The sequence below is a fragment of the Prinia subflava genome, chromosome 7 (genome assembly GCF_021018805.1).
Source record: "Prinia subflava isolate CZ2003 ecotype Zambia chromosome 7, Cam_Psub_1.2, whole genome shotgun sequence".
Classification (NCBI taxonomy): domain Eukaryota; kingdom Metazoa; phylum Chordata; class Aves; order Passeriformes; family Cisticolidae; genus Prinia; species Prinia subflava.
This window is the reverse complement of record NC_086253.1, coordinates 18,308,563-18,369,510: the sequence shown is the minus strand read 5'-3', so window position 1 is coordinate 18,369,510 and position 60,948 is coordinate 18,308,563. Positions and strand designations below refer to the sequence as shown.

Sequence of the window (60,948 nt, the reverse complement as noted above, 5' to 3'; positions counted from 1 at the left end):
GAGCTGTTGAATCACAGAGGCTGGAAAACTGTCAAAGGCACAGAACTGCTCTCCCAGAGAGGGTGTGGGGCACAGTAGAAGGACTCCTGGCCTCATTCTCAGGGCAATATTTTGTCTCACGCAAAGACCAGCTCCAACAAGTTCTGAAGGAAGCTATGCTCAGGCCTTCTCAGCAGGGGGACATATTGTATGCCTTTGATGAGACCCCAGGGAGCAGTTCAGCAGACACCTGAGATAGCTCTAACTAAAGATGAATGGGGAATGTGTGGCTACATCTCTGTGTATGAAAAAGTAAACAGGACAGAAAAAAATAAACAGGAACAGTTAACATGAGAAAGAACACGGAGAACATTTCTGTGAAAAGAATAAATAAGATGGGGATAGCAAAACTGATGTATGATCCCATCTTTTCCTTAGACAACAAGAAAAAATAATTTTGCAAGTAAAAGTATCTTTATTTTCTCACTTGACAGTACTGGAGATGATATCCTCTAAGCTGTGACCCTGAAAAAGTAATTTCATGTTAAAAGAATAAGGGCTTTTACAACTCTGACACTAACAACACAAAACTCAGATCACGAATTACATTTAATTTATTTAATTTAATATTACATGCATTTTAAACAGTGATTCATATTATTTACTTGCACAGGTAGTCGTTTTCAATGTACAAGTAATAACCATTGCTTCTACAGTGGCATTCATTAGCATGCACTTCACACAATCGTATGACAAGTTATTTTTTCCAGTTAGAAAATATTAAGGTAATTATTTCTAAATTGATTTTATACATGGAGTTTGATTTTGGTTTTATGCAGACATTGCATAGTTGATGCTTAGCTTCTCCAGAAAGACTGGAATGTGGTACCAGTATTGTTGAAGCAGATCAAGTGACAGTAGCAAACAAGAAGATTTGAAGAAGAGGCATAACTTTCAGGGTTGAAAGGTCAGCAAGTACAGCCTAGGATGAAAATCAAAAAGGCTTGTTAAACTTGACATTTGAATCAGATTTCCTTAAAGCAAGTTAAGAAGTTAGGAAAACATTCAAATACTGACTACAATACTGCCAATAATCGGATTTGGACATGGCTAGAAACAAATTATACTGGTTTATGTTAGTACCATATTGCATAATTTTTCATTCTAACATTTCAAAGAAAAAACACGTTTACCCAATGTATAGCACCCAAGTAACTTTATTTTAGCCATTAGCCTTACTTCAAATATACACAGCATCATGAGTGAATAAGGAGTCTAACGTTTCAACTTGCTTCTAAAAATAACTGGGAATTAAGAATCCTTATCCTGTGGTTTGGCTAGTACTTGTGAACTAAGTCCAATGTAACGCCTCAAATAATCAATGTCTTCTCATTAAAGTACGTTTTTAAAAAAGCCAAAGAAAGTGATCGCAAACTCAAAGATTGGAAAAAAAATCATCACTGTATTTTTGAAAAAAAAAGAAAGAAAGAAAAAATAGATTACTAGATATAAACAATAATAATCTTCATGCTAATAACTTCATTTTCTTCATTTCCTATGGCAGTATGCACAGTGAAATTTCAGATTCACACTGACAAAGTAATCTTGCAAAATTTTGTCATTTGTAGAACAGAAGCAACTAAAATGTACTGAGGAAAAAGGTACAAGCCTATGCAATATTTCAAAAACAGTATATCTCACTAACACAGATTATATATTTAAAAAATCGTACAAAATAATTTTAGAACACTGCATTTTTATAGCAAATATGCTTTATTCCTTTTACTCCAGAAAAGCAGCGTTATGTACTGCACATTCACAATTTCCTTATTTTTTTATCTAAGGTAAGAATTTAGACAGAAAGATTTGCACTATGCACCATGTGCCATGTGAAGCTTCAGTTCCTCTTATTGGCAAAGCATCAGAAACTATTTCAATCTCCTCTAAGTGAAACTTATCCTTACTTCTGCTGCAGCCAGTGATGTCACCTCCATCAGGTTGACCGCTCGGAAAGCAAACACAGCAGCTGCCAGGACTGAAAGAAAATATCCTATATTTATGTTTCTGACCTGATAAGTAGTGGTTAGAATTAATCTTGATATAAAATACCAATTTTCACTTAGTTAAATTGATTCTGAAGAATAATATACAACAGTTGGCCGTGTTTGAGTTTCTTTGACCACTCTTTCAAACATTCAGGAAAAACACAACATTCTTTCAGGAAAATCTGAGTTAAAGTGCCTGAGGTTGAAGATGACTAGCTTTTAATTAAAAGGAACACGCTGTTTTACATGCACAAATGGAACCAAAACCTTTTCTCTTCTACTTACCTACTTTGTATTTAAAAACTGACTCAACTGAAGATACAGGTTTTCTTTAAATTCTCCATCTTAAACCTTCCGAAATATGAGGACATTATTTAGCTACAAAACTTTCAAAGTGTCTTAAAAGATGCCACTTCAAAGGAAGAAATCCAGTAAAATCAGGAGGACTCTCAATTGTTTTAGGTATTGTAGAGGTAGTTGCCATAAATAACATCAGTCTTGTATTTTGTGAAAGGTGATGAGTTCATTTACAACTTAAGCTGAGAGAACATCCTATGTTCCGTTCAGAGAGCACTCAGCATTTTTTGAACATTGCCATAAAAAAATTACCTATTTTTTATTAAAGATGCAGTACTCATGCAATTCCATTTTTCTAGATGATATATGCTTTGACATGTATGTAACCTGCTGTCTGCATTCAAAGAGCAACTATTTTCTTCTCATCACAAAATACACTGAAGCTAACAGGTATTTGCCTTACATTAACACAGACTTCACACATTTTGTATAAATAATTTATTACCAGCAAGAATTTCTAGAGAATTGTATCCCAGGATTCTGTCCCACAGAAGCAAAAGCTGGTCTGTAGCTAAATAACCAGAAAATGCTCGTACCATCCATTTAAATGAAATTCGTAGTCTGCAAACAAGTGACAAACAACAGTTATTATATTTCTGCCCATATATTTCCCATACTGATCAGATTGTCTATAAATTGAAAATATTTCATTATCCTTCTGCATTTCTCTTTTGGAATGAAAAAGCATTTTCTCTTGCTGCAGTAATAATCGATATTTTAATTTGCAAGAGCCATCATAAAACTATTTAGCATCTCATTTGATAAAGGACTAATATCATTCTCATTATCATTCTGATCAAACAATGACATTAGAGTCATCCTCAGCTATTATCACCCTCAATGTTTCATCCTTTCTGCTATTATGCTATTAAGATGGATACCAATTAAGACAAAAAGGTTCTGTTGTGCCTGGCGCCACGAGTTCACTATTGAATGACTCTTGCTCCCTTCTAGTACCTTCTGCAACTAACACATCTCTGTGTCTTCTGTCCCCTAGGAAATACATCACTTAGTTCCATCAGACCCAACATGAATTACTGAAACTCAGCTGAATAATGCAGCACAGAGCATTCCTCACAGAGCAATTCCCTCTCTTTCACAGACCATACAGAAGAAATGCACAAAGCACAGATATACAGGCTAGACAAAGCTCCATCTGACTCTCAACGAAAAATGGTACACTGATGGTAATACTTTTGTGTAATTTTCCATAGATCTTAAATTAAAATACTGCAGAACAACATTTTCAGAACAATGAATGTGTAACATTTCTAACAAGTCAGAAGTACTTACGGCTGAGCTCCAATTTCTCGGAGGTGATAGAAGAGCTGGGGCAGGTGGGTTTGTAGAAGAGTCTCAAAAAGCAAACACAAGGATACAATGCCCTAAAGAAACAAGATAATATCGTGAATACTAACACTCATCCTGTTAAAGCTGAGAAAACAATATCAGCATGTAAGGGTGCATGAATTTTTAATTCAGGCAACAAAACACTATTAATGATATAATAATCAACTCAGGTGAGAAAGGCACAAGCAATTCTAATACCTTCAGTCACTAAAGCCTTGCTCCTGCAATTCCGTGTATGTATTAGCAACATAACATGTTCTGATAGTCCCTTTCAAGTCTGAGTTACTTATGGTGTTTGTATGTCAGGGTTGAAGTACTTAATGGGTTATTACAATGTAACCTACTTGAAATATTTCCACTTTGATGAAACAGACCTCAGTTGCACTAAAAAATAAAGGATGTGAAAAAAGTATCTCTCTGGTAAGTAAAACCAAACAGCAATGGGGATAACTACAGAAACAGTTAAACATGAACACATTTTACAAATTGTTTCAAAAATTACCATGGAAATGAATAGACTCTTGTTTCACCCCTTTCTCTGCTATAAAAGATTACATTACATAGCCTTAAAATGGTATATTAAGGAAATTATTTTCTTTTAACCAGGAAATATTTTCAAAAAGCAATATAACTCTTCAGCACTTTTGGAAGGAAAAAAGAGATATTTACTCTGGTTTATTCTTCACAAATAGAAGACAAACCAATTTTTACAACTCTTGTACATTCAAGACAGCTGATCCCGGTCACAAACAAAGTATTTAAACTCATCTAGTAGTACTAAAAAGCATGTGCTGTAATATCAAGATGCTTCAGTTAAAGAAACAGACACTAACTTGGGATCACTGATCTCTATACGTACATTTTAGTCCCTTTACCCTAGACAATATTTCAGATATTACATATCTTTAATGAAAGGAAATTTTTGTGACTCTTTGAACTGAGAAATCTATTAGATTAAAAAACTTGACTCTTATAAAAGACCCCATACCCTCATAAAATGAGAACTTACTATTTTAATAAGGTACCTGATAGCAAAGACTAACACTGACATAGAAAGCAACAACATCCAGACTGAAATTACCTTAATTTTCCCAAGCTTGCCTGAAATATTTTATTACATTTAAAAGGATACATTTCAATCACATAGAAAACCATGCTACTGTATGTTATTGTTCTGTACCAAACAGGATATCAAGTGAGTGGATTTAATTCCTAATGAACTTACAGAGGGATGAGAAGAGATGGAATGGAGTCTGAAGAAAAAACGCACATACATCTCACGGAATATCTGATACAATTTGGAAGGTTCATGGTACAGAAAACAAAGTGGAGCAACTGAAAGGATAAAAGAATTATAATTGACTCAACACTGTAAACTGCTAAAAGAGTTCAGTGATTAAGCGCATGAAGTATGAGAAAAAGCCGAGTAATTTATAGCCACAATTTACAAAAATAGTACTAAACCAATTATTGAGAAAGAAGTATTCAATCACAGCCTATCACTAAATGGAAAAAGTCAAAAAAGGAGTATGATACATTCTAAATATTATTTCTACATATTTCAATAAGCTAAACCGATTAGAACCTGCTTACTGCCGTGCTGGCTTCTAAACCATATGAAATATGCTGTTAGGAGAGCACCCCTGGGGTGCAGGGCAATGCGAACAGTGCAAGGTTTTGATTCAACTCTATATAGCTTTCAGTGTGCCATGGGGCCAGTGACCAGCTCCAAATTGATGCCCTGTTTGTAAGACTGCTTGAAAATGGATATTGTCAAAAGGAAGACATTAAAAAACAGCTTTTGGTTGCCACAATAACATCACTAAGTATGACAAACTCATAGAGATATATTTCTTACAAGATCTGTAAACCGTGGACATTTGGTAGTTCACTGTTTAGAAGTCTTCTAGTACACCTGATTCAAAATGATCGACTACATTTGTAAGACAGCAGCTCTGAAACTTTGCTTGTTTCATAAAAGTCTAGTGTATAGATAAATCTGTTATACGTATGTGCTGCTCAAACATATTCATCATTCCTTGAGACTGACAGTCCATCCACTCAATGCATTCTCACAGTTGTCATACCTTTTTATGAACAGCCTTTTGATCTGTCCAGTCATCATGCTGACTGCTTCATTTTACAGGTGCATTCATTTTAGCTGACAGCTTACATTTTAGCACGCTCATAATTTACATCTGTACATTCACCTTCCCCATTATTTTATTTACACTAAGCCAGAGATATGGATATATTTATCTGCATATGTATGTACACATACACACATAGATATATGTACATTTTTAATATATATACGGATATATGCACATGTGAATTTATTTTCATATCTAAATATCACAGAAGATAGCTTAATAACAAAAATGGTCTGTGTATGAGAGGTGGGGTGCTAAGGTGAGATGTTCACAGAAACATGTATTTCCATAGGGATAAGAAAAGCAAAGAGTGTTGCCCATGTTCATGTTTTTAACGCTTGAAGATGGAGGTGGAAAACTTGTCAGTGTGCACATGTACATAAAGGTCAGGAGGGTAACAGATCAGCCTCTGACAGCTGGCACCCTGACAGTGAATGCTTGCAAACAGGAAAAAGGGTATAGGATTTTCATAAGGACCCAGACACTTCCCCACACAGCAGCACAGCATGGAATGCAGAGGATGCTCTGCTCGGTCCCAGCCACTGCACCCACAGCTTGAGCTACATTACCATGTTTCTGCTGCCTTGCTTTTCACCCTTCCTCCTCCTCAGAGCCAGCATATTCTGAGCCTGTGCAAAGAGCGAGCACAGGAGGGAGGGAGGAAAACTCACACCCAATTTTGGGAGACACTGTTCTCAAGGGCAGAGTCAAATCCAAACATTTTGAAAAGCAGTTCACACAGAACAAGTGAACTAAGTGAGTCCCTAAGGAAGAGTTTGTAACTTAAATGCTCATTATTCCAAAGACTTTAGATTGCCTGCTTAGCTTCAAATTTGCATTTCATATTTCAATTCCATGATTTTAATGATTGTGTGTGATCATTAAACTTTATTATTAGCAAAACATAGCATTTTATGTATAATCTTACAATATGCTTGCCCTGTGATGCTATCAACAACTTTGATAAACCGAAAGAAAAAATTGAAAAGCCAAAATATCTAATCTCACATCTGCAATAGCTGCAATATGTCTGTAAACCAAGGAGATTTTTCTGCTTTTTTCGTAAAAACCTTGTTGATATTTGTGCTTTCCTCCGTGCAGTAAATTAGCAACCATTATATTATGTAATGCTCTCTTAACACCTCTTGTAGGTAAATGTAGAGAGCAACAGGCTCATTATTCATGTTTTAACATTTTAACATTATTCATGTTTTTAAGAACTTTTTTCATAGGTAACTTGCTCTACCCAGAAGTGAAACGCAAGGAAAGAGCACTTTGTTGGTAAACTTTATCCCTCTATTACTATACATTAAGATGCATAGCTTAGGTCAGCTATTAGCTCTCAAAGAAGGAATTCTCACATGGCAGCAATCTGTAATGTAAGTAAATAAAACAGCCTGGAATTTAAAAAATTATATTCAACAATCTTCGTACACAAAAAAACACAAAAGCACATACACGAGTTTAAAAGTTGCAGAAAAGTACATACAGCTCTAAACTACAATATGAGAAAAAACAATCCTGAGGTTTTAGCTTATGAGAGTCACACTTACCATACATAGAAAAGCCATGAAAAGGAATTACACCTGCAAAACAAAAATATTGCTTTTTTTGTTCTTTAATAATCCTCTTTATGCATGCAAGAAGTATTATTCCCCCTCACACTATCAAATTGTATTCTGCCTACAGGAATAAAGTATTTCCTTGTTATTGCACCTGCATAGATCTCCAACTTGTACATACTTAGGTACAGTATCACCTATGTCAGTACAACCAGTTACATGCTTTAACACAAGCTACAGTTCCTAGAAAGCCGAGTAAAGCTCAGTTTCTGTGAAGCTGTTACACAGAAGCTTTGCTGATATCAGAACCTAATTTCAGATAAATGGCAACCCATAAATGTCATGCTCTGACAAGAATGGAGTAGGAAAAAAAGGAGGCCAAGACCTCTAGTAATTCATGTAGTACTCAGACAGAACATTCACAGTACTTGGCAGTTGTAGTATGACAGCTCGTTCCTCCTTCCCAGCTGATCTTAGCTCCCATTCACTAGACTTTATGTAAGACTGGTAAGAGGTGGCTGCTTTGGCTAAAGATCAGAACAATGCTTCATGGCTACAAAGCTGCAAGAATTGCAGAGGCAAACACAGAAAAACGAGAAACCAAAGTAAGTACTGCAACTGACCCCACTGAAATACAGAAGACATTAAAGACAAGGTCAGAGACACAGATTTAAGATTGGTGATGTAAGGCCTTGAAAGCAAGAGGAAAGACCTTGAACTTGAAATACAAATGGATGGAAAGGATTCAGTAAGGAACTGAAATGGTCCAGGTAAGAGCTGAAAAAACCAATTTTAGTAACTGAAGTTCTAACAACAGCAATGATATTTAAATTACATAGATCTGTTGTGTCTACACAGATTTTGAAAGGAGAAGACTTTAGGGTGTGGTTAAGCAGTGAAAAGCTGGGAGGTCAGCAAGTTTCAGCATTTATCATTCAAATCCTCTAAGTGCTGATACAAGACTGAATACAAGCTGCTGCACCACAAGTTGTTTTCCTTCTCCTTCCCACATACATAGACAAACTCTGTTTGTGATCACTAACACCAGGCTGAATGTGGGTTTGGAGTAGCTTCTATCCAGCTTACTCCTTTAAATTAATGAATTTCACAGAGTTACACCAAAACATAACTTGCAATAGAAAAAGAAAATATCATGTATGTGAGGAAAAAATCTTTCAAAATTACCACTAGAGGATGCAATAGTATAACTCATACCATTTGGAGGATAGAAAACAGCATATTCTTCCATTCCAAGTTTTCCTGTGAACCACCAAACCACAAAGAAAATGTCATTAAGCTGTAAAAAGGTATAAAGATTTAAATAATTTAAATTAAAAAGTAGACTTTAAGTTACAATTACACAAATCACAACTAATTATGTTATTGACCATCTGACATTGTCTAAAATGTGGCAAGCAATGCAATGGGACAGGTACAATGTCAGATATAACTGAAATGCAGCACCAATAAAGAAAGATGACAAACAATGAAAAAGAGGCAGAAAATTTCATCAATGCTGTTCCATTGAGATTCTGTTTGGGTGTGTCTTAGGAGCTCCTAAAGGTGTTTGCTGCAGACCTTGAAGACAGTGAAGCTCTAGGAGGGAATAAGGCCAGACTGACCTAGGGACAGGAAAGGCCTTTAAACAGATACAACCACAGATAAAAAAATATTCAAAGCTTTATTAGGTCTCCAACAGAGGAAGACAGATGTTCTGATACAACAAACAAATATTTAAGTAATCTGCTGGATTCAAAACACTTCATTAAGTCAAGAAAATCACTGATCATATACACTGATCATATATCTTTTTTTATCTTCCCTGAAAAATGAACATTATATTATTAAACCAATAATCCAAAATTCATTAATAAAATTTAACAGTTTATTTAGAAATAGAAAGGTGTTATTAAATACAATTACAACTAATTAAAACTTGCAATTATTTTAGTTCTAAAATAAGAGCATTCAACTGAAAATTTAATTAATTACATGAAAATTTATAGAATATTCTGTGTATTCTATTTACTCTTCATAATAAAACTTAGCACATGGAACTTTTGTCGGGTTCAATGGAATCTGGACCTTGAAATTTTCCTACAGCATGAACTGACTAAAATAAAACAAAAATTGACCTGCAAAACTCCGGCCTACTACCATGAAAACAAAATCCAGTCTTTTCCAATTATACACGTGAGTTGTTTCATTAAACTAAAAACTATTTTCTCCTTTTCCTTTCAATAGTTTGCTTGTTGTGCAGGCAGGAATTATAATCTGGGAGGATGAGTATTTTTAGCATAAAGCACATCTCTTGGAAAATCGGCTAAAAATAGGATATACAAGCTTTTCGGATTTACACTGCACAGATTTAGGTATCAGCAAGAGCATTCCCCAGACTTGTCTAGGAATATGCAGGATGTTCTCCATAGTTGTGTTTCTGGGCTACCATGGCTCTGTGTCTAAAGTGAGACCTGGGATCACACTGCTGTTCTGCTCTCAGGTGAACCCTTCGCTTATTTCAAGGAGTAGTTAAAGAAAAGTCCATAATTCAGTGAAAGACAGTAAAAAAAGCAATAAAAAAGGGATTAAAAAATTAGAAAACTACTTATAGCAACATAAGAAACAGCAAGATGAAAAATTTTCAGCAGAAGTCCTGCACAAAAAAAGTACTTAGGGATCATATCATATTTGGCTAAATGCACTGGCACCAGAACCAAGAAAATAAACAGGAATGTAGAAGGTGAAGGTACATGGGAAAAAAGTGATTGGGTTACTGAATGACTCAAGATGGAAGGCAAAATTAGGAACCTCTAGGTAAAATCAAGGCAGGTGAGGTTCTAAGACGCATGGAAACGTCCAGAAGAATGGCATGAGAAGCTGGCAGAGAAGGCAAGTGGACTGAATCAAGAAATCTAAAGATTGTTAAGAAAAGTAATGAGACCTCAAGTCAAAGAACATCCAAAAATAAGCTAATACTCTGGAAGATGCCATGCTTTTTTAAAAAAATCAGTGCTAAGTATGCTTGGTAAAGCTCTACTGTCCCCCACTTGAACAGAGCCCACAATTCTTTAGCAACATGTTCTGCTCCTGTCTACAAATATTTGCAAAACTCACTGCTTTGCAAAGACAACATTCTATAACAACTCCCAGTTGCTACATTTATTGGAGTTGCAGAGGACAATATTTAAATGTCTGTTTAAATTTCTCGCTCTGATGAAGACAGACATTGTCATGATTTTACCATATTGTCACAGTTGTGTTTCATTTCTTCTGGTAAGACACTGCAGAATTATACACACAAAATCAGAGTAAAAGAACAACATTGCAATCTGTGCAGAAGTCAGCTGGATACATTTTTATTAACATTCTTTAAAGTGTAGTCTAATAGATGTAATGAACACAAAGCCAATTCACATACTGCATTAGTGCATCAGTCAGCAAAAATCTACATGATCTTTTTAAAAACAACTGTCTTTACCTTGTATGTATGATTTGGGTGGGGTGGCACTACTGTAAGCAAAGTGCTCCAATACAGATGTATCTCGGGAAAAACACAGCAACACCTGCAGAAAAGAAAGTCAACTGGCTAAGTGGATCAAAGCAAATTTAAGGATCTGCCTTAATTAGCACCTATCAGATGCTATTTAAGAGAGCCAATAAGGTTGAAAGCTCTTCACCACCCTGGTTTATTTTCCTGCTCAAATTTCCAGGCTCACTTTGAACTTGGTATAATTTTACATTCACCTTCATTTGTTATCAGTTTTATATCCACATTCTTCAACCCTCCTCCTTCCCTCTCAGCAGGTGTTTATCCCCTTCTGTCACATTAGTGTGACAGAATGGTCCCTGGCTGCTTTTACATCTTTGAGACTGTTTTTCTACTCAATTACTATGACCTGGGGATGTCCTAGTAAGGAATAGGAAGGAATAAGCAAACAAAGCATTTACACTTTTGGATGGGTGCAGTTCTGGAATAACTTAACATTTGCTTTCATTCCCAAGATCTTTACAAAATGTTTCCATGTAATTCAGCTCTTTCAAAAAACAGATTATAATGTTCACCTTGTATCCTAAAGATCAGAAATGCACATCATATACTCTAAAGTATATTTGGGGGTTATTGTTTACATAAATGGAAAAAAACTGTGTTCACAGCAACTGAGTATAAAATTAAGCAGCAAAAGCATTCATAGAAAAAAAATAAAGAATCTCATCCTATCTGGAGTAGTAAAAAATGCAGTAGTTAGTACTGTACTTTAAAATCCTGCTCTCATGCACAGAAAGGCTGCACTATGAAGAATGTACACGAGAGGGCAGACGCAACACAGACTTCAACTCACTGCTGACTTGGACACCTGAATCCCTCTCTGTTGGGGCTTAAGCCCAGCTGGAAACTAAGCATCACTTAGATACTGGATCAACCCCCTCCCTCTCCCTCTCCACCCCGGTGGAATGGGGAGGAAAATCAAAGTAAAACTTGTAGCCTGAGATAAGAACAGTTTAGTAAGTGAATAACAGCAAATGATAATGATAATAGAAGACTAATGCCAGAGCCTTCCCAAACCCCTATCAACCACCCGATTTCAGGTGATTCCGCCCAGTTTATATACTGGGCATGATGTTCTGTGGTGTGGAATACCCCTTTCATCAGTCCTGGCTATGCACCCTCCCAGCTTCTTTTGTGTACCTCCTCACTGGCAGAGCTTGAGACAAGGAAAAGGTCCTTAGGATAAACACAACTTAGCAGTACTCCCAAATATTAGTGTGTTATCAACACCATTCTCATTCCCAATCCAAAACACAGCACTGCAACAGCTACTGAGAAGAAATTAACTCTACCTTAGCTGAACCCAGGACACTCTCTTCTTGAAGATTTTAAGAGTTTATTTTAACTGTAGTCAAGGTGTGAAAGGAGGAAATGTTTCACTACATAATTTATTATGAACAAAAATGAATGGATTTTTTTCCTTCCCACTAATTGGTGCAAACGTCTTCCACATATCAGTATTTGTCAAAAGGAAACACACAAAATGACACAACTGAATATTATTGCTTTAATTTTTTTTATGGTAAGCAGGTCATATTTTGAGACTTTTTTCTTTTTTGAACCTCAAAACTATATCTCAAATACAAACATGTTTTAAAAATGAGTAATACTTTCTTTATCTCAAGCAGTTTAAGCTAAATATTATTTTTGTGCAATACACAATCGTGTTCATAGCTGCCAAAATATCACTGACAATAACAATACACTGGCAAGCGTGATTTTATGTGTATGCTAACTGAGGTGAAGGAAAGAGAAACTAATCTGAACAGGACTGTCTTCTCTCATGGGGGAAAGAATGTAACCTTCATTTGAGGCTCTCTTTTTTAGGAATACAGTGTCCAGTACCAGTATCTGGAAGTCTTTAAATGAAGACTCTGCATCTGTGTAAGAGATAGACTCTAGCTCAAACCTAAGTTATGACTATACCCAAAAAGCTCTGGGCAAGGTTCTTTGCACCTAAGACTGTAGTACTCAAATTGAGCTTCTGGCCTGAAACAAAGACTTTATGAATTTACTAATCCAGGTGCCATTTTCCTCATTAACAAATTGATAGTGCTAAAGAAAACAATGGCACAAACCCCTTTTCAAGTAAAGAAATATTAGCCAAATTATTGGATATTTATAATCCAACTGAAAAGAAAACCACTGAATTCAAATCACTGAGGGAAAGAAAATAACCCAAAGTCAAAGCTTTTAACAAAAAGAAATTACATTATTAAAAGTATTTGTATTTTAATAGTTAGGAAGAAGTAATAAAAATAAGTAAACTTTGGAAAAAAGAAAGCAAAAATATTAAAGGAAACTACATCATTTCACAGTGTCTATCCTGAAAACAATTGTATGCTACTAAAAAGGTACCAATAATGCAACAAAATATTATCATTATTTTAAGCCCAAATTTTCTTGTTTTGATGGACATTTCATCTATTCTACAACAAACAAAGGACACACTCTGCTCAATGACTTGGAAAACTTAAGAGGCAGCAACTAGTTATGAAAAAAAGCAAAAACCCAGTGCAAACCCAGAAATAATGCATCTGGTTTAAACTAACATTTTCATTATCTATCTTATATTGCCAATATTGAATTCCATTTATCGTATTAAATCAATAAATAATATCCCATATCATAGTGACTCATACTACAAAATTTTTCAAGGGGCTATAGAACAAAATAATTCAGCAGTAAAGCATTTGCAAATTAGGTTGGAAGAGGAAATTATCAAGGAAAATGGAAAACTTTTTTCTAGAGCAGAGTCTGAAGAATACCACAAAGCAGCAATCAAAACTAGAGCAACAAATAATTTGAAGTTTGAGATATTCTCTGCTTCAAAGCCTTGCAGTAAAACTAGCCATATATTTTTTCAAATATTTTTGGTGAGTCTTCTTCAAATTACTAAAGACAGTCTTTTTTATGATTTTCATTCTGTAGCTATTCTTTTAGTCAACAGAGATATTAAAAAATGGAAAATATTCAACTGGGTTATATATTAACAATGATGAACAAAATGTATTTCTGATGATCTTAAAACAAAAGATTGTATCATATACTAGTTCATACTTCTTCATAGTTTATAACCCTGTGTCTACTGCAAGTGTCAGTTAATGACTAATTAATGCCATGGTAGTCTACATAACAAATGAAAAAGAAATAGAAATCAGATTTTCACATCTCAAGATGAAGACACAGTGTTACAACAATGAAGATCATCTTTGACCATTAAATCAAGAAAAACTCTTACATGTAAATAATTTAGTGAATAAGTATCAGTGTTTGAGTTGACATTATTCAGACAGTTTGCAAATTTCCAGAATCACAAAATCACAGAATGACTAGGTTGGAAGAGACCTTCAAGATCATGGAGTCCAACCCATGCCCTAACACCTCATCTAAACCATGGCACTGAGTGCCACATCCAGTCTTTTTTTTGAACACATCCAGGGATGGTGACTCCACCACCTCCCCAGGCAAACCATTCCAGTATTTTATCACTCTTTCCATAAAAAACTTTTTCCTAATATCCAACCTAATAGTTGCTGCCTGGAGAAAAAGACCAACCCTACCTGACTGCAACCACCTTTCAGGGAGCTGTAGAGAGTGATAAGGTCACCCCTGAGTCTCCTTTTCTCCAGGCTGAACAACCCCAGCTCCCTCAGCCATTCCTCACAGGGTTTGTGTTCCAAGACCCCCACCAGCCTCCTCTGGATGCGCTCAAGTGTCTCAACGTCCTTCCTAAACTGAGGGGCCAGAGCTGGACTCAGCACTCAATGTCCTTCCTAAACTGAGGGGCCAGAGCTGGACACAGCACTCAATGTCCTTCCTGAACTGAGGGGCCAGAGCTGGACACAGCACTCGAGGTGCAGCCTCACCAGTGCCAAGCACAGAGGAAGAATGACCTCCCTGCCCCTGCTGGCCACACCATTCCTGATCCAGGCCAGAATGCCTTGGCCTTCCCAGCCACCAGGACACTCTGCTGGCTCATGTCCAGCTGCTGTCACCAGCACCCCCAGGTCCCTTTTCTGCCTGGGCACTGTCCAGCCACACCCTCCCCAGCCTATAACATTGCAGGGGGTTATTGTGGCCAAAATGCAGGACTCTGCACTTGGACTTATTAAACTTCATCTTATTGGACTCTGCCCATCCATCCAACTGTTCCAGGTCTCTCTGCAGAGCCCTCCTACCTTCCAACAGATCAACACACACTCCCACCTTAGTGTCATCTACAAATTTACTAATGAAAGACTCAATCCCCTCATCCATGCTGTCAATAAAAATATTGAACAGAACTGGCCCCAGCACAGACCCCTGAGGGACACCACTGGTGCCTGGCCCCCAGCTGGATGCAGCACTGTTCACCACCACTCCCTGGTCCTGCCATGCAGGCAGTTCCTGACCCAGCACAGAGTGCTCCTGTCCAAGCCGTGGGCTGCCAGCTTTTCCAGGAGTGTGCTGTGGGAGACAGTGTCAAAGGCCTTGCTGAAATCCAGACAGACAACATCCACAGCCTTCCCTGCATCCACCAGGCGAGTCACCTGGTCATAAAAGGAGACCCCGTTGGTCGAACAGGACCTACCCCTCCTAAACCCCTGCTGGCTGGGTCTGATACCCTGGCAGTCCTGTAAGTGCTGTGTGATGACACTGAATATAAACTGTTCCTTCCCCTTACCGGGAGCTGAGGTCAGGCTAACTGGCCTATCAGGATCCTCCTTCACCCTTTTTGTGAATGGGAATCACACTGACCAGCTTCCATTGGTCATCTGGAACCTCACCAGTGGGCCAGGGCTGTTGGTAAATAATGGAGAGCAGCTTTGCAAGCTCCTCTGCCAGCTCCCTCATCACCCTGGGATGGATCCCATCTGGGCCCACAGATTTATGAACATCCAAGCGGCTCAGCAGTTTCCTGACTGCCTCCTCCTGGATAACAGGGTGACCATCCTGCTCCCTGACACCATCTACTAATCCAGGAGGAGAGCTGTCCTGAGGACAAGCCACCTTCCCACTAAAGACTGAGCCAAAGAAGGTGTTAAGCACTTCCACTTTCTCCTTATCTGCAGTTGCTAAGTTCCCTCCTGCATCCAGCAGAGAACAAAGGTTTGCCTTACCCTTCCTTTTCCCTTTAGTCTATTTGTAAAAACATTTTTTATTATCCTTTACAAAAGTTGCCAAATTAGGTTTCAACTGAGCTTTGGCCTCTCTAATGTTTTTCCTACATGCCCTAGCAAACCCCTTAAATACTTCCTGAGAGACTTGACCCATCTTCCAAAGATGATACATCTTCTTTTTATTCCTAAGTTCCTTCAAAACCCCGTTACCCATCCAGGCTGGATGTTTGCCTTGTTGACTCATCTTTTGGCACACAGGGACAGTCTGTTCCTGTGCCCTCAAGATCTCTGTTTTGAAGCACACCCACCTTTCCTGGACTCCTTTGTTTTTAACAGCGGCTTGCCAAGGAACTCTCTGATTAAGTCTCCTAAATAGACCAAAGTCTGCCCTCCCGAAGTCCAATGTAAGAGTCTTACTGATGTTCCTCCTCATTTCACTAAATATCGAGAACTCTGTGATTTGATGATCACTGTGCCCCAAGCAGACTCCAACCACCACATCTCTCACCAGCCCATCTCTATTTGCAAATAACAGTTCTAGCATAGTCCCTTACCTGGTGGGCTCACTCATCAGCTCTGAAAAAAGTTGTCCTCCACACATTCTAAGAACTTCCCGGACTGCCTTTTTTCTGCTGTATTAAGTTCCCAGCACATGTCTGGTAGGTTAAAGTCACCTACAAGAACAAAGGCTGGTGATCCTGAAACCTTTTCCAGTTGCTCATAAAATAAGTTGTCCACCTCTTCTTCCTGGTTGGGTGGACGATAACAGACTCCCAGTAGGATACCAGCCTTGTTGGCCTTCCCTTTAATTCTTACCCATGGGCATTCAACTTCATCATCATTAGTTTCAACACCCATGACATCAAAAGCCTCCCTATACAAAGGGCTACCCCTCCATCTCTTCTCCCTTTCTTGTCTCCTGAAGAGCTTGTAGCTATCCAGTGCAGCACTCCAGCTATGAAAGTTGTCCCACCATGTTTCTGTGATGGTCACTACATCATAGCTTGGCTGCTGTACCACGGCTTCCAGCTCCTCTTGTTTGTTACCCATGCTGCGTGCATTGGTATACATGCACCTCAGCTGGGCTACTGATTTCACCCCTAACTCAGGCTTACCACCCTTGGGCCTGCTTCCAGATAGCCCAGCTACATCCCCTTCCCCCTTCAAACCTAGTTCAAAGCCCTTTCAATGAGTTCCACCAGTTCACGAGCTAAAATCCTTCTGCCCTTAACAGAGAGATGGAGCCCATCCAGTTCCAGCAGACCAGGTGCCAGAAGTTGTCCCATGATCCAAGAACCCAAAATTCTGCTGATGACCAACCCTTGAGCCACTTGTTGACAATGTAGGCTCTCCTATTCCTTTCATTGTTTTTCTGAGCCACCAAAGAGACTACCTCTGCTCCTGCCCTATCAACCACTTAACCCAGTGCTCTACAGTCCCTTTTTATTGCCCTAATGCTCTCTTTTTAATCTCATCACTGACAGCCTAGAGTACCAGCAGTGGGTAATAATCAGAGGGCTGAATCAGCCCAGGGAGTCTCTCAGTGATATCCCATACTTGGGCCCCAGGGAGGCACCAGACCGCCCTGTAGGCTGGGTCTGGCCAACACACAGGGCCCTCTGTTCTCCTCAGAAGGGAGTCATCCACTACGACTACCCCTCTCTTTTTAATGTTAGAGGCGGTGATCTGTCTGACAGATGAAGTGTAATTGGGAGGCTTTCTGGGCAGATCATTTTCTTCTACATATCTGGCTGACCCTCTGGATCCAGGGCCTCGTACCTATTCTGAAGTGGCACCTGGGTAGGTGATGGGGGTCAAGAGGAAATTTTAATTCTGAAACAAATTCAGATACAGATCTTAATATTGTGCTACTTTTAAATAAAAAGGTCATAATTTCATGAGGTTATAGTTTTAACTACTAATGTTTAAATGCTGAATTATATGCAGACATGCTTGAATAGTATGCTTAAACAGTACTGCGTATTTTTACATCTATATGGATTAAGCAGCATTAAGGACAGTTTCTTGCCTACTTAAATTACTAGCAGTTTTATATATTCCCACCAAAGAAGAAGTTATTTTGTTTATAGCTCTAAACAAAAAAATCAAGCAAGTCTAACATAATAGATATGACTAATGAAATCAAAAGCACTGTGGAAATGTTAAGTTTGCTGCACGACACTTATGTGGAGACTGTAATCAACTACACATTAGGAAATTCATGGATGTAATCTCCTTCTAATTACAAGTATTTGATAGGCACCAACAAAGATAACTCTTTATAAATTAGCTGGATTCCTCCTGATTGCTGAAAACAGCTTTGCAATGGGAGCAATCCTACAAGTAACAATACCTATCACTACCTTATTCAGAATCAATGTCTTTAATTTAAAAATACATCAATATGCTTATTGCAATAGGTCACTGTAAAGCAAGGGGATTTTTTTAAATGCAACCCTGAATATACTTCTCAAGTCTTAATTTCTCTGTACACAACAGTCTCTAATTGTTATTTGTGGCAGTTATTTACTGCAAAGCTGGAAAGAGGAAAAATATGGCTGATTTCATATTTTCCAGCTTAGTGCACTGGAATGACATTGTGTATGGTCCTTCATAGCAGGAGTTTTAGAAGCTTGCCCTGCCTAATCTGTCTGCTATTCTGAAGGGAAAGTATATGCAACAAACAGATGTGTCTGTCCCACTGTACTCTGCTTTAAAAGGCAGAGTTCTCTCCCTAAAAATGATACAACCCCACAGGAGCTTACCTCCTAGGTATTCTAACCAAAAAATAGTTACCTACCTGATATAAATAATCCTCAAACACAAAATAGTAGTCATCATTACTTGCTGTCAGCTTTACATCCTGTAATAAAAAATAAGAGTTTGAAGCCAAAATACCTTTCTTCAGACTCAGATGGAGGGTAAATTTAACATGGTAAGGGAAGATACTGTTTCACTTTCACTCCAAGAGCTATAGTTAAGCTCAGACTCCACATTTCAAAATTAAAAAATGTTATATTAACTTGATGATTAAGCATTCAGAGTTGAAACTTGAAATGGAAGCAGTCATACCCTGTCGGTTCTTTCTCACAAATCCAGTTAATCCTTCAAATGAAGATACTATTCCTTTATGACTTTATGATTCAACTCAAATGTCTTACATGAGAGACAACACAGGCACAAGGAATAAGTTCACAATAATAAGTTCACACTAGCTACTTTTACAGTCCTCAAAACCATACCATCTAGAATTTTATTTGTTAAAATACCAACAACAGTGTAATGAGCACATAAATCACTCACTGTTTAGTGAATTACTTACTTTGTAAATCAGGCTGTCCACTAAAAGGTTGTGTTGAATCACATTTGACTTAAGCTGTTCATAATACAGGATGTCCTAAAATTAATAATATTACCATCATCTGTCTGAAACATGACCTGAATTTATATTTAAAGTAAAAAAAAAGAATTTTCAGCAATTGAAAAAAAAGCATGTAACTGAAAAAAAAGCACTGCACATTTATGAAGCATCTATCATGGTTTGTTCTAGTTTAAGCCCTAAGAATTGAGATTTAAGACATTCTAAAATTACTTAGCCATCATATAAGTAATAAAATGAGAATGAAAGGACTAGTTCAAACCAAAGACCCATATCTTCCAACCTTTGGTTCTCTCTACACCTAAAATCTTTTCAACGTTCAAAATCATTATGTTTTATTTCTTTGTTACCCTCCATTGTCATACACCTCTCCAGCAATAGGTTCTGTCTTATCTTTAAGTGTTACTGAGTTGCTGCAAATATTTGACATTAAACTAGTATGAACCTGTAAACAGTTTAAATTTGTGCAAAGATTAAATGATAAATATATATATAAAACTGGTGAAGAGCACAAAAACCTAGGACCTGTTTTTAAACTCCAATTATTTCCTGAATGTCTATAGAAACAATGGGGAAAAATCAGAACAAACTTCTCTGGTTTTACTTATTCTATCCCTTATTTCTGAGAAAGAGCTTGCAAAGGAAAAATAAAATTAAATATCACACTGTCATCCTGTAACTCTCAAATCCCTAAGTATCTCTCTGCCATTACACCTACAACTGAATAATAATTTCTAATTGATTTGAACTAATGGATAAATTATGTCAGCCACCCCAAAGATCCTTCTCAACTCACAAAACTATTTTGATTTTGAGGTATCTATATGAATGCAACACAAATATTTGTATATTCCAAACTTCAAAGATTTACTGCTGATTTCTTTGATAAATACAAGTCCAGAGTAAGGATTTGAAGAACAAGTGGGAAGTAAGATGAAATCTCAAGAGGGAGAGAATGGTGAATAGTACACACTTAGAAACTATTAGAATTAACATTTACTAAACTGCTAAGTTGAAATGAGGACAAGAGCTGTATTTACTAAGTACTGATGCCTCTCAGAGGGAAAATATTTAAATTTTCCTTTTGAGAAATTAAAAAGGGGAGGTATAAATATTACACTATTTCTTTAGGAAGGATCAGACATAAATATTTACTAAATGCAAAGTATCTGCAGTATGAACATAGCATTCTGTTCTTCAAAGCTACAAAAAACTACACAAATGCTCAAGTCATTATTTAAAAGCATCAATGCATTATTACCATTGATGCTAATACTTAGCATCATTAGACTGTAGTCTAATCAAGTATAACAAATTAATAACATGCCAAATAAATAACTTTTTTTTTGCCATCTCCAATGACTGTCTATATTGAAACACAGGAAGCTAATACTAAAAAAAACCCCACTCAACCAAAACCAAGGAAACTACAAACCGAAACCCATGGTCAGGGAGTTGGAACAAGATGATCTTTAAGGTCCCTTCCAACCCAAACCATTCTATGTTCTAATATCAGAAGGACAAGCTGTTTGCTTGAAACAGAACTCATGCAAAAAAAAGTTTAGGAAACAAATCAGAAATTATTAAAAAAGGACTTGCAAAGCTAACACAATTATAACCATTCTAAGAATAAAGCATTTAACTCCTTACTTGCCATTCATTCTCACCTAAACTGTGATTGCTGTGATGCAAAATGAAGCTGGGCTTGGGAATCATGCCAGCTTTTCAGCCACAACTTGGCTACAAGAGGAGCTTGCCCATGTCTCTTAGTAGACAAGAGGCTTGTGAGTGATGCTGCATCAATATATTTATTCCTTACATCTGAATCATAAACAAGATTTACTTTCAAGAAGAAACTCTCTGGTGATCAGTCTCTCACACAATGAGGAATATTTTAAGAGCCTTAGTCAGCCTTTAAAAAGATACAAGTCTTCTTTTATTATTTACTGGCTGCACTGCTTTCTCCAGATGAGAAATTCCACTACTGGCAAGTTTCAGGAGTGTTCAAAAATGTGCTACATTTCTTATGTTATTTAAAATGTTTTCAGTTATAAAACAAAAACCTTACCATTTTCATCTGATTCAACATTTCTTCTTTATCTGCCAAATCTTCATGTAATATTAATTTGTAACGTTTTTCCCTTTTAAAAATATGTTCCATTTTTATACAGACAGCAGCTTTTCTGAAATTTATATACTTCTATACCACACCTCCAAATATACTCATCTTTCCAAATTAAAATAAAGTACACTTCAGACTGCAGTGACCAGCCTTCTTCATCTTACAGAGCCACATCCTAAAATTTCACCCAAAACATTCATATTGTATCCACCTAAGAGCATAAGGGAGCTCTGAAAGGAGCTCATGGGCAAGAGGAAACAGTATCTTTCAGCAGAATCTGGACATTCACCCTCTCTGAAATAAAGGTTTGGATTACTCAGCGGCCTCTGTGCCAGCACAGTCCTCCTATGTCCTGTTATGAGACCCCTGGCACTAGAGCTACACTCTCACTGATGAACTGCTGGCAGGTCATGACCCATTTTGAGTTACCTTTGCCATGTGATTGCCCTTTGCCTCTCAAATCTAACAAGGACAAAACAAAAACCTAATCAGAGAAAATAGACAAAAGAGTTAAAGGAAGACCCTCCTGGTAAATCCTTAAAGAGGGTCCAAAGCTTATTCTCCTTTAACCAGAGATCTGTGAAATCTTGTAAAATACATCCTTCTCCAGCCAAAGATGATGACAGTCTGTTACTGTAACTGGGTTTTCTGCTGTTTGAATGATACAGTGGGGACCTTTGGCTACTGATCCTAATCTAAAAAACCAGATACACATAATGATGCCCCATTATGAACTCACCACCTCACCTATTTATCAAGTTTTTAAACATTCAACACTACATTCACTAAAAACCTATAATAAAGTAATGCATTACTGATTTTTGCATGCTGGAATTTTCAGAATTAAGATTTTTCCCCCTATTAACTCAAAGAAATTAGAGGGGAAGAAAAAGCCTAACAGAAAATGAACAAATTTCTTTCCTAAGCACTGTTTCAGCAGTGTGCAGAGAATAAACAATTGTGTAACGCTATGAACAGAAGGAAAAAAATTAAACAGATTGTCAGTAAGTGTGTGCCATCCGTTTTGTGCAATGAGATAGACATCCCACAGGAAATAACTGTGATTCTGTGATTCAAGACCATAAGATTAAAATATATATACAGCAAATTGGACTGTTTACACAGACAGTATTACCTGTGACACTGTTCACCTTCAAATGTTTGTTTTTGCAACCTTAAAAAGGCTCTTCTAACACAGTTCCTCTAAAGTGTACCATTCCAAATGAAAACTGAGAAAATTCATTGTCAGGTAATGTGTTTATACATTTCTAAATAATCCTGCACACCGAGCTCACAGTTTATCATTTTTATGATTACAATGCAGATTGTTAGCATCATCCCTTGCTTGGCTGTAAATTAGCTTTATACAGAGGCTGAGCTCTACTGAATAAAATTTTCCAAACAACAATATTGGATGCTAGCACACACAATGCTGCCCATACCAAACCCTTATAATATTTCACATTAAAGAAAGGAAAAGAAAGTTCATGTGATTTAGAGATTCATACATCTATAAATGTAATAGAGCCTAAACTGCAAATCAGAAATATTACAGCAAGGAATGTCTGCAAACAGACAACTCAACTCTAGCAGAGAAACTATTCGCAAGAGGTAGAGAAGTGTTAGATAAATCCATAAAGTCTATATGAAATTCAGCAGATCATAAAACAGCTACATGTATATAGAAACTGCTTTCCTATACTTTACAAAGAATAAAGCCATGTATTCAGTCTATGCAAGAAGAACATCTCAGGGTGTTAGCATTTTGGCAGTAGTCACAGCTTACTGCTGTGTAAGAAACATTAGTAAATGCAATGCTTAAACTGAACCATGGCTATTCAGCTTGTAACATAGCTGTGATAACCCATGCGCTATTCTACCTGATCCATGGGCAGTCTGCTAAGTCTCACTCAGAAAATCGATCTTTTAAACACATTTCTAGTTTTAGTACTTGAAGTCATAAAACAACTTTTAGAATCCAGGATAAAAAATGCTATGCAAAAATAATCTTGAAAGACAGCACATTATGACAGCTGTTACATTAGAAGAATAGTTCCAGTTTTGCATGACAGACAAACATTTACATGCACTTACCTCACAGTTTAAATTTTCTCTAACATAGTGTATCTTGTCCCAGCTTGATAATTTCTTTTTTTTTATGTGGACTGAGGGTGCATTTTGTATTTCACTGTTTTCCAATCCTTTATTTCAATAATCTCAATGTAGTAGATTAATTTCCCAGTCTGCATCGTTTTATCTGCCCTTACCACTCTGTCTTAAAGTTATCATTACCATTTTCTAGCCACTTGCCCACATCTTTCTAGAGTTCTTTCAGCATCATCACAAACTATTGTCCCACCACTAATCCCCTGCACGCAATCTACTCAGTTCAGTCTCAAAGCTCTGGATCCTGCAGAATGTCTCCTAAAGAAAAATTCCTACTGCACTCAGTCTCAGAATAATGTGTGTGTACATTGTTTATTTTTCTTTTTCATCTATAGCTGAAAAATATGATTTGCTAAGTGTGTAATTATCAAAAGGTAAATTATTAGGTACATATGAAAGCATCACATCAAAGTTTCCCCAATTATGCAAAGACCTTAAAGAGGGATTTAACTTTTTACGGTGTATTAAATACATTAACTATGGCATGGCTTCAGATACTGCAAAAAACTTCATTGTTGAGGACTTGCACCAAATATAAGGTACAATGAAAAACTGCTGCCGTACAACAGAACATGGAAACAACCCACATCTTACTAGCTTCTCTCTAAATCTTTCTGATTGTACATATGCAGGGTATAGACCATAATACATAAAGCAATTCATAAGATATGTAAATGCATATGATGACAGGGTCAAATAACCAGGACAAAGATATAACACATCTTTTTATAAACCTTAGCAAAGATATGAGAGGTTCAGTGTTCTTCCCAAATCTTTATTCTTGTCCCCTTCTAAAAATGTCAGCATTATATAGGAAAATCGCAGGAGTCAGTCAGATTAACTGAATCATTTATTCTACAGTATTTTGCTTACATATCTATTAAAAATTAGGAAGAGTGGCAAAGACTTCACCACAGCACAGAGCTTTTTAAATAATAAAATGTTTATCAGTTTCAGTGACAACTCAGTAGAGCACTTCTGTTTTGGAAAAAATATCACTAGAAGATATGTGCTTGCACTTTTGTGTTCTCACCTAGTCCTCACATTTTCCTCTCCTTTTGCCACTTACCTCTGGCTGATTAGAAACGTTAAGAATGAGGGCCCACAGATCAGCTCGGAGTGCTGTCGGACATCCCTGACGAACATACTGCTGAGCTGCAGCGCTATCCTGCTCTGCTAAAACTGTAAGAAACAAAGCAGGTAAAGAGTTGATATAGTGGAAAACTTCTATCAAACACCTTAATTTTTAACTTTAAAAACTGGCTTACCATGCTGTAAGCATTAGCTAATAGGAAAATACTGAAAAGATCCGGTTTCTACAGTGCAATTTTGAAGTAATTCCTTGGGAAACAAGGCAATTGGTATTAATCAGCAAGGCTGTACTACTTTGTGTCATAAAATAGCACTTACTATGTACACATGACTATATCAAGGCTAGTTGCAGCTACTAAGTTGTTATCATACAGAACAAGGAGCCATTTATAGACATAAAATACTCCTGGTTTAACAAGTGGTATCTCAGTTCAAATAGGAGATTGCCACTCATGGCTTTTTTTGTGTTTCCCTTCTTTTCATGTTAACTATATGAGTATCTCCACAGATAACTCTGGGGTCAGAATTTTCCATTCCAGAGTATACCGTCATATTCTCTCATTATTGGTATACTTACTCTAGAGGATAAAGACCTCGAAAGATGTTGGTTTGCCTTCATACTGACATAAAACAAATACTCTGCTGCTGACAGGTTTGCTTATTTGGGTCACTGTTGTGAAGCTTTAGGCTACTTTGTCACAAGGGACTCATGCTGAGTACAGTACTGTATATACCATAAACTAGATTACCTTGTTCCCTACTTAAATCTATAAATTTGAAAGACATACATCTTTAGCTATTGTAATCTGATAAAAGTGTTCCTCACCAAGGGTATGAGATTTTCTGTACCCTCATACCCAAAATGTCTTTCACAAAATAGAAAGAAAGCTGGGAGACATTTCTGTGTTATTGTCTAGGCATTACACTGGTGTTTGACTGCTACTCGGAAGTTTCCAAATCCATATCCTCTAATTTTTCTGAAGTGTCTATGAAACAGCCTGCTTTTCTGTATCTCACTGAATTTTATATTCACAATATCTGCTCTGATATTACTTACAAGGACAAGGTTTGGAATTAAATCTCTATCTAATTGATTTTTCTATTCTTCCTTTTTTGCTTAAATACTGAATAGACCAGCTTGCCAAATTTTTGTTTAACTTGCAGAGCTCTAACACAGACATTTCTATGATCCCTTGATTCTGCATGAAGAGGGCAAAAACCCCCCCATTCCTAGATTCTCCACAGAACTTTAGAAACACTGTCATTCATCTTGGCATCATGAGTATTTACCTTATTTTTTCTTACTGACATACAAAATATTAAAAAGTAGTTTTGGTTTTACTTTATTAAAAACAAGATGGGTTTTACTAAACACTACAAAATAAAATCCTCAGACTTGGCAATATAGCTAATATAAAAGCAAAATCAATACTTCAGTGGCAAACAAAGTCATAACCTATTAGAGCACGCAGCAGGATTCTCACTGAATGAAAAGAGATTTCATTTTATGGTCAAGGCACTTAACTTACATATCTACAAAAATATTAGTCTTTGAATACAGGAAAAACTAAGGCATTCTCTAGAATAGAGCTGCTCAGTATTGACAAGAGATGACAAATATGAACAACAATGTGGAGTTGAATGAATGGCTCAAGAATTTCAGAAAATATAATTTATTTGGAAGAATGGGAAAAGAACAGAGAGGTGGACAGTACTCATTGAGTTGCTCTTGGATTAGAAAATTGACAGTGCAGGTTAGAAAGATGAAATAAAAGAAGAAAGAAATAAATATCATTGTTTTGTTACTGCAACAAAAATTGAGGATGGAGCACTTTTGCCTATTTTTTCCTTTGGTGCTAACGTTCAGCAGCAATCAGAAGAGACAGTAATGAGTACATATTGGTGGATTTCAACCATTCCTTGTATGTTTCTTCTATAACTAAACCTAAACTATTAAATTATTATTTCTTTTAACTTCTCCTTTTTGTATGTTATTTCTTCACCTACAAAAACAATCCTGGAACTTTTCAGAAAAAGCAGTATAGAGAGACAAGTAAGTGAATATTGCATTGTGGCTATGTACTGAAATATTCTGCAATTGCAACTGATTTTTAAAAAGACTATTCTGAAACAAAGGCATAGATCCCATTACAGTAATGAGAACTTTGTGTGCAGAGAAGGGACTCCACAGAATTTTGATTTTAAACTGAAATTCAGTAGTGGAATAGGCTAAGTTGTCACCAAAAAGATGTCTATGTGGTTCCTGTTTTTGTTTTTATAGAAATATCTGTGGAGGTACTGGTAGACTGCAAATGTTTGCTTTTCTGTCGCTGTCTAAATGACAACAGCATTAGTGATTGTTTGTCTAAATTACAATGGTATTACTGATAATGCTTTGTGCTAGTCTAAGTTCTTCAAATTCTAAGAGGTACATGCAAATATGAATTTACTAAATGCATTCTTAACTACTCACAGTTTATTACAGATAAAAACAGATCCATACCTTTCTGCCCAACACGTACATGCTCATTTTCAAAGAACTCTAGAAAATAAAGACACAGAAAAGCATAGCAAAAAATAAATGAACTAGACACTCCAGCTGCTAATGTATTTTGTATTTTTACTGTATCATTACATTCAGTTGCTATTTACTGCTAACATCACTACAAGTTAACAGGCATCAGAGTCAAAGTTCTTTTTCAAAAACACAAGTATCAAAGCACCACTATACTACATGACTTTCAACTAGGCAAGTTTCCATTTAAAAAGAAATATCTCATGATACTACAGTGATTTCCATTTTTATGTGGAAAGACCATTTTACAACCTCTTCCTACAGCACTAGATGCATACATGGAAAACCAATAGAGATTATACACTATTTAAATTACCATTAATATATGAGTATGTCCTGTAATATTTTCTTGACAACAACAATTATTTTAAATATGTTCGTATTTTATATATATATATATATATATGCACCTATCTGTTTGCTGGGTTAACATTTACTGATAATTTCTGTATTTCTGGAAACAGGCAATGTGGTTCTCTAGATCCTGAGGTGTCCAAGCATATTGAAATTACCGTATTCTCTACTTAAGGTGATGACTTTATATTTTCTCCAAATCTGACTCTTCATATATGCAATATTTTCTATTATTAGCTATATTTTACTATGAAAGTCACTACACTCATAGTTACAGAAAAAATATTTATGGTTTACTATGGGAAAAAGACAATTTTTTTTATAATTTCAAGGATTCTATTCATTAGTGTTCTGTTTGAATGACTGGAGATGGCATTAGCTTACCAGGAGGCACTTGTGCTGAGTCATCAATACCCAGCTGTCCTACATTTAAGCCTAGTTCGCTAAAGTCTTCTTTCTGAAAAAGAACATAAACATAAAGTAATGAATATGTTTAATTCTCTAAATCACTTGAGATTTCTTCTGCAAGGCTTAATGTGAGTATTTTCTGGACCAAATTAAGTTCTTCTAAATGCACACATTTGAGATAGAATCTCATATCAATTCTTACTCTACTTTTAGTTACAAGCCCCAGTTTGCATGTCAAGTATGAGCTACACCTGGATGGAGTGAAGTGGTGAATGAAAGATCAGGTTAAGGATCCATCTCTTTTCCAACTCAGGTGAAAGTTTTTCTGCTAGCATAAAATCTCCAAGATCCCCATCAATGAAGTATTTAGAAAAGCTCTCCTATATAATTAATGCACTAGAACTCAAACATTTATTTTTATTTACAACCTGAAAACAAAGGGATTCAAAATTATATTGAGAAGAAAGTGAGAAGCAAACTCATTGTCAGGCTACTGATCTTGTACAGCATCTGCAGAATTGAGATGTGCTACAAATATGAAATTTCTTGTACAGAAGAAAAATGATTAAATGAATAACACGTACAGAAGTGTATTTTTGGCACAAATTAAACCTGCATGGCATAAAATGAAAACTTCCCTACTGGCAGAAAATTTACTGTTTATGTTTTATTTTTCATTAAAAATGTTTTTTCATAGCACTTCTTTAAGCTCTGTACTTTAACTGCATATTTAGATTGTTTTTCACTTTCAAAAGGAGAAATTTATGACGGTACTAATATTCTTTTTTGCTCATTAGAATAATTTTCATTAGCAAGACAAAATAACTCATACAGAAACCTCTTATAAGAAAAAAGTATACTTACCAATTCTGGAATATCTTTAACTTTTAAGGGAACTTGAATTAGTCCCAGATGATTTCTGAAACTAGGCTGCTCTCCATTTTCATAATTTGGGTTTCGAAGGTTCATCAGTACCTTAAAAATTGTAGCTCTGTCATTTCTTGCTTACATTCAGAACTCTTTTTAACATCATTAGCATTACCAACAGTACATTCAGCATAAAATCACTTCCCACAACTTATATATATAGATGCAAATTATCAAATCATATCTCAACATTTTCAAAATCAAGAAGTATTGAAATTTTTAAAGAAGCTAACATAGCCTACTTTGAAAAGTCAGCTCAATAAAAAAGCAGAAATAATTTTTAATATATGTAATTAAGTGCTGGCTACATAGTAATATCTTGACTAAAATTTACTTCCTCATTTAGGCTATGCCAACAATACATTTCTGATGGCTACAGTATTCATGATATTCTTCAGTATTACTTTTCTCTGAAAGAATTTTTAGCCATCTTCTTACACTTGCAAGCCTACAGAGCTTCCAATAAAAGTGCTACATAATTTCCTACTAAAATAATTCCTTACTAAATATATCAAAATATCTTCTTTCATATAGGAAAAAGAAATTACAGAATTGAAAACATAAAGCAAATATAATTTAAAGGACAAGGAATCATGTCAAGGTAACTCACTGTGATGTATAAAGGAATTTACAGTCTCTTACATATTCTAAGGTATAGATTTTGATATGATGTTGAACTGCAAAGATTCTTTCTAACATGAATTTCCAGCTCTTATGAAATTCTTTCATAACATCATACCTCTACAATTCTCTCTCTTGTAAGTATTCTAATACCATACAATCTCACTGTCAGACTTGTTAATTTAAAGAAACTGCAAACTCTGGAAAGAAAACAGTATAAAAGAAAAAGAGAGTGATCATGAGGGTCACTGAATAAAGCTAAAAAAAAAGACGGATTTATTTACAGATCCAAGATTAAAAACACATCATGGCTGTTAGTACAATGATGGAAAACAAAATAAATAAAACATTTTCAACATGATTTTGATCAACTGAGCAAAAGGAGTAATATGTAATAAGTACTGTTTTACTATGATGGTCTGTGCTTGGGTTATAGAAAATGATGAATAATATTGACATTTTAAACTTTAAAGATTCCACAGTCATCAATTTTTTAATGGTTCAGTTTGATTACATACAAAAGCCCTGAAATTCCACACAGTCTGTTTCATGTTTGATTTTTTTACAACCTTCCTAGATGACCTACGATTTCAACTGCACACAAGTCTGCCATCTACTATCGAACAGTCTATTAGCTCATTGTGATTTATCAGCTTAATATACTGGAATTTAAAATGTACAATGGTTTAGAAAATCAGTTGAGACTCACTCTCCAAGGAAAAAAGCTGAGAACAGACTATGCTTTAGAGAAGTTTATCACAGGTACAAGTTAAAACTGCAGTTTAACAAAAAAAAAAAGGGACAATAGCATTTTGTTTTGTAAACCAAACATGGATTCATAAAAACTATGCCAAATTTCACTTGCTATAAATGAAATACACTTAGCTTTTTTTTTTCTCATTTCATATAAAAAACTATAATGGATACAAGCCAGTGGCTGGGTATTGTTTCATAGAGGCTTACCTCAAGAAAATCTTTAGGTGCATAAACAGGCCGGAAAAGACTTAGATCTGAAGTAAGATTTCAGTGACACTATGTTAAAACCAAAAGATCAAAAAAACAAGTGCCATATCTATAACACAATTTAGAAATTTAGAAAACAGATTAGATCAAAATAACGTCATCACAAATATTATGGCAACAACCACCATATATTCTGTCATGATTATGCTACTGATAATGCCTTATCTTTGTAAACCCCAGATAAATGAAGAGGAGGGTGTTCCTCAAGGTCCCTTCCACACCAAACCATTCTATGATTCTGTGAAGTGAACAGTAGTCACAGGAAGCTTTTAGCTACTCCTCACAAGTGTTTAGACTGAATCATTCTTAGACTTAGAAAATATGATTTTCAAAAGCAGGGTATTTTTTAACAGCTTAGATTGTTGAATTACACATACTGCTGTCAAATGAAAACAGGAGAAGTACTAAAAAATCCATGAAGTGTTTGCTCAGAGAGGTGGTAGTGTGACACAAACCAGCATCTCTGCAAAATCCTTTTTAGGAACTTGGCTATGAACTAATATGAGAGTAAACTTTGCTCTCCCAAAGTATAATATCACTGATTATTTTGTGCAAGAGTTATTTTTATCTTTTGTTAAGAAAACATCTGAGCTTAATTATCCATAGTTCTGAACATTTTCTGTTAGCCTGAGTTTACAATAAGAGGAGCTGTTATTCTAGCTGTGTCCTAGTTATAGGACACAGCTAGAATAAATCTCTAAAGCATTGGAATATGGAGTATTATACAATAACCTCTCAGTAATGATTCAATGTTAGTACAATAACTTGGAACAAAATAACAATGAAATAAATATTTATTTATGCATAATAATGCATTACCAATGCAAGAAAGATCAAAATCAATTTGCCTGGAAGAGATTAGATTAACCTTTGACTGGTAAGTAAATGTACATGCTGCCTTTTTATGTACAAAAATTTAATGCATGTAAATTTAGTTGACCTTACCTGGCTCATCAGTTCCCATTTCATTCCACTTATTAAGCAGCTCTTTTTGTTCATTTACAGGCCTCTGAAAGGCACAAAAAATCTTTTTTTATCTTTTTTTAACAGAATTAATAAAAACATGCTTATTTCAAATATATATTCATTTCAACTATACATTAAAGCAATGTTTTACAAAATAGCAATACAAACTTATTTGCTTACAAATTATCCCTAGCCTGAAGGTACATGTCACTCTAGGAAGCCCAAGTTCCAGTTCCCAGAAGGAAAGAAGCCCATTAAATAATTTCAAGTGTTTAGTAATGAATTTAGGATATTTTGTACTCGATTTTGTGTTACTGAAGATTTACTCGCCATTCCATAGAGCTGTTGGACTCTATCAAATTCCTGTCCCTGGTAGTCATGAAAACCAAATACAGCTGCATCCTTTAGCTCATGACGAACCATAGAGGTTCTGCCACCTATCACAGAAGTGTAAAAGGAAAATGAACAAAACATTCTGTTACTCCCTAATTCTATGATCTTTAAAATTAAAGCCTCTATATTAATTAAAAAAAACCCCAAAAAACAGATCAGAATGAATGACAAATAAAACCAACAATGTACCAGTATCTCTCTCCTCATGTACCAGTTCAAGTGCAGCCTTCTCTGCACACAAAGCACATCTGTATTGCACACAGGCTGTACAAGTTACACACCTGAGTCTGCACACAAAATACTGTTAAGAGCAATAGTTTAGAACTGTGTTAAGACACAGTAATTAGCTTTCCAACATGCTGCTCCCTCAAGAGGACAACTACTGCAACAGCAAACAGGGAAATCTATATAGAGCCCTCATCTTCTCCCAAGTTGAGCTGATGCATTCATTGCCACCATCTCTGAAAATTATTCCACATTAAAATAATTTAGACACTGAAACTGCAGCTCTTGATAACCATGACTAAAATGAAGATTACATTACAAGTGTGCAAGATGAGGCTTAATTTCAGAGCAAATATCAGTTTGAAAACAGAAAAGTAACAACACATACCTTCTGTGCTAGTGGGATATTGAGTTCTGTGCACATGCTGTTCAGACTTTTCAGAATTCGCTTCTCCCAGCTTCCCTAATCACACACAAAAGATAAATTACAAGGAATTTATTTTTCCTGAAAATTAGATTTACTATATAATAACAAGCAGTTTTTTGAAGTCAGATACATATGGAAGGATAGCAAGAGTCAGTGACTGACATCTGCAAACACATGAAGGGAATATTTTTGTGCTTCTTTACATGGAAACAATAGATCAAACAGATTTTATTCTTTACAACACAAAAAAGAACCAGAAAATTTAGTACTTCATATTCCAGATCTTTAAAAAAGCATGTATTTCACAATTACTGATTTTTATATATGCTTAATGATCAATCTTCCTTATAGACCAATATTTAACAAATTTTTCAGTTATAAGAGTCAATCAATCAAATGTGCGTAGCAAATACTTTCTCCATTTTGGCGCCTGAGGAGACTGGCACTCTCTCCACAGAAAGTATCTTAGATATTGTCAGAAATTAGGGAAAGTTAGAAATCTGGTATTCTGTAATGCTTAAAAAAATAGTTATTCTAACACAATGCTCAGGAAATAGTTCTCTAATTAGAGAAAACCAGTAGACAATACCTCAGTGGCCAGCTTAAAAAGCAACCAGATTCTTCTGACAATTGCACAGTAGTGCCTACTCCAAGGCTAATTCCTCTCAAGTTAATGCTAATTAGTATTGACTTCCTTGTCAATACTAATTGTACTTTGCTTCCGTGATTACAGCACCACTGGTGGGTTTTATACTTAATTTAGTTTTCTGTGGATGACAAGCCAGGCCTTGATCACATGAATGCAAAGACTCCTCTTAATTTCATTTAGTTCTATTTATTACTTGTAATTTGCTCTAGACAAAAATTTTACAACAGTTAGTTACTGTTTAACCACGCTCCTCAAAGTTCTGTCCAAAAGAGGCTGCAGTTTATTAGACAGGAAGAAAATGAAAGGAAGGGCAGATGTTCAATTGTTCTGTTAAAAAAAAATCAAAATCTTGTATAAAATTGTTTCATTTTAGCTTTCATTTACAAGATCATTTACAAGACCCTCTCATACCTTTTTCCATAAAAAAAATAGCTATCTTTCACCAGAAATTTTTCCTCACAATCAAGTCATCCCTTCCCTTTCTTTTGCATAAACAAAACAGATCTGAGTTTCAACTGTAAGAAATGTTTTCCAAATTGCATCTTTCTTAGCATACTCTGTAAAAGATTTTTAACTGTATTATCATATTTAAATTTATTTCAAACGCTGCAGTTACCCAACACCATGCCACAAAGTGGTTCATGTCTCACAAAGTGGTAGTATGAAGCAGTTACTATTTTGCTAAGAAGTTACGTTTTGTTGCTAGAGAAATAGGAAGTGAGAGAGCATGAAGATTGTTATGCCATATAGGATAAGAAAGTGGAAATGGAGAATACACAGGTAGTAGTAGCAAAAACAAAGTTAAAGGTACAGTCTTTTTTTGTAAAAGAATGGTCTAGATCAGATAGTCCAGCCTCCTGTCCAGCCGAACCCTCAATGTCCAACGCTGTCTCTCTATGGAATTATTCCAGTGGCTGATTGTTCCCTATGTGAAAAATTTTCCTCTTCTGTCCAATCAGAATCTCCCCAGGAGTAATTTGTAGCCATTACTTCTTTTCCATGTGACTCTGTAAAAAGGAGTCTCCATTTTCTACCTAGCCATCCTTTAAGTACTGGAACAACATCTCCCCTAAGCCTCCATTTTTCAAGGCTGAACAAACCCAGCTCTCTCAGCCTTTCCTCACAGGAAAAAGGCTTCCCAGTTCTCTGAACATCTCTGTGGCCCTTCTCTGTACCCTCTCCAGAGTGTCCACATCCTTTATTGTACAGTGGAGACCAAAACCGAACACAACACTCCAGATGTAACCTGACAAGTGCTGAGTGGGGTAACGGCTTCTTTATCTCTTCTGGTGATGCTCACATTGATGCAACCCAGCATCCTGTTGCCTTTCTTTGATGGAGCAGCACACTGTCCACTCAATATAGAGCCTGCTGTCCACCAGGTCCCTCAGGTTCATTTCCTTCAGGCTGCTCCCCAGCCAAGCAGATCCAAGCCTGTGTTGCACCCCTGGATTATGTTTTCCCACATGCCAGACCTTACATTTGTGCTTGTACATCGTAAGGCTCTTGTTAGCCCACTCTTCCAGCATATCCAAGTTTTTCTGCACAGTGCCTCTCCCTTCTGAAGGGGCCACTTCTCCACTCAGTTTGGTACCACTGGCACCATCACATTATGATACCATCAAAATTAAGGCAGGACAGGTGAGGGGGGCATAGGAAGACGAATAGCAAAGATCTGCTTAAAGATATAAAAGCTATAAAAGAAGAAGAGACAGATGGCAGCTTTGCAAGACCAAGAACCATCCAATTCCAAAGAGCAATGGAGGTCAACACACTTGGTGTGACTTACAACTGCCACACCAGATATTAATCCACTTATTGCTCTGGGGATGCAACATGTTGGTAATGAATCACTTATACACAGTCATAACCTGTGACATAATTCAGCTTTCAAGACCCAGTAAAATATATTCAAATAAATGCAAAAAAGACGAAACCAAGGTGAGGGTTACACAGCCTTTCCAAGCAAGATACCATGCCCTCTGTCCAGGACAGCAGTTACCTGAAGTGAGCAGAAACAGAATGCACTGTTCTGAAATAAAACTGAAATAAAAGGCAGAGCTCATAAAGACATTTTATTGATGGGAACAATACATTTAACAAGATGATTCCTCTAGTCTTATTCAACACTAAGAAATTCAACACTAAGAAAACACATTATTAGAGTTGCTATGGTTACAATTATTCAGTAAAATAGCTGAAAATGAGCAAGGTAGTACTGCAATTTGGAAAGTATTTCACAGCATCACAGAATGGTCTCCAACACCTCAAGACCCCACCTGAAGCGGGGGAGAAGGATTATTAACAAGGGCATGTAGTGATAGGACAGGGGGGAATGGATTTAAACTGAAAGGGTAGATTTAGATATGAGGAATAAATTCTTTACTGTGTGAGACATTGAACAGGTTGCCCAGAAAAGCTGTGGATGCCCCATGTCTGTGAGTGTTCAAGGAGAGGCTGGATGGGGCTCTAAGCAACCTGATCTAGTGGGAGGTATCCTTGCAAGGGAAGGTTGAAACCAGGTCTTTAAGGTCCTTTCCAGCCCCAACCATTCTACCATTCTATGACATACAGCATTACTACTCATTGCCCTTAATGCTCTGTCTTTTACTAGAAACCTGGTTTTCTTTGGAGGCAGGAAAAGAAAACAATATAAAAACTTCAGTCTACCATCTATGAGAAAGCAGAACCAATGTGAGGAGAAAAAGAACCAATGTGAGGAGAAAAAGGGTGACTTATGAACATTTTAATACCTACTCTAGAAAAAATATTAATATTGTTTTAATCACTCATTCAAAGTCATTCCAGTAATTATCAGAGATGGTTTTCTGGGAGTAGTACCCTTATTTCCAGAATTCTGAAGTAAAGCAAAATTAATTAAAATAGAAAAGGATAAAGAAACTGTCAATAAACTTATAACAATGGAAACAGCATCTTAAATGGTGACTGTATCTAATAAAAATGGAATACCACAAATATGACTTATAAGGACAACATTTTTCTATGGGGAAAAATTTTGATGAGAGCACCAAAACATTTTCTTCAAGTACTGTGATGTTAAATGAGAATAAAGTAAAAATAAAAAAAATCAACCCACAAATAAAAAAACCCCCAGTCTTTACTGTCAAAACATTAATTAGATTTTCAATACCTATGGAAGTAAATTGATAAGTTTTCACTTTTATCTCTCTCCCAAAAGGTATTAGCAACCTGTACACTTGTATTTTAGCTATTTCCAAATATTTTAAACAACAAAATCATTGAAACACTGACTTTGTAAGCTTTTTACATTGTTTATTCATCTTTAATCAAAAAGGGTAACAAAACAAAACCTAGTTGTGATTCAATTGCTCTGATGATGCTTGTTTTCTTAGAGGCCCATTATCTACAGTGATAAATGTGTGTCATCTTGAAAATCAAACGCATGATTTGCAGTGGTTTTAGAAAAGATACTGTTAGTTCTCTAACTGTGCATTTATTACTATTTCACAACTACCATAATTCACCAGTATTTCTCTACGGAAAGGATTCACAAGTCCTTATCAAAGAGCCGTATTTCAAGAAAAGGTTTGAAAGAGCATCTGCTGGTTTGGGATAGAGTGAACTTTCTTCATAGTAGCTGGTATGGTGCTTTCTTTTGGATTTGTGACCAAAAGGGTGTTGATAACACACCAATGTTTTAGCAATTGCTGAGAAGTGCATACACAGCTTCAAGTTCTTCTCTAATGCTTCCCCAATGGCAAGGAGGTTGAGAGTGCACAAGAAAATGGGAGGAGACCGAGCCAGGACAGCTGACCCCTAGTGAGCAATGGGATATTCCAGACCATAAACATCATGTTCCAAATAATGAAACTGGGATGAAAGTTGCTGGATGATGGAAAGTAATGAATTTTTGCTTTATTGACACGTGTAGCTTTTCCTTTGCCAATTAAACTGTCTGTAACATGATTTCTCACTTTTGCCCTTTTGATTTTCTCCTGTTTTCCTGTGGGAAAGTGAGTGAGTAGCTGAGCTGCCTACCCAGGTTAACCCACCCAGAGGACATGGATGATTAATACTCCTTGAAATAGGGAATCAAATTTGAAACTAGCAAAGACAGGACTTGTCCTGCTCATTTTTAAACTACTGGAATAACAGGAGCTTTTACATACAGCTAAAAACACTGTAAGTACTACATACACTTTTGTCAAATAATAACCCATGAAACTGGTTCAGACAAACATGCATATAGATACATCTCTGTGGTATTTGTATTAGTAAACTAATAAGAGTGACTCTTTTCAGGCCGCAAACTGTAGAATTACATTTTGCACCACACAAGAAAAACTGGTTAAAGCAATCTTTAGCTCCAAATCCTAAAGACTGAAACCCAGGACAGAGAAATAAGACTTAGGGGAATAAACAACAATATGATTGTAAAAGTAACAAGATTGTTGAGTACTTTGTAAAAGAATAGTGAAATGTATTTCTAGGCATAGCATACTTAAATACACTTTTATCCTTACCTCAGATATTTTGGTTAGATCATATTCTTGAAGCTTGTTAATTTATTTTTTTGCATTTTTATGTGGATTTTTTTTGTTTATTACAAATGGCACATACTGGCAAAAAAAAAACAAACAAACAAAGTAAAAGTATTTTTTCCTGACACCAAAAATACGTGTTTAATCTTTACAGTCCAGCTTCTCTTATTCTCCTTCAATATGTCTTAAGCTCCTTAGCTCTATATTTTTCATCTTCCTTTCACATTTCTAAGTACTAAATATATCCCTTCTTTTTGAACATCTTGCTATCTCTGCAGCCTTTTATCTTTCATCATGAAACTGCCAGTGTCCCTTCAAAAAAAAGTTTTTGCAATCCTAAATGAAATGACCTATAGCTACCCCTTTTTTCCTTCTCAATGAAACCAAATTCTCTTCTTTGACAACTTCACATCATCTCTATTCTACATTTTTCACCTACCTGCCACTATATCCTACTTCTTTCATGGCTGGAGAATTACTTGAGCATTTTCTGTATTTATGGAAAATGTCACATATACAATATTACTATTAACTTTGATGCAATCACAAACCTTTTCCTAAAGTAAAAATAAAAGTAAAACCTAGAAATACAATAACATTTTACAGAGTAAATGTCAAATGGTCTAATTAAGATCTGATATGAATGGTAAAATTGATAACCACCAACCTGTGCTTTTCTCATATAGGCTAAAGGTTCTTTAATATGTTCAGGCGGTGCTGCAGGATGACAGGGCGAAGGAAACCTTAGGAAGAAAATATGGTAAACTTTAAATATTTTGATATTTTATTTTGCTTAATTAATCCTGTATTTGTAAGCCTAAATATAACTTATTTCATGAGAGCACTAGCAAAACCACAAGTATATGTTGATCAAAACTGAGTATTATTTTTAGAAGTATTTTTTCCTCATCCATTCTATGGATACAAATAAGATAACAATATGCAAGAATTAATAATGTTTCAACCTGAGCTCTTCTTGTATTAAAAATAATGCTCCGTTATAATTTAATAATAACATAACACATAACACATAACATAACATAATTACATTAACAATTCAGGTGTTTTAAAAGTGCATTATCTTCACATCATGTCATCTTTAGGATACCCTGGAACTTCCCCTCTCCAAGTCATCTTATTTTTTCAAGACACAATATTTTTTTTTGAGGGTCTCCTTTTAAAAATCAGTAGTGAACATGTACATGTCCGAAGTAACTAGAAGTTTTAGGTGTTGACTTAGGCAAAGTTGAATATCCACTCATAAACTGCATTATGACAAAATATAAAAGCTGGAACAAAAATTAAAAACCAAACCAAAACATTAATTTATCTTTCAGTAATGTAGGTTATTTCCAATGGGTTTTTGCCAAATATTTCATCCAGCTGAATTTTCTGTCTCAAATGTCTTTCAGGAAACAAAATTTACACATAGTTTCTCTAACAATTAGCCTGAATTTTCATTTGTTTGAATGCCTTCAATCAGCTCCTATCATATGTTTTTGGGAAACCTTCCCAAAATTTCTTCCCATTTTTAACTGATAAGGTCATTCTTGTACTTGGTGCAAATTTTTTATGGACTATTCTGCTCCAGTGTGGAAAACAGAATCCATACCAACAGATTTCAGAAATGCTGTTTCTTGGCTTTTCCACAATGCTCATGAAATCATGCTGTTCATAGTTAATTTCAATTTTCAAGGGCTAATTTCCTTATTTTGCTGCTTATTTCCGTGCATTAGCCCTAGAGACAGGTAAATATTTTTCCCCAAAAGATATAATGAAGATGAATCCTTGTAACAGATAGAAGCATTTTGCTGAACTGAGTTCCACATAGCACTAAACATACATTATGCTAAACTGGTAACATTAACAACCTTATTTAAATTAGCACAAATAGATTTGCATACACATTTCTTATTTTATAGTTGCATTTATGGCTATATCTGTTACGAAATTCACTTTTCCACTGTGCCAGAATGCGAAGAAAAATTACGCTTCCCAAAAGTCTAACCCAAAGTTTGCTGAACAATAATAAAAAAGAAATTTGACTGATTTTACTGTCTTTATAACCATATCCCAAGCATGATCAGCACTGACCTGGGAAACCTAGAGATTCAATTTCTTCAAGATTTTAAAAAATAGTTAGTACAACAAATACATGCAATACTGTGATAAAATTCATTTGCAGCAACTACCTCACTTACATAAGAATTATGTTGGAAGTCAAGCAAAAAGGAAAATACTAAAGTAACTACAAAATGTGGTGATATTTATCTCACTTATTCTTTAAAATGCACTTGAGTCCAGTATTTTCACTAAGATGAAAAAGAAATAATGGCACTTTAAAAACAGAAACTAAGCAGGTACCCTTGCTGTGACAGATATTGCGGATTACAGTAACACACCATACACCTCTATAAACAAATGGATCAAAAGTAAATCATGTGAGTAGAACTCATTAAGTGAAAATACTAAATAAACTCACACATTGAGTTCACTATAAACAGCATTCTGAAGCTTCTTTTCCCAACCTGTTAAAATAAAGAAACAACCAGAAGACAACTTTAGGAGTGAATACTAACAGAACATCAATCAGAAGTTGCTTTGCAGTCATTGGAGTTTTATGTCTGGTCTCTGTTCATGTTTACCTACCAGAGAGACAGGATGGGAGAAGGAAACCTTAATCTAATTAAGACAGAAAAACTGCAAGTTGAAACCTCTATAGAGACCAAATATCCTTTATTTCCAGCTGCTGTTCAAATATTTACAATACAGTTTTGGTTAAAAAATTTACATTCTGTTTTTTCAAAGCCATCATTTTATTAAACCAACAATTAATATTAATAGACACAGTGCTCCTGATGATTATAAATCTTAGATCATTTATCATAAAATCCTCACATTACAGTAACATAGCCTACTATTTTCAATGCAAATTGGAAATTTAACTAAAGGTAAAATTTCCAAGAGTATCATCATGGAAGTTAATTTCCATTTTCAGAAGTAAGTGAACTCTCGTTTCACTCAGAACTTTCAAAAACATCACCAGTATCTTATAAAATGATAAAAGCATTTTGCACAGTATGTTTTTCAAACAACACTTTCCCTTTTAAATTTTCCCTATCTGATTTAATAATCTGGAATCACTGAATGTATGCTTCTGGCTACTGTCAGTGACAAGACACCAAGCTCCACAAACTACTGTTCCCATCACTTATTTCACATCTGTTTTTACATATATCTGTCCTGTTCACAAACGTATCAAATGAAGTATTCAGATGGAGTTTTACAAACCTGATGTCTTCAGAAATTCCTTAATATCCTCTTTTAGTGATTCCAGCTTAATTTCTGGTTTGTGTAGGCTAACCTAATATGAAAAACAAATAAATAAGCATCAAGAACTAAAGAGGAATTACATTATTCAAGTTACAAAGTAAGTATGAACATGCTTAAGGTTACACACAAAGCAAACTCCTTCCTTGAGCAATGGCTATAGCAGTCAAAAATATCAGTTAACATTTTTCTCACTCAATGTCTTTGCCTTTTTCATCAATAAGGTGTACATGGGGAGAGAAGGAGAGAGAAGAAAGGAGTAGAATATGCAATGGATGCATATTAAACATACATGTTTAATAATCTGAGCAAATACCCCACATACTTAGCCCGAATGCTAGACTGTACACATTAAGGAATTGGTCATAGGGTACATATGGAAAAAACTGGAAGCCAGTCACTGTATTTCACCTGAAAGAATAAAACTGAAAAGATCCCATAATTTTTCACTTAACCTCCCACAGTTCACCTCTTTCAGGTAGAAAATGCCATTTTCAAACAAAAAAAATTACTGTGCACCAAACATTCCCCACTGCAGCTGTGACTACTGTGTACACAGGAACTCTTGCAATGAAATGTACTCAACACTAACCAGCACTAACCAGCTTTACAACCATGACACAACCACACAGATGGGGCTGCACATCTTTCAGCAACAGCAGGACCAGCTGCTACAGCATCTCCTTCTTCTATAGCTAGACCAAGAGGAGAAAACAAATACATCACAAAGGTCCAAAAGGACAAGCAGAAACTCAGAAGTTTAGCCTTCTAATAGCCTTCTAATACATATTCTCCTAAGCATGGTACATGGCAATAACTGATTAACATCAGATAATAAAGCTAAAGGTTTAGAAAAAAACCCAGCAACACTGCATGCTAACTTGAAAATAACACCAGAAGATCTGTGTGTTCACAGCCATGACAGCTTCAGGCTGTCAGAAGCATATGGCCATATCATCTACATTTTACCAAAAGCTACTCAGCAATATGCTGTAGGCATATTAACTACTGATTCTATTGCAGCAAGCTTTCCTGCTCCAATAGAATTTTAATTATTATTTAATTTAAAATAATCTTTCACCAACTTCTGCAGTTTTCCAGCCCTAACGGCATTGCTGACAGCATGGCATGCCTAAAGTCCATGACACATAACTAAAACTCAAAAATCCTGCAATTTGCCTTACAGTTTATACATAGAAAAGGGTGTTTCTGCACTGGAAAAGTCAGTCCAGGTGAATTCACAATGCAGAATTTTAAGGAAACCTTTCCATGTTCCCCAGATGAAAAGACGAATGGACAGTAATGGAGAGAATGACAGCATCAACATTTCTGCTCTTATTTCAAGTCCCCTTGCCATTACAGGTAAGGAAGGCATTTATATTTGGTTTATTGTCTGCAATACCAAAGAGACCGTAAGCATGCTTCTGAGAAAGAAAGGTCATCATATGCACAGACGAGAAGATGTGATGAGTTACATAATTCTCATGTCAAGTGACAAACACGTATTTCATTCTGCACAATGGTAAAAGCTGGCAAAGGATCGTTGCTAATGCCTGAGAAACAAAGATTTTTATGTGAGTTCTTGGGCAGCTCACAAAATACCCTTTAAAGCAAAAACCTCAAGGAGTATTTTATGAAGAATTCCTTCTGAAGCTACTTTGATGGAAAGTCCAATGGACTTTTTGGACATTTGTCAAGCTGAAGGTTTTCTCTAATGCAAGGCATTGTTTTTGTGCATCCCTTGTAGAAATTTTCAATAAAGTAAGACACATCAAGCAGGGCAGATTTTGCCACACTGTTCCTCAGAAGCTTTTGTGTACCCTTTTGTAAAAGTTCAGTTTTGTCTTTGAGTTAAATATGGCTAATTCTAATCTCAGGGTCCATAGGTTGTCTACCTGTCCGGCCTGGCACACTTTTTAGATATGCAAAAAAATCCCTGCACAAATATAAGTCATTGACAGATGATAAATCACACAAATAAAGGAAGCTTCTGTACAATCTGCTACAAAATGGCTTAATTATCTTGACACTGAAAACAGTACAAGAAATGATGGAAGTGAAATCAGAACAGTATTTTAATTCTCTGCTGTTCACATACCTATGAGCTCTTGGTTTATTATGGAATATCTGACACTCTATTGACAACAACAGGGTTTTTTTTTTGGAGATTCCTGGAAACTGACACAGTATATCACATTAGAAGGCACTAAGAACTTCAGTCCACAGACTACTTCCCATTTTCCCTGTCTGGCCAAAAGAAGAACAGAGCTCCTTCTTGTAAACTGCTGTTCCAAACAGAGCCTGTTCCCCAGCTGCAGAACATAAAATCCAGTGACTCTCCTGTGTGCAGCAGAAAGGCAGTCAAAAAGGAAACAGGACAGCATGTTGGGGAAAATTTTCTCCAAGGATTACATTAGCGCATCAACCTGCACTGGTTACCTTCACCTCTCCATGCTGATGTATTCAGTCAAGTTTTATTTCATTACTCCTAGCCCCGCTGCAGCCAATATTCTTAGGCTAATCTTAAATTTATCAAAATATCTATCTTTAGCACCTTTCCTGTGTCCTTTTTCTTCTCTTTGCTGAATAAAACTCTACTGAGGCAAATTTCCCCATAATATGAAAATTCCCCCCAAATTATGGGGGCATTTTGTCTCCACTTTTACCAATTCAGGGTTCAGTTGCAAAAGCCTCTTCCCATTTACACTCTCCCTTTTGTTTACTTGTATACTACAATCAACACATTCCTACATGCTAAGCAGAACAAGAGAGCTGCAGAAACTATTAGGGACTCATTGCTACTAGACTGCTGATCAGTTTTCAAATCAGAGATTAGATACTTGAGAATGTGGCAAACAGTTCAGCTGGTAGCTGCAGCCACCTCCAACACAGACCACACTCTAGCTCTGTGTAACACAACAAGGGAAAATACTCATTTTGGTAAGTGAAAGGAACTCTCTTCACAACTGTTGTGCTGTAACTCAACAGTATGGTACCTCTTTGCAATTTATATGGGTGTTTATGGGAACTAAACTGAGGAATCAAGGGGACTTAGCAGAGCTGATGTTCCAAACTTACTAGTCAAGTTCTCCCATGTAATCTTGTTTTTCCTTTGGATTAACTGGTCTAATTTATTTCTGTGTTGTACCATGTTGGAAAACATTTACATACTTGTATTTTAGGTAGGGTTGGTTTGTTTTAAACTGCTTGGTACAACATACTAAGTCTCATTTGCATTTTCATTCCCTGTAATTTTTTGGTAGAATGAAAAATATGTTGACAAAATTTTATTTCTATAAAAAAAGCATTACTACAACTTTACACAGATAAAAATGCCTGCCTAAGATTTACTGGGAGAAAACCTCACATTGATGAGATTTGTACTCATGAACTGAATTAATTCCCTGCATGATCAAAACACAGCAAACACCCAGGTAGACCTACCAGTTTCAATACAGACAACTTGATGAAAGGGTATCTTCCTTCTATAAGAAAAATACTATCTGTAACTATAAGGAGACTATCACAAGCAGGGTAACAGAGAGTGAGCAATATAGCGGAACAATCCATGAAGGCAAAGGACAGCTTAGAACAGGGAAAAGTCAAATATTCAGAGGCTAAGTCAGGCTAATACAGAGCCTTGAAAGGAAATTGGGATGGAAGTTGAACATCTCAGTAAGAAATAACAAATTATTTTTAATAAATGTTAATGCCTAACAGCTTTTCCCTGTAAAACTAGCATTGTGCATAATCTTATGGATAAGGCACTGAGGTCCAGGTGTGGGATGTTTATGTTCCTCTAGAGTCTTGGTGAGCTCCCTGTGAATCAAGATGCACCTGTCCCTTCCACGTTCCTTCATAAAACAAACTGTCATTACAGAATTTCTTGGCACCCCCATCCTTCAGCCTACTACAGTAGGGTAGTTTGGGGACCTTTAAAATCTTGCCAGATCTGCTGGTGCCTAAGGTACCAGTAGCAATCTTGTGCATATGTCTCTGATTTTGGCAAGGTATCCTGCTGAGATCTGGGCAGTCACCATCATAAGTGATACTCTAAATGTCCTCTGTGCCTGGATGCCAAGATGGAAGAAAATCCAGACACTCAACACTGATGTGGCTGAAAGCAAGCAAAAGGACAGCACAACAGCAAAGTCATAAAGTTGGTGGAAATAGTAAATTGATTCACAGAGGAACCAGAACACAGAGATCTACCTATTTGCAAATTAGCATCTCAATTTGAAGGTGGCATTCAGTCATCATGACTGGAGCAGCACTGATCATGCAAGAGATGGTCCATCAACCTCAGCACTCAAAGAAGTATAGGAAAATAACTAGAGGACCAGCAACATACTACTAAGAGGAGACAGAACAAAGTGTTCCAGCATAACTCCAGTGTTGAACTATTTCTTTTCTCAACAAGAATAAACACTGCAGAGAAGTGATCCAACTATACTGAAATGTGGAATCGCATCAGGTGAACACATATTTTTATCCTGTTGAAAACAGTTCTGCAAATAACTTTACACAATCCTAATATTTTTACAGGCTATCCTGTAAATTACCATCATTTCTCTTCAAAGCCTTTTTTGTTTAGATAAACATGTACCCTCTCAAAGCATTTATTACTGTTCAGTATGTTTTTGCACAAGTGCACAATGCTTTTTGGTCTTATTGCTATTATTTCCCAAATTACAATAAAACACAATAAATTATATTCCTCAAATATAATCCATTTTTAGAAGTAAATTCAATTAAAGTTAATAAATATTCAACTTTCTTTATGTACTTCATTCTACCATAACATCACTTCTACTATACCATAACATCTACACTTCATCAGGACCAAGCTGACTTGGTAAAAAACACTTCAAGCACAACCACAACAATTTCAACATAAACACTTACTAAAAACTTAAAACCCTGCAACTTAAGAGAGAGTGATTTTAGTTTTGGTTATACATTTCTGTAACAGAAAAAAGAATAATTCTGACCCTAACTAAACAAATTTCAGTAACTGTAAAACCTTGATTACACTGACAATTTTCCAACCCTTCTACATTGCTACATGAACTACACTACGGGGAAAAGTATTGTGAACTTTCTCATACAAGTAAAAATAACCTAGCAGATACAGAGAGTTTCAATCAGCTTCATATGGAAGTAAACAGCTTCAAACATTATGCTGTGCTACAAGATATGAGGATATATTCTAATTATGTAATTTTAATGTTTAATAAATTTTCTAAGTTTTGAATATAAAATTAGTGCCGAAAATACAATACACACACAAGGCAAAAAACCAGAATCCACATTGCTAAAAACATACTGCTCTGCCAATCAAGCTTGCATTGCTTCTGAACTCCATCATCTGATCAACACATACTCAACTGCATTCAATTTAAAATTCACTGTACCGCAGATATTACTGTTGAACCACTTAAAACAAAGATACAAGCTCTATCAGCAGAGATAGTAAATCCTTTGCCAAACACAATGCATGAAAATGAACCATTAATTATCTATGATGACTCATGAGCCTACATTTGTTTGCTAATTTTTATTAAATAAATGTTACATTGCACAGAAACATTCTTCCTAATTTGATCTTTTATTTAAATTGAGATTGGTATCAATTTCTTTTTTTTTTAACTGGTGAAAAATGTAATGAAAACAAGATGCTGAGACATATTGCAAACCATTCACTCCACATAAATTATTCAAAGCTTATTTACCTACACTTCCTTTAGAAGCACAGTAAAGCACTGCTCCAGATCCAATGTTCCCAGTGCTTCCAAAGCAAGTCCTCTCCTCCTTTGCCCCATCTGAAGTCTTGTAAGGACTCTCCCTTTGATCAATATTGTCTTTAAACCCTTCTGGTTCTATCACAGGTCTGCTCAAACATTGATGGCAGATTCCCCTCCTCGGGACAGTGTTTGTGGTCATGACATCTCCTCTCCACCCTTCTTCCTATCTTCAGGTACCTCCCACCACTGTATTCCCACTCCCAAACTTAACTGCTGCAGTGGGGTGGGGTGGGGTATCAGGCCTGATTTTCACACTTACATTACCCCTTTTGGCCTACTATAACAGCCCTTACCATGGTCTTTCACAAGTTCCCTTCAGGTTGTCCCACTCCAGACATACCTACAAGAAACATCTGAGAACATTTATGCAGACAATGCCAGGGGGGACTCCTTGCACAGTGAGTCTTTCTTGTTCCATTTAAAACGTCATTTATCTTTCATTTATAATGTTTCATTTTACTGTCACCTCCTGTTTTATAAAGTTTTTTAGGAATAAACTATTGAAGCTTTTTTTGTTGGTTGGTTTTGTTGGAGTTTTTTTAGCTTTGTTGTTTGCCCCTGGTCATTAGAGGTTCTGGGCAGCTCTGAGTTAGACAGATTTTTATTAGAGGTTTGCATGGGACAAAAATTAAGATTGATTGATCTTGACTGATTAATAAAGTCCATATTCCTTCAAAGATTATGAAAAATGAAGTTTCTGAATTGTCTGCAAATGAAAATCTGCTAAAAAGGTAGCACTTTATTCACATCTCTGAATGGTTTCATTTTTATTGTCAGTTCACTGACACAGATTTTCTCTAAAGCAAAATTTTAGCAAGATTTCACAAAATAATTTGTTTTAAAACTGCATTTTGCCCTTGAGATGTCCATGCCTTAGTTTTTCTAAACACCTCTAACATCTCTACCTTAAAACACTTACAATTCAGAAAGGGAAGAGAAAAATTAGGATTAAAACAAACAAATTTGATTACAAACTTGCACAGTGAAGTTGTGCCCAGAAAATGAGGTCTCTCCTCTGCTACCCCACTAATGCCAGCAGCAATTCTGCCTGTTCAAAAATTACTACCTAATATTCTGGCTCTTTGTCACTGTTACACCTTCCTTTCAAACACACCACAAAATATGTTCAGAAGAAATTCCAAAGCAAATGATAGGCACATCAGCACTCTTACTTGCATTAATCTCTCTTGTTAACTGCAGTAATATATCAATATATCAAAACTCAACCTACAAAAACCAACCTAACATTTTTTATTTATCAATCCATCACTTACAAGCATATGACACTACCTCTACTTCAGTCCTTTGGATAAAAATGGGATTATCTTGGTATTCCCAGAGGTCAAGCTGTGACAGCAAATCATTTGATGCCCATGCCAAAGTTATTTCAAAGAGATTGTGTATCACAGCCCCTGACACCAGTGACAGCCAAGCAGAGCACGGGTTTCATCAGTTCATAACCACAGGGCTACTCTATCACCTCTCACAAATATTGTCAGGATACTGTGTTTTCCCCAAAATTCTATTAACTTGTCAAAGAACGCATTCATTCTGAGCTCTCCTTCCTAGAAAATAAAAGAAGAGATAAATTTACAAAACATAGCTTTCCTAATAGCTAAAACACTGTTTGTGAGACTACATGTTCTCTCAGAATTTAAGGCAATATTATAAAGGACCTTATGATCTGTTTTGACTATAATGTTTTCAGAGACAGTAAATATTTTTGAGAAACAAATATCAACAACAGCATTTTCAACACTAAGAGGTGGAGAATATTTGTGAAGTATAACTGCAGTACAAATATCCAAAACAAAAGTAAGTTTCACTCTGATGCACTGATTCCAAAGACTTCTCACAATACAAGTGTGCATCTCCCAAAATAGTTTAAAATCCCCTAAAAAGCAATCATCCTTCAAAATCACAGCTGGTGCACACTGAGCATTGTTAACCAGCACACAAAAAACTCCATCATATCCTACCAATAAACTGTGTGTGAAGTACAGCAACAGCTAAGGTTTCATATTTGACAGTGCAATTCCATCAATACCCCATGTAATGGGAGTAATATCAAGCATTAACCTAGTACAGAATGAAGCAAAACCCAGAAACTTTCAGAACTCTGCACAGCTGCTAAGGGATGGACAGGCGACAAGCCACTGACTGAGGGGCCCTTGCACAGTACAGCACTAACGTGACTATCCAAGCTTTATACACAAAACAAGTCTTCCGTACAGGAAAGAACATAAATGTGCCTAAGGTCAATAAAAAAATACTCCCTATCAAGAACTCACAGATTCCTGACAAACACAGTGCACATTTGGCCCTACTAATTTAAACTACAACCTCCAAGAGATAACTCATTTGATTGAGAAACGCCATTGCTGATATATCTGTAAACTTTCACGATTGCATTAAACTATAGCTCTGATTTAACCTTCTATTATAAACCCTTCAAACACAACTCTAAGAATCAACTTGAACATTTGTTGCCCTGTTTCTTTTCTTTCCCCTTAGCACTTCATATGGTTATGACCTATATAAATACTTTTTCTTCTCCAAGAACTCTGTAAAACAGTGCTCTGCAAAGCCATCATAGCAGATCCAGTCTCACATCCAGCAGCCTCACTGCCCTTTTGGACTCCAACAGCACCTTGGGAGGGCACTGCTCCCGTTCTGTGTCCACCTGCACCAAATGGCTCCATGGAACAGCCACCACCAGCAGCTTCTAAACACTCGGCCAAGTCCTGAGGACACCAAGCTTCCTTCTTTTTCAAAAAACCCATGGGAAGTATGAAAGGACTGTGAAATCGGGCCCTGCCAGACAGGGATAATAACACAATGCCCGTGGAAGGGAGCGCATTCAGGTTTGTTAGAAACAGGAACAGAGCTGCAGAAGAGAGCCCTGTTCGCTGCCTGCTTTAAGGACAAGGTCTCACTCTCCACTCATGTCCGGCTATTTAGGATGCTCAATTTCCCAACATTTAGCACAACTCAGCCTCTAAACTCTTTCATAATTCCAGCCCCATTCAAGTCAGGCACATTGGCTTATTCAAATATTTAGAAAGACCCGTCAACAGAAGCAAGGCAGACACACATTCATAAAAGCATTTAGAGACCAAATCAGTAAATTTAAATACAAAACAAAAAAAAGAGAGGCAATGATGCAACTTGCTATAGAAACCTTCAGGGACATTCAAAGAGGAAAATCATGTTTCTTTTAAAATGCAACAAAACTAATGGACAGATAATGGACATGGTATCCTAAAAAAAAAAAAAAAAACAAAAAAAACCAAAAAACCACAACCTGACAACCTGTATAATTTTAAGCAATGTTTGCAAAAAAACAAAAACAAAAGCATAAGATTTTGTAATATATATATATATTTATTTTTTTCTAAAACTCAACCCAAAATATTTCAGTAATGCACAATATTTGTTACAGCACCATGACTAGGTTATTAGGATCATGAAAACTGACGCAATTTTCATCTGAAACATCCTAAATTAAATTCAGCTGAAATACGAAAATCTGGCTCCAAGTGCAGACAAGTTATTAAATATATTTTTAAAAAAACCAAACAAACAACTGTTTTCCCAGCTACTAAAATTTACTTCCATGCGTGTTTTTTCATTTATTTTCACTTCCTTTCACCAAATCCTCATTTTCTCAGGGACACTAAGGGAGCGGGGGAGGGTGGGTGGAATTTAAAGCTCTCCAAATTAAAGATTAAAAAAAGCAATTCGTTTCAGGACCTATATTTGAAGCAGTGAGATTTCAGACAGATAGTCTTCATATTCACTGCGAAATCCCTGGCTCCCAAGGGGAAACACAATAAACACGGCTCTAGAAACCAAACGCACGGCTCGCCGGCCCCGCCGAGGAGGGAGGGGAGCGGGACAAGGAGGAAAAGAGGGAGGGGGCGAGGGAGGCCGGGACCCCCTGCCCACGAGGAGGCCACACGGCCCGGGGGGATGGCCGGGAACAAAGCGCCGGGGAGGGGCAGCGCGGAAGGGAGGCGTGCGTGGGGCACAGCGGCAGGTCAGGGCTCACCCGGGCCTGTCGCTCCAGCTGGGAGTGGAGGCTGGAGCCCTGCAGGCGCTGCACGACCCTCGCGATGGTGAGGGACAGCCCGCGCTCCGGGTCCAGCATCGCGGGGCCTGCGCGGCCGGGCCGCCTTCGCCGCCGCACCCCGCGTTACCCGGCAACGGCGGCAGCGGCGCCGCTGCGGCTGCGTCCGGGCGGGAAGCGGCGCCGCACTGAAAGGTTCCGCGCCGCCGCCGCCCCGCCCTGAGCGGGGGAAGTCCCCAAGAGCCGTAAATGCTCCTGCTCGAAAGGAGCGACTAAAGTCAGAGGGTCCGCAAAAAATCAGAAAGTTTTATTAGAAAACCACTGGCGATTGTTCTGCCCTGACCTCCTATATGAGCACACTAAGAAAGAAAAGAAGAGAAAGAGATGAGTCCTGGTTCCAGCGCAGCGATTCAGCTGCTGGGCTGCCCAGCGTCCAGGGCGGATACCTTTTTATGGACAGGTTTCTCCACCCTGAAGACACATTTCTGTGTGCTTCTTGAGGGATACAAGTCGGCCTCTATCGATGCGAAGTTTTATTGCACTTTGGGGTATTTTACCTTGTCTGCTCGGCGTGGTGAGGCTTTAGTTGAGGCTCGGGAGCCGACGCAGTCCTCATTTAAGCCGAGTAGGTGCGAGGCGCTGTGTGCACATCCCTGCCTGAGGTACAGCAAGGAGCTTTCATCCTTGTAACCTCTGGGAAAATCTGTTCCTATGTGCATCAGTAACAGAACCACGCAGCCAAATTTTTACTTAATAAACTAATTTATTAAGTCAAAATACTCATTTTTAAAGTTCCAGAATTATTAATAAATCAGCTAAGAGAGGCGATAACATGGAAAAGCTGATCATGGACCTCTAAAGCATTAGGACCCCCTTTCAGCTCTGAGGATGATCTCTGTAAAACAAAGAATGTTTCAAGATTCTGAAACATGAGGAGTAACTTTTTCACTGTTGGGAGTGACAGACATGAGGAAATGGTAGCTGTCATCAGCTATGTCAATAGAAAAAACAACTGCATATAATAGGTATAAAAATGCACCTGAACTCCTTTGTCTGCAACTAGTTTTGACTTATTTGTGAGCATTTCTGGATAAAATGAAGTTTAAAGAAGAATATTAATAGAAGGTCAGAGATTAGGTTCTTTAATGAACTGTAGAGACACCTGAAAAAGTCACTTATGCTAATCAAAATACTGAGGAGAAGTTGCTTCTCAGTTCATGGACAGCATGGGGAAATCAAGCATCCAGTTGTCTACCAGTGCCTTGAATGCCTATTCTGATTTACATCAGGTTTTCCATTAGTTCTTTTCTTACATGCATGTATGATGTTAGGGGCAACATTGAGCACATTTTTTTTCCTGTGTATTGAGAGTTAATGGTATTTTGGTCTACATTCCCAACTGAACAAGCTTACAAAGTGTAATAACCTTCTGTGCTAGTTCATAAAAAAAGTTTGCAAAATATTCCCATACAGAGAGTACCTCGCCTCATTTTGGGTTGTTTGTTTTTAATTGATCATTTGTTTGTGTGGGACCTTCACATGCTAAGGAAAGCACATGCAGAAAACTGGAGCATGAGAGTTTTACATTTTAGCTGCAGGTGAGAGAGAAAGCTCTCCCTCCTTGCCTGGCACGGTCCTTAGCTGCATTTTCCTTTCCAGTTTGTAAGCGGAGCTGTGGACTGCCACAGGGATGGAAGTCTTACATTGTGTTTGGTGAGCATGCTATTTGTCAGGGCTGTTTGCTATGTGAGGGCTCAGAGGCTGGGTACATTCCTACTGGTAGCACAACACAGCCCCTCTCTGCTTTCCTGTTGTGATCTGCAGGCACCACATTTGGCCGTGTGGCAGAGCACGGACTGGGACAGAAGCCACAGCACCTTGCTGATTAGTGTATGTTCCCCTGCTGCTGGGGAATAGGGGAAAACCATACATCAGGTGAGTTTCATGTGCAATGCATAAGACTCTGCAGGTCTTCAAAAGCCATCCTGATCACTAGAGGTCAGGAAAACAGGACAAGAAACTAATGTCAGCTGTGGGTGAATAATTTCCTGCAGTTGACTGCCTCTGCTCCAAGGTTGCCTTTATAGCCCCCTGTGTATGCACATCTGTCAGTCTTCCTTCCCTGGTTTTTTTTAGGCTGTTTCCAGTCTGGTTTCCTTCCACTGGGTTTCCCTTTGGTCAGTTACATCTCCAGTATGGGTAGGAAAACTTCCTTCTTGTAAATACCAATCCAAGCTTAAAAGTAGCACGATATAAAGAGATAATTTACAGAATCTTCCCAAGGGCTGTTAACAGCTTCCTGTGTATCTCTACCATATCTAGTTAAGAAATCTCATGCTTAAGTGTGTGCTTCTTTTTTGTTTCCTTACAAGGATTATACTGCATAGCAGCTTGAGAAATACAGGGTCATTATTAGAAAATATCACTTAAATCACAGGCATTGGCAGAAATCCCAGCTAATGCTTTAGCCTATTCCCCTGGTATCACACGACTGGTTTAACTTGGTTCATGTGATAAGTTTTTGACAATTACAGCTTTTTCATCATGATTTACTTTAAACTGCAAGTAAGCAACTGCAGTACAGTCAGCATAGAGTGGTTTTATGATCTCCAGTACCACATACCAGAAGCAGTTTGTTGGTTTTATCAGGAGGTCTGGCATAGATGTCACAGATTTTCTGGTTTCGGTTGTTGGTCTTTTCTTCTCAGTGTCTCAGTCTTACACCAATTCTCTTCCCGTTGTATTCCTCCTCCATTTATAGCTGCAGTTCTCTACAGTGTTATACCTTAGTTTACTGTGTTTTGTGTCAAGTTACTTCACTTAACCATACTTAATATTGGTATCCCAAGAGTCTTTCTTGTCCACAACAGGTCTGGAAAGCATTGAGAATTTGGAAGTGAAAAGTGAAAAATACGTAGTCAGTCAGCTTGGCTTTTTCCATGTAGTATGATAGTTGACCTAATATCAAACTAGGCTGTCTGCAGGTATCACCAAAGGAGACAGTGGTGGTGTATGACAAATAGTGGGTGAGGGAAGACAACAAAATCCCAGCAAGGTCAATAAAATCCCAACAGTCCCAATCACAAAATCCCAGCAGTCAACAAAATCCTAGTACTTCCAGTCAGCTGCTCATAAAACACTCTGCTTAAGCAATTCACAACACACCTGCTGCCCTGATCCCACCTTCATCTTTCATTCTGTTGCTGTGAGAAATGCCAAGTCATGAAGTCTCCTCTTAGGGCTACTGTCTCTGCTGGGGGAACAGGGGTGTGGAGGGGCTGGAGTGGGAACACTGCCCCCTTACCTGTGCTGAGGGTGGGTGCTGGCAGTGAAAGGGAACAAGGTATGGTACAGAACAGGACTAAGTGTGCAATCACTGGGACTTACTACTGTAGGTGAGCTGCTTCCTTTTCCTTTGCACCCTGAGTGCCAAGGGGGTTAATGCCATCCAGGGAGAGCTACATATTGCATTCAGCCTGATAATGTATCATAAATACTGTGTAGCTCTCTAAGCTATTCTCTATTTTTTTTGTGCACCAGGAGACACTACCAAGAGGACGATAGCATGGGCAAATCCCAGTGGCAGCTTGGGTCAGGTGTAAGAATGGCTGTGTCCCAAATCAGCCAAGTGCCACAGAAAACCAGGTTTAGAAAAAACAAACAAACAACAAAAACTACAACCCCCCCCCAAAAAAAAAACAACAAAAACCCAAACACCAACAAATCAAAACCAAAAAACAACAACCCAAACCAACAAGTTTCTATTTTCTGCCAAAACAAAAGGATATTAAAGGAAAAAAACCCAACAAACTCAAACAAAAGCCACACACATCTCCCTTACACCCCCCAAACTCCAATTCTGTCTTTCTTCAGACAGGGTACTTTTATCCCCACTCAGATAAACTGGATTTTTTTGTGTAGTTGGTTAGTGTTTTTTCATCTAAAGAGCTACTCTTGTCCAAAATTTCATCTCTTCTTTCTCCACTTGGAACCATTCTAATTCATGGGGGCTTAAAATCCATAACCCTAGTCCTCCATTTCAAACCGTTATCAGAACTTCATCCTTGAACTCAAGTGTCAGGTTCCAATAGATTTCTCATCCAAGCAGGTCCTTTCAGAGAACATCATGTTCAGTCTTTTATTCAGTGTGCTCACTTGTTATATTAGACAAATACATATTAAACTTTAATCTCGGTTATGGACCAATTCTGCAAGCTCCTCTTTATAATATCCACTGGTTTCCTTGTGCAGTCTGAATCATGATATATTGTTTGGAGCTGATAACAGACGTGTGACAAAAGAAGAAAGATCTGTCAGTGACTCACCCTCCTGACTCTCAAACTTTATTCAAATTACCAAAAAGTGACAGTGTGTATTTTGACAAGTTTCAATACTTTCTTCAAAATAATCAGTTCCTGCGGAGTAATGAGATTTTTTTTTTTGCCCCAATACCACTGATGCAATCTGAAGAATGTAGGAAGTTTAGATGATGTATCTTGTCTTGTCAGAGTACAAAACATTTCTTATTACAGAATGTTGTTCATGGGAAATATTTTCTCTAATAGGTGGCTGAACTTAAGAGCTAGACTTTGACTACCAGTGATACCAAGGATTATCAGTCTAGTTTTAGGAGTTTCACATTGCCTCAGTTCTTGATTTTAGGTAATTCCCTACCAAACCTTGGCTTTAGATAATGTAAGTCTCCCTAGAGAGGACCCCATATCTCAGGTCATAATGTCTGTTAGTGGTACTTTTTTTGCAGCATTTCTAAGTCATAGTAGGAACTGCAAGCTATCAGATATCTAACAAAACTAACATGGACAAAGTCCCTAGTCTTTCCTGTGTTATTAGATTTAGTCCATTTTTATGTGTACTATTATTAGTCATGTGACACAGGTTTTAGCAGTAATATTCTGTATCTTCTGGTTGGCAAAATCCCATGTGTGCACTTGCCATGCATTAAGATATAATTATGCTGATGCAGGATTACTTGGAGTTAAAGCAGAAGTGGAGTCTTTTGATCTAGATACACACTGAAGAGAAACGTGCTGAATCACAAATACAGTTGATACATTGAGTAGTTTATGCATTTCACACATGGCATATATATTTTATTTCCTTAAATTGTATATTCACCTGAGAGCAAGACTGTTGGGAAATTTACACAGCTATTGGACTTAGCCAAACCTTTTAAAAGACATGATTCAGCATTCAAGCACACATAGCAGCTTACTTTAATTTCTTTTAACGTTTTTACAAAACTTAACCAATTGGTCTGTAAGGAAGAAATGCAGTGAAAAGAACTGTCTCAGTGGATTCATAGTTAACATCTCCATGTCAGAGTTTACTGGTGTGTGGGTGTGCTAGGGTGAGATTTTGTGGTTTTTTCCAAACCTGTTGACTCCAGTGAGTCTATGTGATCTAAATACAAGCAGGACTTGGGTCCTCTCTGTCATAAGAAGTATGCTCTTTAAAAAATAGGAACAATCTGATCTAGTGGGTGGCATCCCTGCCCTTGGGGGGGGGGGATTGAAACTAGATGATCTTTAAGGTTCTTTCGAACCCAAGCCTTTCTATGATGCTATGAAAATATCTAAAAAAATATACGTGGTGATGTTTTATACCTACTTTTGAAAAATATCAAACCCTCTCATTCTGTGTTTATTTGTTACACATTCTTGAGCATTACTCCACTGAAATAACTTCTTGATGCTATATCCTACTTACTGCAGTAGGGGAATTTTGTCTTCCATGGAAAATATAATAAATGTTTTAAGGTAATCTGTTATACTTTTGTTCACTGCCTGGAATATATACAATTTACTACACAGTCATATCAGTGCGTGTTGCAAGTCTTCAACAATCAGCAGACCACCTTGGATACATTATTTAGTGTCTAGATCATAGCTGCCTTCTCCTTAATCATTAAGAGGTAGAACTATAAACTTCAGTGGAAGAACAAGGATCTCTTCTTGGGTACATTTTATTCTTCTGATTAAGATTTTGTGATAAAGTTGATTAATCCTTTCTTTCTCTCTCTTTTTTTTTTTTTAATTTTTTTTATGTGAAGGATTATTCCACGGTTTAATTTCCTTTTTTGATAAATTTTCAAGTAGAAGATTCAAAAGTGAAGAATAAAACAAAAGGAACTAGAAACTCTTGAAGGGTTTTTGTAAAAGTTATGATTCACCAGCTACTGTAACTGTTCAAAGAAACAATCTAGTTTCGGTCATGGACATTTTTACTTCCATTGCAAAGATTTTTCACATATCCTTTACCTTGTTTTCCCCTTCCTTAACTTGATTTCTGCTCTGTTGGAAAGACAACTGGAAATGCAACGAAAAGGAAATGCTGGATGAGCAGAAGATAGCAAGCGAACCTTCAGAAGTTTCTCATAGTTTTGTCTCCAGTGATGGTGCTTTCCTTTCCCTGTACAGAAAAATGCCATGGACAGGGAGCACTGGGCACTGATTAAATATCATCACCAACTGTTGAGCAGAATCTTCTCTGACACACCTTGGGCCGTAGTGGGGGCCTAAAGAATCCTATGTTGAAATACTTGCAGTTGTCCTGTATTAGTTCAAAAGCAATTAAGTCAAAATGTAAAACTGAGACCTAATTTCAAAATTTCTACTGTTTCTCTGTTTATATACAGGAATACATTATTGCAGAAAATTATCTGAAACACTGATTACTAATACTGCCTGTTACAGGAATTGTTGTGCATATATGAAGCAAAACTAGATGATCAAACTTTTACAGTGACAATAAGTTCATTATAACAACATGCTCAAAAAATCACTCAAAAAAGAATGGAACAGTGGGATGGAAGAGCACACATATGTGAAGCACAGCTCTGAAGGCTGGATTCAGAGCTGTGAGTAGCAAACTACCCTGCTTTCACTAACCCAAAACATACAAATTAATATACGGATCTGCTTAAAGGAAAAATGACACCAAAATATTATACACAGCTCTAGGGAGCACAAACAAACCCAAATGATTTGATTTCGGATGAAGCTCTGCACATTGAAACTAAAAATTTTAAATATAAAAATGCATTTAGGTCTTCTGTTTTGCATCACTGTTTAGAGGTCTGTAAAGAAATCTTTCAAATGCACAACAAATTTGCTAAATCAAAAAAAGGACAGAGGTAGTACCTAAAAAATTGTATTATTTTGTTAATTACAGGATACAGGCTTGAATCTTACAATCTATATTGCAGCATGTTTCCAGGAAGGAAAATTAGAAAATATTCACAGAAGTGAATGTGCTAAAGGGTTCAGGAAGGGTTGAAATAAATTTTATTTATTGTTAAAAAAAAAAAAAAAAAAAAAAAAAAAAAAAAAAAAAAAAAAAAAAAAAGAGAGAGAGAGAGAGAGAGAGAGAGAGAGACAAGGTATGACACTGATAAACCAAAAAACTGTAAAGCCTAGCTGAGACTATCAGTCATTAATATGATAAGCAGTCATATAGCAATGCAATTTATCACTGATCACTTTTATTCTTCATAGGAAGGACCCCTGTGGCCAACATTCCTACCCGCTGTTTAGCAAAGGACACATTTTCCAGAGCAGACGGGATAAAATGTGCTCTGAGCTTAAATAAATACATGTATACACTCTATTTGCTAGTGTAGATAAAATTTCCTGGTCTTTGTCTGAAACTGAATTGAGGCTTGCACTCATGGAGAGTACAGCAGGGTGGGTTCCTGCTGGATAATATATAGCATCAACCTAAAATATGGAATTAAAATACCTCATTGGAGAGAGAGTTTGTCCTGAAAGTTTTGTTTCTCTCTTCTTTTGAGAGTTGAGACTTCTTGGCTGATTTAAAACAGTTTTGTAATGTAAGCAAATACTAAACAATGAAAATTAATTTAAAACTTACATACTTTCAGTCACATTAACTCCCTGCACTATGTAATACTGTATAAACATGAGCAAATAGTCCAAACTAACTACTGCAATTGTTCCTCTGAATATGTTTTCTTAAGGATTATATAGACAAAAGTGTGGCAAGTAAGGCCAACAATACTGTCATTTAATAGCCCATCTGTGCTCAAACTCTGGGAAGTACTATTTTCAGTGTTTCAGTATTTTAATAATTTTTTGAGATCACTATCAGATACTTCCAGGACAGCTTAGCATAATAATTGAAATAGAGTATTTTTTTCTCTCTATGGACTTGACCTGCCTCCCTCAGTTTCTCAGAAAATTATAACATCAATTTTCTACATACAGTTCTTAGACAGCATTAGATCTGTCAGAGAAGTCCAAAATGAAAAGAACATTTAGCTAATTTACAAATAAAGCTAAACAGCCCAGAAATTAGCACCTAGAAGAGAACTTTGCTTCTGGTAAATTGTCTTTGCTCCTGAAGTTCTCCCTCTACCTCCTCTTACAGTGTTCAATAATTAGTCAAAATCCCAGCTAGCAGAGTTCCATTTAGCTGAAAAAAACTGGCCTGGAGATTGTCACAGTAAGAGAACAAGAGTCAAACAATAAAATACTTAATTGTGTACAACAAAACACAGGCCATGAGCCTAATTTAAAGCCTTACTTTCATTATATAAGTCCACAATTTGAAGGGGACAACCTGTCGTCTTGCTGTCTGACTACCCTTCCATGCAAAATCATGACAATGGGAAACCAGCAAAATTCCAGACATCCCAGTCTTTTGCTTTTCTATTTATTAGATCAAAATCCTAATTTGGTTACATACTTTCAAGGAGTGTTGTTTTCTTGTGGGCTTTGCTGGTAGGGACTTATAGAGTACCTGTCTGTACCAGTAGTAATGATAGGTCTTCTAATGGAGGCACATTTTGCAGTATCTTCTAAAATTTTTGTTCTTTACTTCATGGTTTGAATTGCTTCAAATTACTAAAATTTGTACTCAGATATCAGTTGTTGAGAAGAGGTTCAGCCAGTTAGCTACCCTTTAAAATCTGAGGCTATGTGCCCTTCTTCAGTACTGAATAACAGAAAATTCATCAAAATATAATAAATTGTATATTCTATTTCTTGTGCAGACTTGTGCAAATTTATGTCAAAGCAGATGACTCACAAAGTTTGTTTCCTATAAAAAACTAAAACTTTAAAGAGCGACTATTGTTGATTAAATTTATTCATTTTATGTAAGTGTAATTTTTAGTACTTGTCTAATAGAGTCAATGTCTCTTTTGATTCCCGTATCTTGGGTTCCCTTAAAACAAGGATTAGATGACTCTTGGGAACTCAGATGTCAGTGAATAGAGTTCAGTAGTATTACGTTAAGGGAATTTATCATCAACAGACACTGTTTCTCCTCTAAAAATGTTGATGTTGGATGAGATGTAATAGAACACAAAGTAATTTCTCTCTGAACGTAGTAAGACACACAAACTTTGGAATCTTAAATTAAAGCCCTGGTTTCAGACATGCTGGTACCAATTCACCCAATAATACATCAGCTGATCTTCTCCATTTCCTCCCTGCTAATTGCACAGCCAGTCTCTAAATTACTTAGTTGGTGTTGTAAAACTAACATCTCTTTATCTAATTCTGTGGAAATGTGGAAATCCATTTGACCTTAACGTCATGAGGATAGCATGGCTTCTTTTGAGAGCAGAGTATCAGACAGCAGCAATCTGAAAAGATTTCCTTGCTTTTCCCAACTGTTCCACTCTCCTACTGAGTGGCCTGTGCCAAATACTTTGTTTTTTCATCTTTAAACTGAAACTCATTACAGCTGCAGTTGACATAACTGATTTCATTAATATATCTCTGTGAGATATGCTAATGAAAATCTCTTGTGGTAAA

General features: G+C 36.7%; 1 protein-coding gene across 2 annotated transcripts; it reads right to left on the bottom strand.

The window, feature by feature from the left end:
* Positions 1 to 575: 575 nt before the first annotated feature.
* On the bottom strand, positions 576 to 51,412 carry TBC1D19 (TBC1 domain family member 19). 2 transcript variants are annotated; one of them, XM_063401740.1, is made up of 21 exons: positions 51,131 to 51,378; positions 41,237 to 41,309; positions 40,428 to 40,473; positions 38,613 to 38,688; positions 32,735 to 32,809; positions 31,708 to 31,771; positions 30,703 to 30,749; positions 29,056 to 29,166; positions 28,168 to 28,240; positions 27,358 to 27,396; positions 24,832 to 24,944; positions 19,418 to 19,492; positions 18,896 to 18,958; positions 10,925 to 11,009; positions 8,662 to 8,706; positions 7,438 to 7,470; positions 4,957 to 5,066; positions 3,675 to 3,766; positions 2,827 to 2,942; positions 1,944 to 2,014; positions 576 to 961 (listed from the first exon to the last, which is right to left on the bottom strand). In XM_063401740.1, the coding sequence occupies exons 1-21, from the start codon at positions 51,227 to 51,229 to the stop codon at positions 887 to 889; spliced, it is 1,581 nt and encodes a 526-aa protein (XP_063257810.1). In that variant the 5' UTR covers positions 51,230 to 51,378; the 3' UTR covers positions 576 to 886. The 2 variants fall into 2 exon arrangements, with proteins under 2 accessions (XP_063257810.1, XP_063257811.1); XM_063401741.1 differs by lacking the exons at positions 18,896 to 18,958; positions 19,418 to 19,492 and having other exon boundaries at positions 51,131 to 51,412.
* Positions 51,413 to 60,948: the final 9,536 nt, after the last annotated feature.

What these genes read in the sequence shown, in the direction of transcription:
- TBC1D19 (XM_063401740.1), bottom strand. Translation starts at nt 51,229, where the DNA reads ATGCTGGACCCGGAGCGCGGGCTGTCCCTCACCATCGCGAGGGTCGTG. An exon ending in CCTATATGAGAAAAGCACAG is followed by an intron (nt 32,810 to 38,612) that starts GTTGGTGGTTAT and finishes GTGTGTGATTAG; the next exon opens with GGAAGCTGGGAGAAGCGAAT. An exon ending in TTCTCTAGAAATTCTTGCTG is followed by an intron (nt 2,015 to 2,826) that starts GTAATAAATTAT and finishes ATTTTCTTTCAG; the next exon opens with TCCTGGCAGCTGCTGTGTTT.